This window comes from Platichthys flesus, chromosome 11 (genome assembly GCF_949316205.1).
Source record: "Platichthys flesus chromosome 11, fPlaFle2.1, whole genome shotgun sequence".
Lineage (NCBI taxonomy): Eukaryota > Metazoa > Chordata > Actinopteri > Pleuronectiformes > Pleuronectidae > Platichthys > Platichthys flesus.
This window is the reverse complement of record NC_084955.1, coordinates 9117828-9187044: the sequence shown is the minus strand read 5'-3', so window position 1 is coordinate 9187044 and position 69217 is coordinate 9117828. Positions and strand designations below refer to the sequence as shown.

Sequence of the window (69217 nt, the reverse complement as noted above, 5' to 3'; positions counted from 1 at the left end):
CTACCTGAATAACCTTTCATAGACCGCACACTGTGTTGAATATGGTCATTAGAGTTATTATGACTACATGAAATTTCTGCTTACCGTCGATTCAATTGTCAGGTCTGTAAAGCTCCTTCAAAAGTTTGTATGTGACATAAGTACGTGGTATGTTCTCACTGATTCTCACTCCGGGAGCTGCCGTGGCAATGTCCTCACGATACATGCACTCGATCAATCCCTCCATCACAATAAAAAATTCCGTCTCAGCTGTCAGTCAGGACTTACCGGAAAAATGCGCACTTGGTTAAACATCAATTGATAAGAACTATTTCTAAAATGCCAGAAACCATCAAAAAAATGTATTAGACTTGTAGTTTTAATGGTGGATTAATGACAGCAGGATGAAAGACATTTTAGTGTCGGTTTTTATGCTTTGTTGTTTTATTCAGAGAGAGTCACTAAGATCGACATCTCTTTCACAGAGTTTCACCCCTGTCATGATTCCTTACTCTCTGAAAATTGTGGCCAACCTTCTGAGATTATAAGTCGAATGCTCTTTTTACTTACATTCAGTTTGTCTGTCTTCAATAAATTAACCAGAGCCTCTTCATCACTGTTGTCAGAATTCCGACAAAGACCAATTACTCAGTGACCAACGGGTCAGGTCTGAATTAAAATAATACAAATCTTGCATGTCACAGCTCCAGAGAAGAGATGTTATCCTTTAAAATCACCCCCATGATGGTTTCAGACATACAGTGAAATCCAGCCATTGTCCTGAAAGTATCCAGAGTTAGTTGCTCTGGATAATTTAGATAATAGAGTTTTTCCTGCCTGCCCCCTTGTAATATGTCCAAGTGAACCCATGTGATAATAGGCAGAAAAAAGTCTGCAGAATTCACAGTGAGCAAGTAATGATGTCGTTTTCTTTTTCTAACACATGAAGGATGATTGGAAAATGTGAAATGAGAGGAGATGGACCCATTGGTCCAGATTCACATACATGATCACTAATGAAAGATGTAGAATCCATACTGTACTGTAGCCTACTTATTATTATAACTTCTACTGTCCCTGATGAAAGTATTGTACATTGCGAACATTTGGGCTTTATTGGTCATACACCATACAGAGGGCCAAATCATTGTAGAAATCTGATGATTAACGTACAACTGGTAACACTGGTATCCAGTTCAGCATGAGAGGATAAAGAAATGTACTCGTGGCTCTCAGAGCGTGTATCATGACCTCTTGTCTCGTAAACACAATAAAAAACACTCTTGGCACGTAACCATTCAGTAAAAGAGAAAACGTGGAAATAGCACTATACAACAAACCTACATATAAGTCTGTTTTAGTATCATAAAAGATTTTACTACATAAAGTTATCTAAGTCTTGTATAAGCATAATGAAAGGTGTTATAATATTTTCAGCAGTTGCCCTCAGTAAACCATCGACAAAGAACTGGGACATTACATAAGAGTTTAACCAAGGAATCTGGAGTCGTAAACCTCTTATCTGTTGATGCTAAACAACACCATTCAACAATGTTCCCTCTGTACCAAATGCACTTGGAAAGTTTTGATCGGGTTTAATAGGCTGAGAGGAATTCAACAGCTGTGCAAACATGTTAATTACGTAAAACATGTTAGTTACATAACCCATATCTCTGTCAACAAGAGGCCTGTTTCCCACGGTGGGGTCAAGGTGAGAGCAAACTCAACAAGTTGATGGAGAGGAATAAAAGCAAATGGGTTATTTACTGAAAACTCTGTAACAGTAGTATCAGCTCAGCAGCAGGGATTAGGTCTCTTTTCAGTATAGTTAAATATATATCAATTATATGGAGGCTGCTGTGACTGTTTAACAGCACCTCAGTTATACATTTAGAGGGAAGGAGGACAAAGGCCAGATTGCAGCTGGGACAAATCTGCAGATGTATGTTTACTGAAACAGTTCACTGAGCAGACTTCAGGAAAAAAATCTGCCTGCTCTTTATTCTAACAAATACTGGCTGTGCCGTTATCAGAGTGTTTGGGTTCTGAACTTGAGCCAGCACATTAGCTGTAACATCACGCAGCCATTCCAGGAAAGAGATAAAAGTGTCCAAAAGCACAAAACAAAACAAAATAGTGCTTTCACTGGAATGTTTGCTCCACATCGTCTCATAATATCTGTGTTTGGAAGATTAGCCTCGGAAGAGGAGCCCCACACTGACGCCCAACAGATCTGCTTGGAGAAAACAACACAATCTTACACAAGGTCAGAGCAGTCAACATCACCGAGCGGCTTTATCTGCCACCAAAGCACCTGCCCGTTACAGTGGCCAGTATTTAGAAATGCGAGGGAGGGCAGTAGGGGGGGGGAGGAATGCATCGGGAGTGAGAGAGAAATGAGGGAGTTGGAGAGATGTGCAACAGGTTTCCAGGAAGAGACAGGGAGGCTTAGAAAAGGAGGGCTGGACAGGAGTGCAAGGACGATAACGTGGTGAATACAAAGACGCAAGATAGATGATAAGAGGAGGACGAGGAGGAAGAGCTCAGTGTAGTGAATGAAGCTGCGGACGATAGGCGATGGTAAACCTAAAATAAGAGCTTGAAGTCATTGTGTTTTCTGAGGGTCTACATCTGTTCCTTATATAACTGAGGCTTGATTCTTTCCGCAGTGGTTGTGACTCGTGTTCCGACACAGCCTTTTGGCGCGTGGCTCCCCCCTTTTCTCTTTCCCCATTTCACGCTACTGTCCTGTCAATAATGACTAAATGCCCTTGAGTAAAGCCCTTTACAGTCATTGGTCTGTATCTTTAAAGCGACAAAAATGTATATAGCAGCATGAGAGTTCCTTTGGAGTTGTGTTTGCCCACTTTCATATTCACAGTCATTTTAGTTCTGTTTTTTAGTTAGTTCTGTCTTCACCTCCTCCCACTATCCAGAAATGAAGCCAAAATATTCTGGACACAAACGTTGCCATCTTGCGCCAAAAACTTCATTTGGAGGCCGAGTGTGTGCAGTAAACTGATCAAGGGATGGAGCCTCGGTAGAGAGGTCCCCACAATTCATGTGCTGGACCAATCAGGAGAGAGTATCAGCTGTAAATGATGATGTTTAACAAAGTATTTCAAGAAAAATCAACTTGATAACTATGACTTTATAGTTTGATCCATGTCTCATCTGCTCACACTGAAGGTGGGCTTAATGAACCTATACTGCAGCCAGCCACCAGGGAGAGATGGAGATACTTTGGCATGACTTTTGGGCAGCCTGCCATGTTGTTGAAGTTTTTACACGGTCTATGGCCTCCACCAGCTCTACATGCTGCAGTGTGTTCACCAGCTGACACCTGGCAAATCACATACTGTGGGACTAAACAGCTTGTTTGTTGATTGCTGAAAAAAGCTGCAGATTCAACTAGAACCAAATGTAATAAGAACCCAAAAGAAGATCATGATACTAACACGTTTTGAGGAAAATACCTCAAACGGTGATGACAAGGAATTCTTCTTTTCACTGAAGATTTTTACGACTCGTCTCGAGATGGCTGTTTTTCAGAGGTGTGCTCGACAGATTGACTGAAAAATATTAGGTTTAACTGTTTGTGAATCTGCAGCCCACAGAAATCAATAAAAAAAATTGTCTGCGTGATAAGATCCTCAATCAAACTCCAATAGGAATGTTATACTGTTTTAATTGTGCTCTGTTTCAGGGCTGTGTCATGTTCCTCTGAACGATTCGTCTTTGTCGTCATGGACTCACTGAACCTTGCTGCACCTTAAAACCACTCATTTGCAAACCTGACATTTCCACCTGACTGTCCCTGTGTCCACCTCTCTCTCTGAATCCATCTGTTTCTCTGTCTGTCTGTCTGTGTCTTGGTCTGTCTGTCTGTCATCCCAAATGCAGAGGGACACCTCTCGCTCTGAATCTCTCTCTCTCTCTCTTCTCTCTCTCTCGCTCTCTCTCTCTCTCTCTCTCTCTCTCTGCTGTCTGTCTCTTCATTGCCTCTGCCTCTGTGTTCCTGCTGTCTTTCATGCTCTCTCTCTCTTTACATTTCTCTCTCGCGCCCTCTCTCCCTTTTACTCTGTTTCCTCACATGCCCTCTCTCCTCTGTACCTCAAGTACACCTGGCTGGCTGCTGAGGGCTGACACTTTAAAGACATTGGCTTCAGCCTTTGCCACCAGTGGAATATCAATCTGACTGCACACACACACACACACACACACACACACACACACACACACACACACACACATACACACACACAAACACATACTCATCCCTCCCCCCCACACGTGTCAACATATAGCACATGAGACGGCACACACATGACCACCTTGCCTGCACACACCACCCACTAACCCACGCAGAGCAGCTGAGTCTATTAGAGCGGACATAAAGGCAGGCTGCTCTCTCCAGGTTCCACGGTGGCGATGACTGAATGACCAGCGCACCAACCAAGAGGAACCCTGGGAGATCTGCGGCCGAGGGCACAATGAGTAAACACAAAGCGTTTCCCACTCCACCTCAGCATTTCTGTTGCTACAAAGCACCATTATTCCTTCCAGAGAACTTGTCCTGCATGTGTTGGTTACATCAGAAGAATTTTAAGCAGCTAACCGTAAGCCCTTTAAGACCTCATCCCTGCTTGTACATGTGTGTATGTACAGCAACGCACATTCACACACTTACCTTCCCACCACACCCCACCCTCTCTCTGTGTCTCTGTAGGCTGCTCCTCAAACCACCCTCCCTACCCTGTGCTCTTTGTTGGTTCACGCATGCATGTCTCTCCATCAAAGCTAGATTACCGCTCTCAGCGTTGCCCGGCGTGGATCTCTCTGCGCCTGGGAGTAATGCCCTGTGACAAATTCACTCGAGAGATTTTCACATGATTGGCACTGTCCGATTCGGTTGTTTGGGCTATCTGTGTCTGGGTAAATGGCCATTTGAAACTTCTTCAAACCACAAGTGCATGTTTGCAGCGGTGGAAAGCAGTTTGCAGATATCTGGGGGGGATTAATAGCTTCATTTTCTTTCTTTGTGTCGTGCTGGCCTAAAAATAGCTAAGAAAATAGGAAGACAAATCCCATCACAGCAGTTTATGCTCTTCTTATGTTTGCTCACTGACTGTGAGTTTAGCCCTGATAGCTTCTTGGGAGTCACAAGGGACGGAGATGGTGTTTTACCATTCTGAAAAGTGCATAACGTTGGCCTGACACCTAGTGGATACAAAAAGTTGGTCTGAAATTAATAAAAGAAAGAATTTCTCTTCTCCCTGAAGAAGCTGAGAGTTCTCTTGTTTGAACTCTAAGTACAATTCTTTTTCTGAAAAACAATTGGAATGTAAATATACAGTTAAATTGATCCCGTCATGTCGGCAGTTCAATCCCAGTCTCCTCCATTCCCCATGCTGGAGGGTCCTTGGTAGACTGGATTCTGAACCCCAAATTATCCACTGTGAGTGTGTGACGTCTGATAGATAAAGTGCTGCACTGTACGAATGTGTGTGTGAATGGCTAAACTGCACAGTAAAGCCCTTTAAGAGGTCATTCACACTGTAAAACCTCAACACAAAAACCAACAAGTCCCTTCACACCAAGTGTGAGTTTTATCACAGAACACCAAGAAATAGAGGAAGAGAAACAAGTGTCATACGCAGTCAAACATTTAACACAGTTGGTTTTCATGTGGTTGTGGAATATGGTGAAGTGCTGGTCGGCGCCATCGTTTTCTAAAGACATCATTAGAATTCACGAAACCTTTTTCGATAGTAGAAGGCAACAGACCATATTTGATACAAAGTGCCTATTCAGTTGAAATCAAAAAACAAACAACAAAGTTGTACAGAAAATTTGGCTTTCAAGGAGTGTTCCCCTGTCCCTTGTTTTTACCCAATGGTCTCTAATTTAAAATGTATGTGAAATCATCTGTGTTTGTGTGTGTTTGCGTGCGTGTGTGTGGTTGTATATGTGTGTGTGTGTGTGTTAGGTGTGTGTGTGAGTTTGTGTATGTGTGGTTGATGAGATATAGAAAAGTCCATGAAGTGAAGTACAAAACAGAAAATACACAATTTGAACTCCCCGCAGATGCTGGTGCAGTGAGTTGACCAAGGAGAGTTGATTGCCCTCCACACACACATGCACACACCCACACACCCACAGCCCTAATCAGTAAGATCTAAATCCCCTAGGTATTGGCTCTATTAGACCGTGTGCTGGTGAGAAGATAATCATTTAGAGATATGGAGACACAGCGGTGGGTGGTGGATGACTACAGTTATGCTGCTGCATGAAAATGCTCTGTTTGCAAACCGCATGTCGAAGCCTTAACTTTTAATACGTTGTTGCCTCAGGGCTGACATTAATGAGACGTTTTTGTCAAGGTGAAGTAGTGGAGATAACACACAATGTGCTAAACTTTAAAAGATGCAATCACAGCTTTAAATGTGAGAGCAGGGGTTATAAGATGACGCTGCCGTCTTCTTGGGCGACCGAGATGACTTGTTTGCCCTTGTCGATACAGATTAATGACAAAACTTGAATGTCAGTGCCATGCAGAAAGGACAGATATTCAGTATCGACATTTTGTGGTATGATGCAGTCAGCCTTCTTCTGCAACTAAAGATAACAACTTGTTATATAAGATAAACTGCCCTGTTTAATTAATATTTAACTTTGACCAAACTCAAAAGCTATGTTTTGGCATTAAAAAGAAACTTATTTCTCATAATTACCAAAGTGAGTTTGTACTGATTCAACCACTAGATGGTGCTGCTCTGTTACACGCTGCTTATTATTTGAACGTGTGATGCCACACATGTGAATAATGTGACCCTCAGTTTATATTGTCACATTTAAAATTCTGCCTTGACGTACAGCAGCCTGTGTTTGCATGTCTTTTCACAATATCAACCACTTCCAGGCTCATGTCTTCTTCAGTGTAGCCCACAAACAACAGTATGATACGTAAACACGAGTGGTTTATGGTCTAATCTGCTGATGTTGTTGTGCAATACACATTGAATTGCACTCTAGTGGTAACGGTAGCTCAAGGAGCTATTTGAGACTGATTCACAGAGCTCTGTAAACAAGCCTGAGTACAAGAAAAACATGTCATATCTGTGACGACTGCGAATGCATTCAAGTTTTTTTGTTTTTTTTACGTACCCCATTTAAGAAAAAGCCTCACAAGCTTTGATGCTGCTCCAGCCTTTAAGGGAACAAACGTTTTGCCACTTTGTGGGATGTGCTCAGTGAAAGCTGGTGCTACATAAGCTTTATCTGCCTCACAAAAGAAAGATTGGTAATGCGAGCATCTGTTGCGGATGTACACTAAAACTGATATATTTCTTTATACTTAAAGGATGAGTACCATATACAAAAGAAACAGAAAAATGTAGAGGATTAAAAGGCTTCTTATTTTTCTTCTCATAGCCCGAGCCTCTTGGTAAATTGAAAACCAGTTCAGTGAACTTCTGCATTGTTTGTAATATTATTAGTTGTGGTTACTAAGTTTTAAATGTGGTTTGTCTTCATCCTTGTACGTGGACGGCTTCATATCCGTGTTTGTTTTGCTTATACAGTAACCTGATCCTGTTTTTGTAGTCCTCTGTCCCAGCTAGCCGAGAGACTGCAGCCAACAAAGTGAGTGTTATCAAGTATCAGAACCCTTTTCACTGCAGCAATCATGTGCCAGACGCGGATAGAGATGATGGAGGGAGCAGGAATGCAAGCTTTGAAGAAAAAAGGAGAGGGAAAAATAAACTGTTAGAATATAATAATGGAGGAAGCATGGTGAGAAAGCCCTCCGTCATGTCACATGCGAGCGCGGCGGCGTTGCCAAAGGGAGGCTCTATTTTTAGGGGGAGGAATGTACACAGAGGCCTCGTGGAAAGAGGACATAACAACAAACAGTACGCAACACGCTCCTACAAAGAGACGGCCCCCCTGAGGAACACACAGCCACACAGCATCAGCGCGAGAGAAAAGAGGAGGAAAGTAGAGGAAAATGTCGGCACGCATCTTCTGCTGAGATCTTGCTTTGAATACAGAGTGAGGCCCCAGAACACACAGAGAGAGAAAAGAGGAGGAACAGGTAAGACAATTATTCTGGTGATGAACTAAAATGAAAGCTGTTGTATTCCGATGTTGGCATGACTTTGAAAACAACATGTTACAAATATGTTGACCTTATTTATCCTTATGTTACATGCTTAGGTCTGCTGAAGTCGATATTTGATGTTGATAATTGTACATATTTTTCTCTCATATCTACTGCTGCAGTCCCTTTCGTCAAGATTGGATAACATTTTTTAATCTAAATAAGCTTTTGAGGCTCCCCGTAAAACATTGCCAAACAACAGAAGTACCACTGCTCCCATGACGATGACACTTGTGTATCAGGAGTAGTTGTGCAGGGACACAATCTAATGAGACACAGTCTCCAAAATAATTTGGCAGGTTTATTGTCGGCCCTGTGCAGACATGTCTGAGTGCAGCACTGCTGAATGGGCTTGTGCGCCAAAAGGTAATGATACAGTTAGTGTTACAGTTATGAGATGAAGGTTGAAGATTACTTGAACATATGCTAACCTAGATATTTTAAAAGTTTACTACAAATATTTTTAGTACAAATCTGTAATTTCAGACACCAGGCCTTACTGAATTTAATATCGCTTGACTTGACCTGTCTAAATATACCAGATAGTAACCCTCTAATCCCAGTGAATCATTCACAAAACAACAACGACTGAACAGCAGCTGGTTTGACAATAACAGAGTGACCTCTCTCCTCAGCATGGACCGACAGGCAGTGGAAGTCTTCCACTACAAGGACAAAGAGCAGTCCTCCAGCCTGCTCCTGCAGCTCAACAGACTGAGGCAGGACAGAATCCTGACAGACGTGTTACTGTGCTCAGAGAACACGGAGATCCCGTGCCACCGAAACGTCCTGGTCTCCAGCAGCCCCTACTTCAGAGCCATGTTCTGCCACAACTTCATAGAGAGGCAGCAGACCAAGATCCACTTGAAGGGGATCACCTCCACCATCCTCAGTAGTGTCATTGACTATGTTTACACTGGACTCATTACCATCAGCTTGGATACTGTGCTGCCTCTGATGCAGGCAGCATCCATGTTGCAATACGGCCGCATCTTTGAGGCCTGTTCCAGTTTCCTTCAGGAGCAGCTGAGCCCAGATAACTGTCTGAGCATGGTAAGACTCTCTGAGATCCTGAATTGCAACACCTTGAGAGTGAAGGCCAAGGAGATAGCGATGAAGAGCTTCTCCGACGTGTCAGCGTCTGAGGATCTGTGTGAGCTCTCTTTACCAGAGCTCATGGGTTACTTGGAGGATGACAGCCTTTGTGCAGAGGAGGAGCAGGTCTTTGAGACACTTGTTGCTTGGATCCACCACGATCCTTATTCTAGAAGAGGAGCCATTAGTGATCTTTTCAAGAAAGTTCGCCTTCGACACATCCACCCCACATACCTCTTCCAGTTCATTGCCAATGACCCTCTGATCCAGTCCTCCAGCCTCTGTACTGAGCTCATTGAATCTGTCCGAAGACTAATGTTTGCTGTCAACACAAAATTAATCGGAGAGACAGAGGTGAACTTCAAACCTCTTTGGGTGGCACCAAGGCGCTACACCTCCAATGACATGCTGGTGGTTGTGGGAGGGAGAAAGAACAATGAGCAGACGTCGAGGGAGGCCCTGGTCTTCGATGAGGAGAGCCAGAAGTGGCAGTGCCTCACCAAGCTGCCCATTCGCCTGTATAAGGCCTCGTATGTTGCCCTCCACAGCGTCATGTACGTTATCGGAGGCCTGACCACAAACACAAAGCACGGCCAGGTCAGCCCGACCGTCTACACACTCTCCCTCAAGACCAACCAGTGGCGAACCGCAGAGCCCATGGTGGAGCCACGCTTCGCCCACCGGAGTGTCTCTTATCTGCACTTCATCTTCGTCCTGGGAGGCCTTGGGCCCGACAGGCGGGTGACAGACAGCGTGGAGAGGTGAGATGGACCATAATGATCCTAAATCAAGAAAATCTGTTGATAGTAGTCCGGACTGTGTGTAACAACATATTCTGTATAATGTGGTTATAAAATCAGATGAATTATAACACATCTCATATATACCATCAGGTACAACAGCATGTTCAACCAATGGGAGACGGTGGCACCCATGCCTGAGGCCGTGCTGCACCCAGCAGTGGCTGCTACCAACCAGAGGATCTATATGTTTGGAGGAGAGGACGCCATGCAGAGCCCGGTCAGAATAATACAAGTAAGACATTATGATCACCACTAAATGCTTCACCGCTTCATCCATCTATCCAGACTCATTCATTCTTTGCATCAATTCCCCCCCTGCCCCCCCTTCCCCTCCTGAAGGTGTACCACATTGCCAGGAACATGTGGTCCAAGATGGAGAACAGGACGGTGAAGAATGTGTCTGCTCCAGCTGTCATTATGGACGATAAGATCTACATCATTGGAGGTAGTTACACGGATTAAGACGTAAAACCTTGAGGCACAACATGGAATCAATTCCGGGAATAAATGCAGAAACAAATGTATGGAACGAATCGTGTTGTGTTTGCTGCACCTCAGCAGTATCGATTGTTGCCCCCGGGCAATCAGTTTGTAGAAGAGCCGTGAACATGTTGCCCATCTCATGTCAATTTCCCCCCTGTCACAGGATACACCAGGAGGATGATTGCGTATGACACCAAGGCCAACCGGTTCATCAAGTGTGCTAACCTGAAGGAGAGGAGGATGCACCACTCTGCAACCGTGCTCAATAACAGACTCTACATCACAGGTGGACGCTACATCAACGGCCATGACATCATCGAGGACTCGGACGGCGTCGATTGCTACGACCCGAAGACGGAAACTTGGACATCTAAGGGGACTCTGCCGTATAAAGTGTTTGACCACGGCTCCCTGACTCTGACAAGTGTCTCACAGACATGGGCAAAATCCTAGCTGGTGTTGGATATTTACTTTGAGTCCTTATTTTAATTTCAATTATATGAATTTGAGAAAAAAACCCAATGACATATTGTTTTTATAAACTGTATTTCTCTATGTTTTGAATGAATATCCGAACAAAGTCTGCTGCGCAGCCTTTTAACCTGACTGACTTCATGAAGAGGGAATAAGTTATTTTCAGTCTGCTCTGAATCTAAATCCTGAGATATCACTTGACACATGTTTAAATCTGTGTGGAAAGTTTGGTGTGAGTCAAAGCTCTGCTCAGCTGTTAGGTTTGAACCTGCTGACTTTGGATCACTGTCTTGTTTCTTCTGTGTAAAATATTGATTTAAAAATGTATAATTTATTGCAATAACAACCAAATATTTAATTCACTGATGAAATAGGCAAAGGGTAAATAAAGGCTTTAGGCATTGAGGGAACTATTTCGGATGTTCTTAGTTTGTGCAGTTTTCCCATTGATTTGGACCAATAGAGGTCATATGAACAATTTTCTGTATCTTTACTGTTTACTGAAATACTAAGAAGCTTTGGTAATGAACCTGTGGCTGGATGACTAGCCTCAAGTTCAGGATTTAATAAGTGAGTTTTCTTTTCTTATATTTTCTATTGTTTTGTACTGTTTTTTTTCTGAAAATAAAATCTCGCTCTTTACATGAGGCCTCTCTCCATCACTCTCTGTCTGGACTCTCTGTGTCTGTTTGAACCCACTCGCACTTGTGTTCTTCACATGCCAGGGCAGGTTCCTGGCTACATCACACACAAGACAACAGAAGATAATTTGGAAAAGATCAGAAGCCCTACATTTTATCCTGCAGGATTTATTTTTGAAAGATTTTGGTCTGCTTGTTGCAGGTGAAATTAAAGCCAGGGCTGCCCTCAGAGCTCTCCACGTGTTAACCTGAATATCTGTGGTTCTGCTCAGACAGAGAGCATGTGAAGATACAAAGGAGAACTGTGGACAGAGTCTGTAAGAACACCCAAATCAAATATAGTTGTTGGTTTAGTGAGCAGGACAGGATATCACTGGTTATTTATTATTGCCAAAGAGTTCATGTTTTTTTCTGTGTTTGTGGAAGGACCATTACATTTTAGTGTGGATCCGTATCAAGGGACACATCCAGGATTTTTTTTCATTAACTTCTTTAATGAAAACATTTTCTTGATATCTTGGAGAATAATCAATCTGGGACTGAAATTTATGAGTGTATGCAATTTAATGCAGATCCAAATAAAAATATGTATCTAGTGAATTTAGTTGTGTTTTGATAGGGGACAGTTGGACCTTGGCGGAGGTATGCACTCTACTAACTGCAGTTAGTAGATTGTATAATATTGTTCTTCTTGCTATAATAGGACTTTTGGGATTGCTTAAAAGATGACACACAATGTTGATAAGAAGAGATGCTGATTTTTGTAAACTATTACGTAACCTCTTTTGAAATGGTGCCTTAAAGTAAATATCAACCACAGCTAAACTGTTTAGAAACCAACGTCTGCGGTTTCATGTGGGGTAAACATAATGTACCAAGGAGCTCTTTCACAGGAGTCTATATGTGCTTTTCTTTGAAACCAGAAATCACCGGGTCAGGTGCTTCAGTCACCCGCTGCCAGCGAATGGAGGCCAGGAGACAGTGGGAGAGAAAAAGGTTGGAGGGGGTCTGGAAAAACTACAGTGTTTAGGTGATCTGATGTTATTTTGAGAAACAAACAAGAGGGCAAATGTTGCACCAGAGGCATGTGGCCCAGTTGGTTGCTGTGCAAGCTGGGAGATGTGAGAGAGGACGAGAGGGAGAGAGAGAGAGAGAGAGAGAGAGAGAGAGAGAGAGAGAGAGAGAGAGAGAGAGAGAGAGAGAGAGAGAGAGAAACTGATGAGCAGTGTTTCACAACAGAGAACCTGAGAGAGTAATGAAACTCTGAAGAAACTGCAACAGGTGTGTGTGTCTGTGTGTAAGTGTGAGAACATGTGCGTGTGTGTGTGTGTGTGTGTGTATGTGTTTGTCATTAGGGGTTTTTGGAGGTTGAGTTGGGCTGACCAGCTGTCACGTCCACTCACATCACAACAAAAACAAAGATGATCGACTAGGAAGAAAGGCAGAGAGAGATTATTCACTACTGACCTTCTAACTGAATTGATGCCTTATGCTTCCAAATGTCCCCAAAAAATATTGACATACATATTGGAGAGATTTATAGTTAAAAAAATATAGATATATACGTATAGAGAAGAATAAATAGAGATACATTGTATTACATACATATTGGAGAGATTTATAGTTAAAAATATATAGATATATACGTATAGAGATGAATAAATAGAGATACATTGTAATATATATTGATTGTTTATATCATTCCCATTGGGACAAGAGAGACTACACCACTACATGGTAGTGCTTTGAGCTAAATGCTAAAGCTAACATGCACACAATGGCAATGCTAACGTGCTGATGTGCAGCAGGTATTGGGTGAATCATTTTAGTGTGTCACTGGAATCATTGGAATACATCTGCTTGTGTACATAAATAACTTCACAGAATTTCCAGCATTCCATTAAATAGATATTAAATAGATATTTTGACAGATATATAAACATTAACGTGCTGATAATGCTAGGTAGTCAGAGAAACACTTACAGCAATTGGACTTTATAGGGATTATGAACATTAAATACACGCAATTTACACTGTTACTTTTTCCTTTTATGTGTGTTGGACCTGTGTAAACCATTCTATGTCCGTAAAAAGTTGGACAAAATCCCAGAGCACATGGTTTGTGACTCAGAGAATGAACTAAACCTTACCCCTATGAGCCTATAGGTCATAGCTTCCTTCTCAAACCTTCTGACCAACTGACCAAACACTTGCAGGGACTTTCCAAGTCATCTTGTAGTTTGGCCTGCTCTCAAAATAGATTTAGTTAGACATTAGAACTCACACTACCAACCACACACATCACTGTATAGGCCAACCTGCTGCTCACATAATAATACATTTCAGACTTCAGGTTCCCCTTTTTATACACACAACATGTGGCTCATACATGTTGGAAACTTTTTCAGTGTGGGCCACTTCTGCATTGGCAGCAATTGTAAATCGTGATCAATATGCCCAGTCAGAATACATTTTGTCATGTCTCTTGTAACGTCTTCTTGACAGATTTGAACATGCATGATGTCTGCAGAGCTGTCTGACCTTTACTACATATCAGCGTGCTATATGAAAACCTCAGACCTAAAGCCACCCACATGCACCTGTTGCAAAACCTTCAGCAACACAAGAGCTGTACTGAACATTGCGTTTACTCATTAATGAAAACTGAGACTGACATGACACGTTTTTTGCGTGAGAGCAATATACTTACTCATTCTCGTTAAATACTACAAAAAGGGAAAGTGTCTGAATTGAGGAACAGAGGAAAAGGCATCAGTAGAACCTTTGTCAACTATCTGCTATTTTTGAGCAGTGTGCAGCCATCGGTGATGAGTGTGCTTCAGGAAAACCACATTGGCCACATCAGCAGCCCTGATCATGCTTCTCTCACAGGATGTGAAGAACGAGATGAGCTTACACACATATGCGCTGGTATCTCAAACAAGTGCACACTCGTTTCACACCATGTGCCTGCTGCTGACATGTTCTGCTCTTTGTATAGGGTGTCAGGATTTATGAAGGCCCAGACCCCCCCACCCCCACCCCCTTTTGCCTCACTTAGCAAACACTCAGTCACATGGATGCAGATACAGACACACAATCATGCGTACTTGCTGCAGTGGCATGTTACTGGCAACAAATACACAAACAAAGTGATTGTCACGCTGCAGCATTTCAAGGAAGTGAACTTCAGTCCTTCACATATCAGTGATCAGGTCGGGGTTTGTGTGATTGCGTGATAACAGCACTTCCTCATTGATCTCTTAGTTGTCATTCGTATTGTATGCTAATGACAAAACAAATACACAACTCCTTCTGACCCTGCACAACCACAACAATCGACGTTACTTTTCAACAAGCTTCCTGTGTATGAGAGTACAGTGTTAACTGGCATGAGGATGGCTATTAAAGACTAAAACAAGCAGATATATATCTGAACTGTATATATAAGCCTCACAGACGAGTGAGTAAATATGTCATATGTTTAATGAAGCTGATAAGAGGTGATCCGGTGCCCTGGACACACTTAGTTACACATTATCTTTTAAAAGACAGGGCCCAAAACAAACACAGTACCCTCAACAATTCTCCACGGATCAGTGGATACTGTTTTGGGAAAACTGACATACAACTGAGCACTAGCAGTACAACCCCCCCCCCCCCCCCATCTCAGTCACACTCATTCTTATTCCCACACAAAGGAATCCAAAGGACAACTTTGGCTATTTATAATACAAGGACTGAGAATCAGGGGGACTGTTTTTTCTAAAAATTTACCAGAATACAAAGAGCAACAAAACAACCACAAAGAGACAGAGGTCATATACACACAAATGCAAACAAACTGTGCAGATGCAAAATAAGGAGAAATTGGAACAAAACCAATCATAACAAGACTTAAAAACATCACCAAGAGACACAAAATGTGACTCTTACTGCAAGTGAGTGGTTGGGGTTTATTTATATCTGTAGCAGGGATTTGATTGATTCCTCCATGACTTGACTACAGCCTTTAACTATATTAAGTGTTTTGTTTTGTACAATATATCTTAAAAATGGAAATACTCGAGTAACACACAACTACAGTAGAGTACTTGAGTAAATGTACTCTTCCACCGATGGTCACGGCCTAGAGAAGGTTGCATAACAGCTTCCTGAGCCCTGAACACGTGATCTTATAGAGACGTCTTCAAAATCCTGCAGAGTTCTGTTTCCCCATGTTGTCCTCCATCTCTGTGTTTTTGTTCCATGACATGGAAAGTTGTGATACCCCTCTCTCTGTCTCTCTCTCTCTTTCCCTCCTTCTCTCTCCCCCTCTTTCTTTCTCTCCCTCTCTCTCTCTCTCTCATCCTCCCTCTTTCTCTCTCTCTCTCTCCCTCCCCCTCTCTCCCCCTCCCTCCCTGTCTCTCTCTCCCTCTTGATGTTGCAACGCCCGGGTTGATAAACAAAGCCACGTGCTGCTGCGCGAGGAAGTTTCCGAAGTGGGCGGTCCTTCGCGCGTTTCCGGGTTGTGGTGTGAGGACATATAAGAGGAGCTGCGCGATGTCAACAGTAGAGAACAAGAAACAACACAAAGGAGACACACACAGACACATACACTAGCGCGTGCAAACACAGGAACCACTTCACCACACTTTTTAAACTTTATTCTTACTGACGTCACCGCACGGAGCACAGGATGCCGTTTCTCGGACAGGACTGGAGGTCGCCGGGTCAGAGCTGGGTGAAAACCGAGGAGGGATGGAAAAGGACATCAGCTGACGACACAAACAACAATGTCTCCGTGGAGAGGTTGGTCATAAACACAAGTCTTGTCTCTGAAGCTGAGCGATCTGCTGAAGGCTTTTTTTTTTACTTTCCTCCTTGAAGGAGGACGGTGTCAGACTTTGTTTTTTCATGCTGCCATGTTCCCACTGAGCTATTAATAACCTCACAACAAGTGAGTGGATTAACAATCATCTGTTGAGTCTGTGCTGCTTCCAAGAATGACCACACGCACACCAAACACCCAATCTTTAACATGACCTCAGGCTCTAATCAAATCACAAGGGAGCCTTCCGCAGGGTGTTTTCAGTTCAGAGGAGGGCAGCTCATGTCACTTTAAAAGCCGGACGCTGTGGTGGGATAAACCTGCGAAGTGAACTAAGTGTGTCTCAATATGTTTCCCCAGCTTTTGCAAAGCCGAGCAGGAGGAGTGTTTCAACAAGGAGAACCTGCTGCTTTCCTTCGGCTACGACATGGCTGCCAAGAAGAGGAAGAAGGACTTCATGAACAACAACAGCAAGGTCCCCTGTGAGTCACCATTAAACAGACACTTCATATAAACATGCAATGGGTCGTAAATGGATTTTAAAATATGTGTGGGATTAAAGATCATGTCATAATAAACTAAAGTCAGGTTTCCAGTGCAGAAATAGGCTCATGAGGACGTTATGCAACCTTCATGAGAGGGCCTCCTCCTAATATTATTGTTTGTTATAAATTTTCCTTAATTTCCTAAACTCTATTTCCATTACTCGGTCTGAAATTGTAACTTATTTTTGATGTGTGTATTCATGAGCTGCTTAATGAGGGCGCGCCGCTAATGTATTACTTCCGCTCTCTCACAGATTTCCACATGGAAAAGTGGATTTATGTTCATAAAGGAAGCACCAAGGAGGTAACAAACAAACTCATTCAGTTTTCACATCAACTTTTCATATCATCATCATTGCTAATGTAGACACGCCAAGACAACTTTATACTCTGGCAGAGGATCACCATCTAATACCCTTATAATTAAATTCTCCCAGCGCCACGGATATTGTACACTGGGAGAGGCCTTCAACCGCTTGGATTTCTGCAGCGCCATCAAGGACACCAGGAGATTTAATTACATCGTCAGAGTGAGTCCACATCTCTTTCCTTTCTTCCAGTTTCTATTATTTGTCTCCCTCTGATGTTATTTTTTGTGTTTGTGGCACAGACGGGTTTAAGGTTAAGAGGGTGTGTAGGCCTCGGCCAGGCTCTTATCAATGCTCTGCAGACAAGGGTCTCTAAGTGCTGATGACATGGACCCAGGGAGTGTTTGTCCATGTTTCTTCTAGAATAAAACTGTGTCATACATTGAAATTCTTCTGTAATATGATTGCTGAATTTGGCCTTACCAGATTTAACTGTATTGAAGATAAATTCTTATTTACTGCAGAGTTAAGTCAATTTAGCCAATTTCTTTTAAACAAGTCTGATGTGTTTTGTTGACACACTGTGTTGTAACCTTACAAAACTCTGTGTATATAGCTAATTCACCAGGGAGGCCAAATGGTTTAACAAATCATGTCCATCAAATCATTATTAGCCATCATACTAATTTACAATACACAATCACTACTGCTATTGCATTATGGGACATCGGCAGTAAATTCTTTACTTTAGATGGGGAGCTTTTACCCCTCACATCCAATTACCACGCCACTGAACTGTACACCAGCTCTCCCACATGTGCTCCCATGGGAGCCCAGAGCTGCATGTGGTCGTGTTCTCCTCTCCTGGTGTGAGGTGGGTGGGGGGGGGGTTGACAGCTGTGCGATGAGGTCTGACCGACTGACAGGGGGGGTTTATGGAACCAGAACCTGGTGGTTGTTTGAGGTGACTAAAAGGACGCCGGAGCAGCACACACCACCGCCAGACTTTATTTTCCTGCTGCTACTCTAGTTTTTTCGTCTTTAACTACAGTCATTAACCAATAAAAACAGATCTGCTCCATCAGCCTTATAATATTCCTGAGATATCGGCTTCTGATATTCTACAGGTCATCCACCAGTTGGCCGTTTCTCTCTTTGGAGTTTTGGATTGACCTTTTATGTGCCAGCTAACGAGTGCAGGGCAGTGTGGTAAGCCCGGAGAACAATATGGCCTTGTAACTCTAGCGTTTAGTCTGGACGCCGTGTCCCAGGTCACTGCTCTCCACCGCTTGCGTCTGATGGCATTTGCAGGTTCATTTAACCCCCGTCTCAGTTACACAGATCAGGTTCTTCCACAAACAGAAAACAACAAGGGGAGCTCCCACCTCTCAGGAGCAGGCACACAGGGTTATTTCAAGGAGATAGAAACCTTAGTAACTGCTGTTAGCACGTCCTTCATATAACACTAAGATTGAGCATTTCTGATACTGTCGGTGTGTTTGTGGAAAGAGTGGGAGCCTCACGCCAAGCCATGAAGTGCAATTTAGCGAACAGCGGCGGCTAAAAGTAGATACAGAAATGCACATTGTTCTGCCTGGCTGCTCTACAAAGAGAGGAAGACTTGATGAGCTGCTAAAAGAAGACGGGCATGGGATTAGGTTTGAGGAATGGAGCTTGAAAGAATGAAAAAAGGAGCCAGGGGGGAGAGAAGGAGCTTAAAACTGGTAAAAACGGAAAGGGAGGTTAGAGCACGTAGGTGAGATTTAATATAGTTCAAAGTTGGGTGTTATTAAGATCCTCAATCTCATCACTTTTTCATTCAGAGTTTATCTGAATGCTTGTTAGCGGTACATGTCATGAAGTTGTATTTTTCCACTTAAATAAATTCAGAAATGTACTTTGTGCAGTCTACTTGTGTTTGCCTGACTCACCTTCCAGTTCACCAGAAAGTACCCCACAATATGTTGATGTCGGCCTGCTGACAAAAGTCACATGATTGGGTCAAATGATTGAGCAAGGGGGTCAACGTGAAATTCTCCATGATGTCACAGCGTCTGTCGCATGCCTCTCATGCCGCCCTGGAACCCATTGCTCGTATGCCGGCCAATGCAGACGCAAACACACACACACGCTATGAAATGATTCAGCTTATTCATGTGACGAGCAGTATCGGGAGTCAAATGATTAAGACCCTGTTTGTGGAGGCTGGTGTAGTTGACAGACTGGGCCGCTGTCCAGCATGTTCCAGAAGCTACCCCCCCCCCCCCCCCCCCCCCCAAAGAGACTCTGACCCGGACTGATCCGATTCAAGATGCTGTTATTTGTTCAGCTTCAGTTGAGAGTAATGACCAGGTGGAGCGGCTCCAGACTTTATTTTTCCAGTGTTTATTGACAAATGTGCCTTTCTAAGAAACATTAAATGACGACCCAGTGGAACAGAGTGTCTCTGCGTATGACAGGAGGAAATTTATGTTGTGTTTCTTTCTTTCTGTCTCTCCTCCAGCTCCTGGAGCTGATCGCCAAGTCCAAGCTCCCCTCGCTCAGCGGAGTGGCGCAGAAGAATTACATAAATATTCTGGAGAAGGTGGTGCAGAAAGGTGAGACCTGTCACACCTCTCTCACTCAACTCGTTTTTCCTCCTAGTTTGTCTAAGGGTTTTATTTTACTCTCTGATACATATGCAAAATTCAGCCCCTAGTCGATTTGATTTCATTGTTGGTTCAAGTTTAAATGAAATAAAACGAGCACACATGAAATCATATGCACAAGTAGGTGAGGAAATGAGCCCTGACAGCATCTGGGGCAGGCAGAGCGGTAAATGTAGGGCTTTAATAGCTCAGTGAAAAACACTGACAGTCACCAGATCCCCCAGCAAGCCACAGTGTAAACTCCAATGTTCCCTCTGCTAAACAGATTCAGGTTGTTTAGGTGGCTTGATGAAACCTGTCGGCCAAATATTATCAGGGCGTCTGCACAGCCAATCCAAACATTTAGTTTGACATTGAGATTTTTGATGATTCTCAATAAATATTTTTTTACTGTTTTCCTGGTTGCTGTTAATCCCCCGTCACTTTCACAACATCACTGAAGGAATGAATAGAGTCTAACTGATTGTTTTGGATTTCCTCCCACAGTCCTTAATGACCAGCAGAACGTCCGTCCGATCAAAGAGCTGCTGCAGACGCTGTACGACTCGCTGTGTGATCTGGTTCAGGACATGGGCAAGTCCGTCCTGGTGGGAAACATCAACATCTGGGTGCACCGCATGGAGCGCATCCTGCAGTGGCTGCATCAGCTGGACAACATCCAGATCAACAGGGTAAGGCTGTGGGCCCGAAACACAGGAGCACGAGCCAGACTCAAAAGTGCCTCATAGTGTGTTGAATTTATCGACTTCATGTTTCTATCGTAATCAACTTCACTAACTCTGCTTCCTGTTTCTTGCAGCCTGCATCTACGGGCATGACTCTGAAGGACCTGCCTGTCAACCTGCAGCTCAACATCATGGAGCGTCTGTCCGACGGCAGGGACCTGGTCAGCCTGGGCCAAGTGTGTCCCGAGCTGGGAACCCTCACTGAGGACCGGCTGCTGTGGAAGAGACTCTGCCAGCACCACTTCACAGACAGACAGGTACTTAGAAAATGAATGGGTGATGGGGTCTCGTGACGTTTTCGTCTGTGTCCAGGGCTATATGTTTTCTTTTTGTTTGTTTTTCCAGTTTTGGCATTAGTCGTGTTTCGAAACATACACTGTTGTCTCACATGGGCTCATCCGGACCTTCTAGGTCACTGGCAGGAAAAACTCTGGCGAGAGTCCAGAGCCCCTCACTCTGACTTTTGCGTTCTCACATACATCCCCTCTGGAGAATATCTGTGTGATAAACTCGAGTTGCTCGTGGATAATGGGAGGGCTTAGGGTTTGCATAGGGACACTGCACCACACTGGAAAGCATTCCCCTGATAAGCGAGTGAAATGCACTGAGCTATGAGCCAAAGTAGGTAACAGAGATGATACCCACAGGTCCGAGGCATAAGATTCAGCTTGTGTCAGGGAAGAAAAAACCTTGATACATGAAGGCTTCTTAAATCTCCCCCCCTATTTAGTACATTTGAAGTAGTGAATGTCAGGCGAAAGAACTCCTCAAGAAGGCAAACGTTAAATCAATTTGGATGTCAAAGTATTTTTCTTGGGTCACGTCTTAAAAGTCTGTTTCCTTCTCCCTCAGATCCGAAAGCGCCTGATGGTGTCGGATAAAGGTCAGCTCGAGTGGAAGAAGATGTACTTCAAGCTGAGCCGCTGCTATCCTCACAGAGAACAATACAGTGACACCCTGCACTTCTGCTCACACTGTCACATCCTCTTCTGGAAGGTACTTCCTTCTTCTGTCTTTCACTTTTAACCAAATTAGAGACGTACATAAAATGTTGCACGAGATGAAACTGAAAAGCGGACTGCATTTAAAACTGACGGTTGTGTTTCTTTTTTTCTTTTTTTTCGTTTGCAGGACACCAACCACCCGTGCACGGCCAACAACCCAGAGAGCTGCACCATGCCGCTCTACCCTCAAGACTTCATCAACCTTTTCAACTTCTGATTCCACATGAACTGACTGTACATACTGTACATAGAAATGTACAATATTGTTTTGTTTTTTTTGTTTAACGGCACAATCAATTCCTGGATGTATGTTTTAGTGGAGGTGTGACTCTTATGCATTCGAGCTTTGCTTTGGAAGAGGCGTCGGGCAGGGTTCACTGTTGAAAAGCGAGCGAATGTGACGGAGAGGTGAAGAGACGTAGGAGCAGTCGTCCTGATGATGGATGAGAGGAGAGCGGAGGGGGAAAAGGGAACACTCAGCTGTCAGAGTCTTAGTTCAACGTGGCTTTTTGGAAATGGACACGCGTCTCTTGACCTTAGCTGTGTGCATTAGTTTTTTTTCCCCAGTTTGGAGAATTTCTTTTCCTTTTTTCTTGGTTTTCAAACCTTGTAATTGTTCTTTTCGACGCGGGAGGTAGGGACAGTATTTGATTTGATTGAAATGCTCATTTAGTACAGTATGACATTACGAAGCCTGGTCATGTGGGTATGGAACCTGTCAGGTGACGTTTGCAGCAATATTGTGCGTTATGTAAATTGTAAAATTGCTGCAGAACCTAAGAGATGATGAATGTAAGTAAATTAAGTTGGTAATTAATCGTTGAGAAGTTATTCTTGTGTATGTAAACACCACGATATATTTCCTATCTTGTTCTTTTTCACTTTTGTATGGATTTGATATGATTTTGTAATTAATTGTGTTTTGCTCGTTTTCTGCCGTGGCTGCTATAGCAACAGCACTTGAGTGCAGTATTACCAAAGATTGTAATCGGAGTTTAATATTACAGTGGTGTGTGCCTTATCGTAAAACTTGAAACCCGGTACAGCTTAATCCTTGTTTGCAATGGTTTCAGATCCGGTTGCTGCTTTTTATCATTACCATTATCATCACCATCATCATCATCATCATCATCATCACCAACAAGCGTCTCATTTACAGAAGAGTTGCGTTTAGGATCTGTTGCTCTGATACAAAAGTTGGAGTTGTTGTATCCTGCATGATTGTTTTTTTGTTTTGTTTTTCAAACACCCAGCTACTTGTGTGTAGGGATTTATTTATTGGGCTTCTGGCAAGTGGCTCATCTTGCACTGTTGGATTAGATAGTCCTCTGTCACTGCTCACACTGAGGAATGATGTACATGCTATGCAATGCATTTAGTTTATTTTCTGTTGCGTGAATTAAAGAAAATAACAAGACGCCTGGCCCCTAAGTTGATTTTATCTCACCTCTCACTGGAGCATCATGGGCCTCCGGAGCAGGAGATGCCCTGTGGGCGTCCTGTTGCTAAAAGCATACTTGTGCTCTCTACTGGTGAAATTGTGAACTGCAGGTTATTCTTTTAAAAAAGGAACATCAGCATATAACACTTATCTATGAGAGATGATGTTTTCTGTGCCGCAGACTTTCCATTACTGCCCATTCATTAAGCTGTCTTCTTGGAGCAGAGAAATTAAGCTGTGCTCAGAAGAAGAAACACTGAGCTGAGTCTAAAAAAAAAAAAAAACTACAATAGCACTCAGTGTTTACCTACGCCCAGACCAAATAGTAGTTGAACCCACATTTAAATTCACTAGATCCAGATTTTTATTTAGATATGATTCAAAATTGCAAACACTCTTTCAGTCCCCTAAATGTGTCAGATTTCTTCAATAAGATCCATGACCCTGAGAAGTTGACACAAATGTTAAAAAAATCAAATTCTGACATGAAATGTTTTCAAACAATGGTTTTATTTGTTGCAGCAGGACAAGAGCTTCAAACAATATTTTTTAACATGAAACAGAAAATACAAACAACCTTCTCTGCTTGCTAGGCAGCCTTATCAAATAAATAGTATTTTTTACAAATGTAATGCAAATATGATTTTACTTTTAAACAAGTAAAACCATATAGCACATACATTAAGTAGTCGTGGTATACGTCTGCATCTGCTGCAGCGTTGCACATACAGTACTGCCCTGCTCCTCGTGGACAAACAGGTAGCAGGTTTATGGAAGTGACTCAGACTGGGAAAGACATTATACTGCTGCTGCACAGGCTATTACACACATGCTGCGATTTAAGGCCTTGTAAACAGGTAAAAAACACACAAAGTGAGTTAGTCCAACATTTGGCTACACTGATCACTACAGAACAATCTGTATGTCATCTCCATCTGCTGCATTTACCCAATTACAAATCTGCTGGTTGCCTGTTACCCCCTTTCCACCAAGGTGAACCTGCTGATGCTGCTGAGCTGGTTAGGATTGGCTCAACTTGTGTAACTTTTAAGAGCCAGTTTGCTTTTCCACAGACTAAAGTCACCGCAGAGCCAAGTCATTACGTCCCAGTGCATGTCGCCTAATACGCCTCGGACTATTATATGTATCTTCTTTGCAGGCATTACACGAACCAAGCTCTGTTTTTGTGAAGAATTGTTTTGACGGTGTTGTGGTTGGTCGTACTGGTCTTGTAAGGTATGATACCCCCCCCTGTCACAAGCGGTACTTTCTTCTGGACCAGGAAATGGTCTGTCCCAGAGGGGAATCAGTTGTTCTGCTCGAGAGCCGGTTCTTAAGTTGTCAAAACACAAGGAACTGGTTCCAGACTAAGCAGTGTCTCTGAGCAGCTGCCTTGGTGGAAACGGGGTACCTGGTGTGCCTGTGTGTTGGTGCCTCCACAGCAGGAAAACAAGGCCATGTCGAAGGTACATTCCTATCTTGAAAAAGAATCTCAGAAATAATCATATTTCCTGCAATCATAGCTAGCTGCCTGGCAACCAAACTAGCCATAACTTCCCTTCCCTTGTTTTTATACTGTAACTATCATGCAGACATATTGTCTACTGTTTGTGCCTCTTGAAACACACGCAATAAGCACCCGTAAAAAGTCTCCGGCTTGAACTCCGGTTGAGAAAAAATACATATATCATGTAAATGAAATGATGAAGCTAGTTGCATATTATTTTGTACTGAACCTTCTGCGTCTCCCTATTGCACCCTAATCTTTCTAAACGAAGCCAGGACACTAGAGCGAAGTAAACATGCTTTAGTAGTAAAATATTCTAACCAGCCAAGTTGCTGGTGAAGTTGATACATTTCCTCAACACAAGACTTGTAAACCCTGTGGTCACTCACCAGGAGAGTGTTAAACACACTGAGGAACTGTCATGGCTTCCTCAGTCTCTAATTAGACCGACTGTAAATGGGTTAGTGAGTCCAACCACAATCCTTGACACTTCCTCATAACTGTAGAGCTTTGGCAGCAGTTGTCTGTTGGAGCCTCCAGTGCATGTTCTCTAGAGGTGAGAGGAGGCATGTGTGTGTGTGTGTGCGTGTATGTGTGTGTGCTTGTGTGCGTGAGGGGGAGCCCCAGACAGTCTGAGCACCAATTGCAGAGGATCCCAAGATGCTGAGGATCCCCGGAGGTCCAGGACCTGCAGCCAGGGACTAGTCATCACAGTGGAGCTGCAGCCCTGTGTATGCAAACAAATGGTTGGTGATGTAAACACTAACATCACACTTCTCTTTGTAGTTTAGAAAAGAGAAAAAACAAGAAGCTTGCTTAAAATAGTAATAGAAAAAAAAGGATGCAGAGGAAAGTAAAGAAGTTACCAGAGTAAGTAAATGTCAGAGAGGCATGTTCTCTGTTTCCGAATTCTGAATAATCCACTCAATAGCATCCCAACCCTACAGATCCACAGAGAGGGACAGGAGATTAAAGAGGAGACACTCAGTGACAGGAAAGCACCAGTGGTAACTGTTGACCCTGGAACAGCAGAGAGAGACAGTGGAGTCCCAGCATGCGAGGCAATCCTTTACTTTATCTTTACGACTGGAACCAGAGTTCAGGTGAAATGCAGAAGGGGAAACAAGAGTATAAATAGAAGAATGTTTCTTTTCTGTTACCTTCCTGGCGTTGGCCGACATTCTCATGGCCATCATCCCCTCCAGGTAACTGCTTAGACTGACTCCCTTGACTGTGATGATTGCCTCCTGGGTCAGGACGGTACTGAGGAGCGAGGGGGAGAGGGAGAGGGAGAGGGAGAGGGGGAGAGAGAGAGAGAGAGAGAAAGAGAGAGATGAATACCGCAAGATAGTTAACATTGGCCCAGTTCAGAGATCTGATCACAAGTCACAGGTTGAGTTTATCTGTTCAGACCGGACATTAAAATGTGTCCTAAACGTGTCTCCTGTGACCACTTGTGATCACTTGTGATCTCACTTCCTCGCTCTATATGCAAATACGCACGTCCGACTTTTCTGTTTGCAAATACCAAATGACGTTGCCTTAAACCAGTCTGAATTTACATGTGTCCTATGTCACTGCATTTGTGTGTATCAGTGGTTGTTGGCCTGAGGGAGTGAGTGATAGAGAGAGCGAGAGAGAGAGAGAGAGAGAGAGGTAAAGAGAGAGAGGAGTCAGGAGGGGCTGAGTGGATCTTGTGCAGATGTGCTATGAAGAAAGATTTTATCAATTTAACAAAAGCATCGTCCATTATTTGGTGATTAGAGTTGAAATTAGAAAGATTACTGTAGGAGCCACTTACGTTAATTGTTAACTGGTCATAATTAATATTTGGACACTTGGTGGTGCTCATTAGAGGCACTGGGTGATATAAACAGGGAATAGGTGACAGGGGAGGGGAGGACACAGGGACTTGGAGAGCTCACAGTTCTCACCAGCCTCTCAGATCACAGACTAGCAGTGTGGATCATACCAGAGAAGAATAACTAAACACCAACATACACCTGGTATGTTCATCCTTTCTTTCATCTCACTAACATCCAGTGAGGAAATCAATTACTGAGTCTGTGTGAGATCACTCTGTGCTCTACTACTAATCATTGATTGGTGGAATGAAAAAGGGACAACAAACAAATAAGGAGACTTCAGCTTCACATGTGGTGTGATCACGATCATTGAATTTAACAATCTTTCCTAAATGAAATGTAACTTGTACTTACACCTCAGGGTTGTCTGGGTGGGGCCTGTAAAGAAGCCTCTCGTCCACTGATATGAGGTTGGTCAGAGTAATCTGGAAAATAAAACAGATTTGCATGTGCTTAATTTATGATTATTGTTAAAGAATCTTAATCCAGAATCAAGTTGCATTGTGAGCTGAGGGTTGGAGGAGGGAATCAGTTGTCTGTGCAGGGGGGAGGAGTTACTGTATAAAGGGGAGGTTTTTTAAGATCTTGCTGTATCCAGGCAAATCCCTGTGTTTAAGAGCATGCATCCATGTTGTTTCAGTTTATTGGGCCAATTCTTTGAGAATTTATTTTCTATACTTTTTATTACGTCCATCTAACACACACCCTAACACACTTTGTCTTTGATTACTAGTTCCTAATAGCCCCTAATGATTCCTCATTGTATATCTAAGAGACATTTGGGTTTCTGATGAAGACTTCCGATGCTTTGTTGACTGGACATGTTGAAGTGCAACCTGCTAAATTCTTATTTGATCTGAAATGTTTCATGAACACAAAATGTTCAAATTTTGAGACATTATTTTACTTTATGCTGGATACAATTTTACAGTTTGCATAAAGGTCTGTTAAATCTCCCTGCAATACTGTGCAGGAGGTTATGTTTTCACTGCTGAGTGTTAGTCCCTTTATTTCTGAGCAGGACTACATAAACTACTGGAATGATTACAGACAAACTCAAACTGTGTTCACTTTCTTTAATATTGCAAGATGTTTTTTTTTTTATTATTCCCAGGGAATAATTCACTGATCTTGATTTGACAAAATCTGGCTCATTTAGGGAACGGATATGTATGAGTGTGTTATATTAGGGGCAGCTTGATTGATTTTACTGTTTGGCCTTGGTGGAGGGACGTGCTGTACTGTGTGCCATTCTAGTAAAAATGTGTAACCAGTCAATGCAGTGTAACTTGCTGATCAGTCATCGGTGGCTGAAGGGTTCAATACAAACTAACATTTGTTGAGCACAGCTCCATCTTTTTCTCCTCTGGGTCGACGATGGAGTGCTCCGTCACGTAGGTTTGTGTGTGGTTGGTTCCCAGTATCTGCAAACACAATAATAAACAGTAGATTTAGTTAATGACATGATGGAACCTCTTCTCTGACCCTTGCAGGCCCTTGAGCATAATTTAGGAACGTGTATCTTCATCCTCCTTTTCAGCATGTGTATACATTCTGAGTGTGGGTCTTTGTGCTGTCCACTGACCGCTCGTACGATGCTCGGCAGGCCCCACTCTGTGCTGAGGAGTCGGTGGCTGTGCAGGCGTCCCTGGGCGTCCAGGCTGCGGTCCAGCACGTCCACGCCGACCACGTTAGGGTTCATGGGGTTGGGGTACTTTCTCATTGCAGCCTTGATCACTGTCTCCCAAGGGTAACTGCACACAAACACATACAAAAAAACACACAAATGGGAGAAACATACCTGACAACAAGCTTATATTGCACAGGATCAGATTTATTCATGTCCTAATTAAGTTACGTGCACATGGGTTGATGTATTCAGTGTGTAATCAACCAAAACAGGAAAAACTGTGAGGGATGATCTGTTGGTTTGGTTTAATTTTTGTGTTCTGATATAAAACATATGACAGTACATGATTTCTGGTGTTTAATACTCATAGTGACTTCCTAACAATCTATAGAGTCATATTATAAATGGTTGGGAATTTACTGACTACAACCACACAGTTGTTCTGCCTGAAGTTCCTTCCTGGTGCTCTGAGTTACCACACTGAATTTCCCCATAGTGGGGAATGAGTTGAGAAGGATTCTCTAATCTCAACTCATCTTATCTTCAGAGTTTAACGCTGCAGTTTAAACTGAGTAAACCAGGGTGAAGGTCCCATCGACCTTGCCCTGCAACTACATCTCACTTCGTTCTGCTTCAACAATAATCTATGACGATGACGACCGGTGGGACCCACCTGAAAACATGCTCCGTGCTCCAAATCTTCATTGTGTCCTTCTTTCAGAATTCTCGGTGAAACCCCTCTTCCTGGTAGCTCACCGGACCATATTCACGTGAGGAACTAACTCCACTGGCCAGAGAACAGGGCCTGTGATGGGAGCTCACGACCATCAATGAAGAGAGTCCCAGGAGCGCATCTCTGCTTCTCTACGCATTTTTGTCCCGCGTAAAAAGCTCCGTACAGACGCACTGGTCCACCGCGAGGCAAAATGTGAATCCCTGGATAGTAGCAAGAGAATATTGAATCTACAGATGAGAACAAACGGCTCGTGCAAGTAGAGAGGACAAGAGAAAAACCGGCGCAACAGCAGGTACACCGAGTGTCCTGTTAGACACCATGAGATACAGGATCATGGCCAGGAATATCAAAATAAAACCCATTATATGATATTTCATGTCTGCAGTTTCTCACTCTCAATAGGTTTACACCCTTTAATTGACTGACATTTCTTCTGTGTGTCCTTTTATTGTTTTTCATAATCATTATCCACTTTTATAATAAAGATTTACGGGGGTTTAATGCAGAGAACGTTATTTTTGTCAAATGGGACAAAAATCTCTCTTATTTTGAAGGCTGGGTCACTTCTGTTCCTGTGTCACTCTGGTTATATCTCGCTGATGTGTTTCTGCTGCATCCGCCTCCATGTGTGCGCATGCGCAGAACATCTCTCCATCATCCCAGAGCGGCGGCTGCAGGACAGGAGCTGAGCTGCGTCAAGTTACACAGGAGCAATCCGACTCAGACAGGAAGTACAGTGAGACGGCTTCAAATAGAGCCGTGCAGTGTGCGCGTATAATATAACATAAAGTTAGGGTTAGGCCTACGGGAGCATTTTGCGACCTATAACAATGACAACAATAGTGATAATAATATAAAATGCTTCCATAGGCTATGAAATAACCAATATTGATTAATTATGAACAATGCATTTTAAGGCAACCTCAATTTCTGTAGACGTTTGGTTATCATTACCTTTATTATTTGTTGTTGCATAATTAGCTATTTTTAATATTGCATTTTGGAAACTTATAGTCAAAGTTTGTTTGGCTATGATATAAAACATTTCCAATCATATAATTTGTATGCCAAGAGAGAGATAGAGCATCTCACTAAAGGAGAAAACCCATTAACCTTTCATTTATTGTGAAAGTCTAACCGGAAATATGTGCTCGATTGTGTTCGCCATGACGCTGGCGCTGATTTGGACCAGAGGAGAAATTCATTGAAGCAGACGCAGTGGAGGCTGGGGTTGTCCCGAATAGACTAATTGAGACCGTCGCTGTGAACTCAGCGGCTCCTCTCATCCTCCTTGGTCTGTGGACGCGGAACACTTGGATCCGTCTGATAGAAACTTGGATCGGTGGATCAGAGCGGGCAGAATCACGCACGGTGCGCGGGCCTGCGCTGAATGTCATAACACAGGGATATTCTGCCAAGCACCGACACGGTAAGGTGATGGGCATCTTCACTGGCACGCAGAACATTGGGGATGTTATTGCGGTCTGTGGTGTGTTTGCTGTGCGCGGCCTCCATTTACACACGTATCATTCGAATGGATCGGTGTTTACGCAGATGTGGGATGGGACCAGCTGAGGTGGTTTTTTTTAAAAACCCTACTGGTGATGAAGTGAATGCGGGCTATGTGAAGGCCCAGTGCATGCCGCAGGGGGCACGCTGAAAGGATTGAAATCCTATACTGTGAATATGATCATCCATATCTGTAAGAAACGCGATGTTTGGTTCGTATTAAGTCCTTTATGAATGGTTAATGCTCCCAGCAGTTTGTACAGGGAGAGCGCGTGCGGGACTGTGGCAGATGCTGCAGCAGAAGCTCGATCAGCTTCGGGCCGGGGAGAGGGGGAGGGATGGAGGGGGAGGGGGGGATGGAGGTGGTGTCATCCGTTTTTAGGATCGTTAAATCACATTGTGCGTCTTCGCTGTTTATCGGCATGTGCGCGTCAGTCCGCCTCTGTCTGAGGCAGATGACCCACTTCAGTGTAAGGAAGCGGTGCCACGAGGCCAACCCCCTCGATGTGTGGGACCACCAGGTTGGAGGGTGGTCGCGCTGAAGCCAAAAATCCGCTGACACATGCGCTCTGCTGCCTGCTGTTCCCTGCCTTTGTGCGCAATGAAACCCTAGGCGCGTCTCTCAGGGCCTCATGGGGCCACAGGCTCCTGTAGGGCTCTCTGCTGGCCCCTGGTCTGTTTATTTTACAGATCCATTGAGATGTATGTAGCTGTATAAACGTTATGTTCCAGTCAAAGAGAAAAGCACAGTTCACAGGAGGTCACATGATGAGTAAGGGTCTCTCAGAGGATGTCCCCTTCACGATTCGGCTTTATCCATCACACGTTTTTAGGAAAGCTGAGAATTTAAAGGTCTTGTTCACATTTGTCCTTTTCATTCCAGGTCATCGGCCACAACCATGGAGGTTGTGACACATTTTATCAATGACACCATAGAGTTCTACAAATGGACCCTAACCATTGCAGGTAATAGTCCTGGGTTTTCGTTATGATCCATTGTCGGAGTGAACGATCATTTTAATGTTTATAGTATAATTATACTATACTTTTTCACGATACTATACTACACTATGCCATACTTTTCTTTACTATAATGTTTATGCTATACTATACATAATACTCTGTAGTGTGCATACTATACATGCTATACTATACTTTTTCTTTATTATGATATAAATGCGTGACTATTTTATACTTTTCCTTACTAAAATGTACATACTATACTATAAATCCTATGCTGTAATTAGTATACATGCAAAACTATACTATATTATAAAGTTCTTTACGATACTTTACAGGCTATACTTGTCGTTACTATACTATACCTACTATGCTGTACATACTATACTATGGTATACTTCCCTATAGTACATTATACTTTCCTCTACTATATTATACTATACTATACTTGTCTATACTATACTATAACATACTATATTATGCTATACTATACTCTGTGTTATTCTATGCTATACTATATGATGAGCAATTCTATCAAAGAAGTTTACATCCCGACAACTTCCAGACAACTCACCTTGAGACACATAATCCATCCTCTGCACCGAACTCCCTCTGAGTCGGTGCTGTGCAGAGCAAACATTAAGAATCGTTATGTAACGCTGTGAGAACTTCTGTTCCACAGACAAGCGAGTGGCGAAATGGCCTCTGATGAACAACCCCCTGCCCACACTGGCCATCAGCACCTCCTACTTGCTCTTTCTCTGGCTGGGGCCCAAATACATGAAGAACAGAGAACCCTTCCAGCTCCGCAAGACCCTCATTGTCTACAACTTCAGCATGGTCTTCCTCAACTTCTTCATCTTCAAAGAGGTTGGTTGTAGTTACAGAAAAGGCTCAGTGGCCTCTTTTATCTGCATGTGCCAATGAAACTGTAGTGAGTGCATAAGTCTTACAAACTTGTGGAAGACGTCTTATTCCGACTAGAATCATCCATGTAGATGAATATGTTGCAGCTGCAGTTCTACCCCCCTGGGATTAGACTAACCTTATTACAGTGTGTTCCGCCTCCTGCCTGTACTCCATCTCTCGTCTGTCTCCTCCCACTGTGCCTCTTTGTTTTTTGTGAATTCACTGTACCTCACTGATTCCATCGAGACCTTCTCTTGTTCTTTAGCTGTTTTTGGCGGCGCGGTCTGCAAGCTACAGTTACATCTGTCAACCGGTGGATTATTCAGAGGACCCCAATGAAGTCAGGGTGAGTGTCTGGAGCTGCAGACAAACACACACACACACACACACACACACACAAAGGCACGTGCACACAGCCTTTTATTAAATAAAGAATGTATGCAACTTCATTTGTAATAGTTAACACTAACCCTAACCCTTCACTGCCATTTGTCACAGATAGATGGAGATCTCACTTCACTCTAAGTGCACTAACCAAATACGTAAGAAAAGTCCTGTCAGGGCATCAGGGAACCTTCAGGCTCAGTGCCTTTTGGAAACATGATCAGCTTCAACTAACTTGGACCCTGCCCTCAGAAAAAGTGCAGCTGGAGGAGGGATCGTGTTCAGTTTCACCTTCCTTCCTTCCTGCTGCTCCATGACGCAGTTACACACCTGACAGAGAAAGCCCAGTCCTCTTGTCTCAGTTGACCCTGAGGTCGAGGAATGGCAGAATAGATGAGACTCTTCTGCTCTAGCTGTCTAAATCCCACTTTTCCATTCTTGTTTCTTTCCCCCCTTCTGTATCTGCCTTACAACACATTTCTCCCTTTGTGTCTGAGACAGGTGGCAGGAGCCCTGTGGTGGTACTTCATATCCAAAGGCATCGAGTACCTGGACACAGTGTTTTTCATCCTGAGAAAGAAATTCAACCAGGTTACCTTCCTGCACGTCTACCACCACTGCACTATGTTCACGCTCTGGTGGATCGGCATCAAATGGGTGGCTGGAGGACAGTGTGAGTAGCACAGGCTACAGTGAATGTCAGGATATTTCTTTGTGCCTAATTCCTTTTATGAAATAATTTATCTCAGCCATGTAGGTTATGTTTTTGTCTGTGTTTTGGCCATCTGTTAGTTAGGATTATGCAAAAACTGCTGGATTAATTAGCATGAAATCTGTTGATGTCAGGTTCAGGGAAAAACTCTTGGAATTTTGGTGCAGTTTCAGATCAGTGGGCAGATCTAGGATTATTATTTTATTTTAACTCAAGATTTTCCTTCTAATTAAAGGATCTTGGTGAAAAAAAAAATGTTTAGGGGACTGATATTGTGTGTGCAAATTGGTGCAGATTCAAATAGAAATCTGGATCAAGTGAATTTAAACGTTTTCATAAGGGGACTGTTGGGCCTTGGCAGAGGTATGTGCTTAACTGAGTTCCTCTCTAGTTAAATTAGAAATCAAAATTGTTGTGCTCTTTGCCCTGTTTCCTTAGACCCACATATGTAGTTTATTACAGGTATTGGGTCATAAATACAAATGTTTGGCAAATTAAATGTTGACCTGACTGTGATTGGAGATGGTAACTCTATTCATTTTTCATCCAGCGATGGAAATGCTTGTCTGTTCAAAATTTCAATCAAACAGCTGCTGAGACATCTCACTCAAAACCACAAATGTCCATCTGATCTGTATAAATGTCACCAAAATCATTAGAATGTATCCTCTTGAACTACTGGCTCTCTTGAGCATCACCTCATCGAGACGTATGAGTTTGGGTTTTGAAGCCTTACAATTGGCAAGACACAATTTGAAACCTTTTTTTTTTCTTCTCTTCGCAGCGTTCTTCGGTGCGCACATGAATGCAGGGATCCATGTCTTGATGTATCTGTACTATGGCCTGGCCTCCTGCGGACCTAAGATCCAGAAGTACCTGTGGTGGAAGAAGTATTTGACCATCATCCAGATGGTTAGACATTAGTTTCCTCTGTGGAAACCTTTTCGTTAAACACATTTTGGAAGTGCAATCTAACTGTTATAATAAAGGGAGATGAAAAAGCTTCACAAAAATATGATTAATTTCTCCCTTTGTGTCTCAGGTTCAGTTCCACGTCACAATTGGCCACACAGCCTTGTCTCTCTATGTCAACTGCGACTTCCCCCACTGGATGCACTACTCCCTCATCTGCTACGCCATCACCTTCATCATCCTCTTCGGCAACTTCTACTACCAGACCTATCGCCGCCAGCTGCCCAGACGCGACGCTTCCTCCTCCTCCAAGGCAGGCAAGGCCCTCTCTAACGGGGCCCTCAACGGCCTCAGCAAGGCCGCCAACGGAGCATTGATGGGAAGCAAAGAGGAAAAGCCCCAGGAGAACTCTGGGAGGAGGAAGAGGAAAGGAAGAGCTAAAAGGGATTAGAGGAAGAGATGCGAGAAGGGTTGAGGTGAGGTAGGGCCTTGCTTTGGGTTCTCGGTTGCTAGTGCTAAAACCATGAAAGACTTCATGTGAGGAAAATGTAGATGAATGGATGTGTTAAAGTGTGACGTGTTTATTTTGAGCCATGATGCGAGTGGTGTAGAAACAATCTGGAGACAGGCCTGTGCTGAGAGAGGATCATTGTGTTAGAGAGAGGTGTCAAAGGTCGTGCTTGTAGCTGACCGTTACCACAAATAACCCCAAAATACAGCTGTGTTCTTGTGGTGCGGGACAGAAGTTAATATTCCTTCTCTTTACTGCGATGGCAGCTTCTGGAGATCCGGCTTGAAAAAGAACGACTTTCAGCTGTAACCTGACAAGAAACCATCAAACGCAGCGTTAAAATATTAACCATCGCTACAAGTGATCCCTGCTGTACTGAGACAGGAATACACATCATAGCACATGCACAACCGTGTCATCCTTATATTTGAGCTTCTTATTTCCTTTGTTCTTCCCCTATGCTGATATAAATCTGATGATGATGTACAGTATCATGCCATGTCCTCATCTTATCCAAGATATTATAGGTGTTACATGAGAGAGACCTGCGTTTACAGAACATGACATCTCCGCTGTTATCCGCGTATTTGTGAAGACAGAGACGTCATTTTTTTACTTATTTCTTATCATGGTTTCTCACTTCAGCTACATGTTAAAGAAGGAAAGTAGATAAATATCCAGAGGTAAGATGTACATGGAAAAAGAAAAAACATAGATTTCTAACCCTCCCTTTGAGACCGGGCTGAGATTGTTTCATTGTTTCATCACCGTTCAAAGATAAAATAATCATCAACTGCAGCTCACTGAAGGTTAAAATTTACATTTTCTATTTCTATATACAACCATTACATGTTTTTATATATCCCTACTTGTATGTTATGTGATGAAATATAATGAATATTATCCAGAGAAATAATGAATCTTGGTGATTATCTCAGTGTTTTGAAAGAGAAGCCGTTGGAGTTTTTGTCTTTGCAGATATTTACTTGTCTTTTTATATCCCCTCTGACGTCGTCGTGTGTCCTACACGCTGGTGAAAATGAAAGAAGCTGTGGTGGAACGAGCTCACAGCCTCGTTCCACCCTGAGTTGACTATACGCTGATTTTCCTCCAATAGTCAAACAATTATTTACGTCTGTATACGTTTTCAGGCTCGATCCCTATCCTGAGCTGGCTTGAATGTAAATTAATCAGGGGAAAACCAATTTGGATATAAAAAGATGAAAGTTATGGTTTATTTACAAATAGACTGTGTATGTCCTGCCACTATGAAGAATACCTTTGCTCTCCCTGTAGTATATAGAGATAAATCAGTGGTCGGCTCTATATCTGCAAATCCAGCTCTTAAGTCATCATCCATCAACCAATGCATTTTGATGTTATTTATCGGTTTGTTCTATTTATTTTAATGTAAATACCAAACTCCATCTAGCTGAGAGCTCTCGTCTGTGTATTTGTGTTCTTTTTGTGTTGTACATATGACATTGTGAAATTTTGTACTCTGTGCATTTGGGAATCTGCCCTGCTTCTTAGCTTGGACACTTCTATGGCCACATTGCTTCTCTCTGTGTGTGTGTGTTTTTTTTAAGTATCATATCTTTGAACTCTCTTCAAATTAAATTAAACTGAATGCCTGTACAAATGTTGGCTTCCCCTTCACTTCATTTCAATGACTACCTCATTATGTAGTAAATGTCATGGATCCTTAATAAGGACATAAGTGTATGTTCTCTATGGATATGTATTTACATGTAGTAATGACATTATTGGAATCCACAGCAAAAAGATTCCTGGTTTTGATCCCAGTTCAGCGAGGGACTTCCTGTGTAGAGTTGACATGTTCTTCCCGTGTTTTCTTGAGATTTCTCTGGGTATTGTGATTTACTTGTACATACCCAAAACATGCAGACTGGAGTTGAGTTAATTGGAGACTCTAATTTGTGTGAATGTGAGAGAGTGAATGGTGTATGTTACCTGTTCAGTGTAAACCCCGCCTCTCGCTCACTGTCATCTGGGGTTTGGCTCCAGCTCCCTGTGACCCTCAAAGGATAAGCTGTATGGAGGATGGGTGGATGGGTGGATGGGTGGACGGACGGTAACAGTATTGCAGAGTATGTTTCTGGCACTAGAGGGCAACCAGTTCTCACTTTGGCATTGAGCATTACAATTATACAATTATATTCACTTTATTCCAAAGCTTTGGAAACATCCAGGTTATAACACAAAATGATCATTATATAATCCATACCCTTGTTTATATATATGTATGTCTATTATAAAAGTCAATTCCCGAGATTAAAACTATTGTAATTACACAAATTCTGTGCTTAAGAAAAAGTGAAATTAGCTAAATACTTCTCTTTAAACATTGTTGTAAGGCTATCAACTATGCTAAATTAGTGACATGAATGTTAATCCTGCTATATTTAAAAGTTGTATTGTCAAGACAGCTCACTTCAGTGAACACATAGTATCAGGCATTGATGAGTAACGGGGGTGGATCCAGAAAAAGGGGGGGGGGGGTATCTTTTGTGACTGTTGTCTGATATACATGACGAAAAAACTGCCAAACGCAAATCTGGGGCGACTTGTGTGGTAGACTCATAACGAAGAAGACCTTAAATTTGAATTTACAGCCCGACTCATCCTTCTCCATTTTGACAGGCTCAGACAAAGGTTTCCATGGTTACTGTACGCAGCAGCTGTCTGACCTCCACACCCCCGTCACACTCCCAAACCCCTCCCACCCCATCCACTCAACCCCCCTCCAGCATTTTGAATCAGCTGGGGCCTATGTGGGAAGCAGCTGAAGCTCAATAAACTATTAAACAGGGTTTTACTACGTGTGTGTGTGTGTGTGTGTGTGTGTGTGTGTGTGTGAGGAGCTGGATTTGTGAGAGTAGGTTTCATTTACTGGTGGGGGTCTTCTTGTGTAATAGATGGAGAGATTGAGAAACACATTTGGCTGTGTGTGTGTGTGTGTGTGTGTGTGTGGGGGGGGGGGGTGTTGGAGGAGACTGCCCCCCACTCATTACTGGACCCCTCAAAGATTAACATTCTAATCCGCCTGGAAACCAGCACACATACAGATACAGAAACACATATTATATATCTGTACACGTGAACAAAAGTTCATGTACATGTACAACTGGGCCCTATTTCAAAAGCCCTTGTTTCTGTGTACAGCTCTCAGCCAATACGAATACAGCCGCTAGAATAAAACGTCCAATCGCAGTTCTATGTCTGTTCTGACTTCCACTTACGCAATAAAATCTTGACCCCAAATTTGAAGTTTTTCGTACATTTTGAGGAGCAGTTTTTGAATCAAATGGGCATTGAGACTGAGTGTGAGGGAAAGTGCGCAAAGAGATTTTGGGTCACACACACACACACACACACACACACAAATAAATACACACACATACACACACACACACACACACACACTCCTCAGGCAGTGTAATGTGGAAGTTATTGTGACATTTTGTTGTTGTTCACATTCTACCCAGCTCCTTCAGGCACTTCCTCTCTTCCTCTGTTCAACTGCAGTAGTCCGTTTATTACAGTCTAACCAATCACAGTGCTTGCTCCTCCCTCCTCTAGCTTTCATTGAGCTGAAAGGTGCTCTGTGGGAAGATGTAATGTCACAAATGCTGGAGGAATGATGACCTTGAAAATACTGAATAAACCTAAGCATGAAGCAGAAATGTTCTGTCTTTTGCAGTGCAGCAGATTGAACCCTTTTGAAACATCATTATTCAAATGGTGCTTTGTTTACATTGTCGTTTAACGGACTGAAAGTTATTTTTCACTCTACCTCCTACTGATAGGGATGTTATGAAGGTAATACACAATTGGAGTAGTTCCTTTCCTTCTTGAATTGATTTGTTTTCCATCTATATGACTAAAGACGACAGTGTTTTGAGTGACGACAAACTGTTAATGTTCAAAGATGCTTCAACTTCATCCACATGTCAAAGACAAGAGAGACATTTTAAAACACAAGTTGATTTTCCAACTGATGAATAACAGGACTTGGATCAGAATGGCACTGGAGGAAATCATGTCATTGTATTTGATTGGTTCACCACTCAGGGAAGATCTGAGACTGGAGCTGCTTCTCCCTGTCTGTATGTTCATAGTATTTTTACTGCTACTCTTTGTGCAGCGACCTCAACAGTGGACACACAACAACCCAAACAAAAGCATTAAGTAAATGCTTGAAATGCTCCTTTAAAATGTTTTCACTGTTCACGTGACAGTAAATACAAATCATTCACAAGAACAAAACTTACCGTTAAGATGTCAAGAATTATAGTTAGAGGAACAATTTAACGTGGTAAACGTGTTGTCTTTGACAGGGCTCGTTAGCAGACAGCTTTTAAATCTTTTATCAAACTGTGGTGAAGTTTGTGTGACACCAAGTGTTTTAACATACAGAGCAAAGACACTTTCTCTCTGTCTGATGACTTTGTTGACAGCGGGTTTTGGAGCTCTGCCACAACTTTTGGCCTCCGTTCTATGCGTAATATCATGAAAGTGCTTGGGGGGTTAGTGACGTACGGCTTGCTCTCATCGTCTGTCTTTCTGCAAAACTTTGTCTTTCTATGGGAAAATAGTACAACAGAGGGGGAGCATGAGTCTCTCTGCTTTAATTAAGATCTTAACAGTGTTATGACATCAGTGAAATGCATTTCAACAATGAGGCTCTTCACCTTCTCAAAGCCTTGCACTAGAGAATAAAAATGATTAAATAAATAAAAGTATAACAGTCAAATTAAACACAGTCATATTGCCGTTTACTGTTGAGTCTTTAAAAAGCTTCCAGTTCTCCCCAGAACAGTCATGTTAATTATAGTAATTATACAATGCTGTGTCATACTCAATGCAATGCATAAAGAGCTCTGAACATATACAATGTAATACAATATAGTCAAAACCCACACAGAAATTATAACACACTACATGACACTGCAGATTAGTCCTGATCATGTTCAACAGCGACAAACACACTGTCTGGAATCTCTGTCTACACAGAACATCACTGAGGTTATCTGAGGTAAGAGTGTCTGTGAATAATGGAGACAGCGAGAGAGAGTGTGAGAGAGAGAGAGAGAGAGAGAGAGAGAGAGAGAGAGAGAGAGAGAGAGGCTTGGGTGAGTGAAATGAAAGAGGGGATTATTTTTAGACAAATGTTCATCAGGGTCTCTCTCTTTCTCTCTCTCTCTTTCTCTCTCTCTCTTTCTCTCTTTCTCTCTTTCTGTCTTTCTGTCTTTCTGTCTTTCTGTCTCTATCAATTTAAACTATTTAACTATTTGATTTAAATAACAACATGTAAAATCTGCTCCAAAAGCCGCCATTACTTTCGATCACGAAGAAGAATCAGTGGTTCCTGTCTGGTACATGGAGACATCTGTCACTTACAATGCAAGCTAATGATTGAATAGTCCTGAGGCAGAATAGGGGGTGATGAATGTGTGGGTGTGTTTGTGTAAGTGTGTCAGAGAGAGTGTGTGTGTGTGTGTATGTGTGTGTGTGAGGGGGGGGGGGGACATCTGTTATCCTATTCAGAGAAAATAGATAATTATTCTTGCCCACATCAGACTGATTGGACCCACAACAGTTTGTCTGGCAACTAAAGTGTGACTACGATAGAGAACACTCTTGTTTCTGAACGCACCAATATATAATGTTGTTAAAGTCTGTTGTGACAGTAGCAGATTGATTGCACAGAGGTAAGGGCTGCTGTTGTCGAATCATTTACTGAAGAAGAAGTCTGAGTCATAAAACGTTCAGGGTAGAGCAAATCCTTCCACCCAACTCGGTCCCTGGCACTTCCTCCATACTTGGCACAGGCGGGATGCATCAGTTCAGTGATGTAATGCACCTTCTACACCATCTCAGATGTGTGTGTGTGTGTGTGTGTTTGCGGATAACAGTGATTAGAGAATGGCCAAAATTGATATATTCCAAATGACTGGTCAGATGTATTGCCCGTCCAATGTTATTCAATCAGAGAAGAGGCCTTGAACTTATCCCTAGTGAATATCTCGAATATATATATAAAAATATAATCTCTGATTGCAAATTGATGATACCCAATGTCTGTCAGGGTATTTGGGTAAACACATTTTGTGCTCCAGCTTCTGTTTGGGATTTTATTAGAAAGATCAGAGATGGAGAAAGAGGTCAACGGCCTACAAACAATACTATTGCAACTACAACCCTTTAGTAGGTTTTGTACATAGTCATGCATCTTTGAAGCAAAAAAGTTTACCTAGTAACAGCGCCCTCCGCTGCTACATGTGGAGATTATATTTGTTTCTGTCTGTGACCGATTGAGTGGTTGTCATGTAAAGAGGATCAAAACAAAGCTTATCAATGTGTTGACCACAGCTCTGAATGCGTAAATGAAACGTAACTGGATGAAGAGTCATGCCCACTAACTTAGATAAATGTCTTCACCTGCCTTTGCACATGGGCAGGGCACTCACTGGCAGGTCAGTTAGTGATAGGCAGGTACACCAAATGAAAGGATTGTTTGTTTTTATTCCGGTCATGCTAAGGACCACAGACACCAGCAGTATTATTTTTAAACAGAAAACTTTACCAATTGATGGCCAATGGGACGTGAAGAGGATTTCAACAAAAAAGAAAAAAGTGTAACAGAAGCAAATGACCAACCCTACGTTTACACTGCAACTATCAGTCAGTAACACCCTTGTCAGAGGAGATCATACTAAAGGTTCAAGCAGGAACAGATGTTCAGCAGCCTTATTCTCCTTATTCCAACTCAGTGTAGCATTTGACAAATTTTGAACCTGCTATTCCTACATAAAAAAAGGTTGAATTGTGTTGCCTTAAAATAAGAACCTCCATTACCAGCTGCATATTTTCATATAATCCAAAACAAAGATGGATGAATCATTTCTGATTGACCTAAAGTAAAATATGAGCAACCAGCAAAACATATATGTTTTTTATTAAACTCATTTCAAATTACTAAAGACAAGGTGAGTGGCAATAGCTGCTATTTTTTGAAAAAGAGTTTGTGTGTGTGTGTGTGTGTGTTTGTTTGTGTGTGCGTGTGTGTGTGTGTGTGTGTGTTTGTATGTGTGTGTGTGTGTGTATGTGTGTGTGAGAGCATCCTGTCGTCTGCCAATGAGAGCAGTGTGCTGTGTGCAGCCTCGTCTCCGTGCAGCCCTCCCTACCGATGATGTAATGTCATGAATATTGAAACAGGTTGCTCGGTGGTCGGGAGGCGCTAGAGTCAGCATCCCTTCTGCCGGCACATCACCACCACACCACCCTTCATTCAGCTTCCGACAAAAAAAACACCAAGAAAAGGTAAGAGAATCCCCCATTTGGAGCTTTTCCATGTGATAACCGGCCGGTCTTTGTGCTCAGAGGCGTGTTTGACATGACTGTGAGCAGTGTAACCTGTATGAAGGGCAAAGCAGTGCCTGTGGTCCACATCATGGTCTGTGCTGTCATGGCCTTGGAGCTGCCTTTATTTACTGTTGCTGCTCTCTGTTGTTTATACACAGCAAACTACAAGAGGGCTCTTGTTTGGTCTGGTTCTAAATTCTTCATTTGAATCAGCTTTGATAGAGATAGGAAGGGAGAGAGAGAGAGTCAGAGACTGTGTGGGAGGAGAGACAAAGGCGATTATTTGCTTTCGAAAACTAAAGAGAAAACATGTTTAAAGTGTGCCACCTGTGCGTAAAAGACATGTTCTGCCGACAATGTTATAGCTCATCCGCACCCATTTGACTTACGAGTCATTGGGGCTGGTTGAAGATGAGGATGGTTGCTTACGGGAAGTGGTTCAGTCACGGCTATAGCCTGGATGTGGCCCTCCTTTGTTTCTGTAGACGAGTTTCAGACCAGGGGCCACTCAGAACCTGTCCTCTGTCAACAGAACAAGCAGCGCGATTTAATTGGCTGACTGCTTCCTCGAGTTGAACAGCCAATGACATTTTCTCCTCTGCGCTCCCCCTCGTCCATTGCCCTTTGGGCGCCGCGCACGACATGTGTGGATTGTCTAATTGCCCGAGCTGCAGCTGATCTCACACATCTCATCATCAAACATGGACTGAATAGCTGACTGCATAATCACTGGTGGTCACGTAGCCCATGTCCCTGGGTGCTAACCACTGACTGTGGCCTAATTAGCCGTGCGTAAAAGAACTCCATCTAAAATGCAGGGTGCGTCCCGGTGTAGGCCTGTTACCAGTTTGTTCCCATTCTTTTTTTCAGTATGATCTAAATAACAAAGTTGAATGATTTGGTCTACAGCCATTTCTCATTTATGTCGCGTACATCCCACCATCTCAGCCTCTAGGTGTGAAAAGGCTGTTGCTTCCCAGAGGGAGGGACACAGGCGAAGGGAATTGATGTTGCCGAGGATGAGCTGAGCCTCTGACACCATGATGAACCCGTCATCCGCGGACTCTCCGCGGCAACCAGACAATAGCAGCCGTAAACAGCCGCGGTCATCATCTCCGGCCGGGCTCAAAGACAGCGGATCCAAAGCTGCACAGAAAGGCAGCCAGTCGTCAAAGCTCATCGCGTCTAAGCAGGCAGGAGGTGTTGGAGGAGGAGGGAGAAGCAGCCGAGGTCATTCACCCGTCTCCACCGGCAGGGAGCGGCCGGCCGGAGGCGCTTCTGCCACCAGAGGCTCGGCTGCTGTCCAGGCTGCTGGTGCTGAAAGCCCGACGACAAGCAGGCCCGCGGCGGCTGCAGAGAGAGGTGGCATCCACCCAGCGGAGGACTCACCACGCCCTGCCTCCGACGCCGCCTCGCCTTCCAGGGCGGATGCGAACCGCGTTGTTTCCGACCAGCCTTGCGCGTCCAAGTCCCCCAAACTGAGGAGCAAGACCCCGAAAGGAGGGGAGGCCACCGCCGCAGCAGCAGCGGCGAGCGGCGGCAAGAAGAGCTCCAAGAGCACCGTGGGCTGTGGACCCGGTTTCTGGAAGGAGGGATGCTTGCAGTCCGAGCTGATACAGTTTCACCTGAATAAGAGCTTGGGGAAGAAAGGGACAAAGATGCAGGCGAAATCAGCATCACCGCCGGCCTCGGAGCCGGAGCTGTCCCCGGAGCCCTGCATCCCACAGCCGGCTCCACAACCGGACCAGAGGCTGCAGGAGGAGATGGAGAAGCTGGAGGATGAAAACGATGATCTCAAGGTAAACTGGTCACTTATTACAAATCTTGACAATATACATTTGCATATCTGTTGTTTTAGCACGTGCATGTAGAGGCACCTGTAGCTGTTGCATGAGGCTGTATAATGACTGTATTCTACTGAATATATGCACCTCCAGGCTTGGTTACAAAACATTTGTTTTTAAAAAGCACAACATTTTCCTCTGTGGCACTATAAGCTGATTTGATGACTTTGTGATGCATTTTCCTTTTGTGTATATGTTGTTAAACAAGATAAGATATAACTTCAGTTATCCCAAGCCAGGGAAATTCAATTGTTACAGCAGCAGATAGTCAGGCTGAGGTAGACAGAGGAATAACTAAGGCAATAGAATAAAAATAAGTAATTCGATAAAAATACACAGAATTAAACCTTTTACTATATATGTACATGATATGACTATAAAATGGTAAGCCAGTGTATAGAAATGGCTCACTTGCACAATAAGATGTATACATGTGGAATAATGTAACTTGTATGCATTATAGATTGAAATCGAGGAGATGCGGGCAGAGATGGATGAGATGAGGGACACATTCTATGAGGAGGACGCGTGTCAGCTGCAGGACATGCGCAGAGAGCTGGAGAGAGCGAACAAGAATTGTCGGATCCTTCAGTACCGACTCAAAAAGGCAGAGAGGAAGAGGCTCCGGTTCTCGGATAGTGGCCAGGTGGATGGAGAGCTGCTCAGAGGTCTGGAGCAAGACCTGAAGGTGAGTCTATGGAGGGCTCGGCCTCTTACACGTTGTATTCTAAATCCAGAATTGATCACTTCAATCTCTGCCTCGTCCTCTTCTGTGTTGGTGCCAGGTGGCTAAAGATGTGTCTGTGCGGCTGCACCATGAGCTGGAGAGTGTGGAGGAGAAGAGGACAAAGACAGAGGAGGAGAATGAGAAGCTGAGGCAGCGGCTGATAGAGGTGGAGATCACCAAGCAGGCCCTGCAGAACGGGCTGGAGAAAGCCAAAGAGGTGAGGCCTGCAGGGTAGCGGTTGCAGCTATATTTACCTGTCATCGCCTGTGTGCTTTGTGACATTCAATGCAAATTGTTTTCAGAACCTTAAGGTAAGCATAGAATAGAATAGGAGAAATGGAAAATTTGTCTGTGACTTACCAATAAGGGGAACATATAGTAATACGTAAACAGGACAAGCAACATAGTCAGACACACAGTCATAAAAACAAGCAACAGCATTAAGCGACATAGAAACAACAATTGGAAGTTAGTAGAACAGACACATAGACAGGTTGTAGGTTGATATTCACAATTATTATCATTCATACGCACTGACTGACTCTCTAAATTGTGTCACTGTGAACATAAAGCCATTATCTGAGATTCATGTCGGTGATTAAATGTACAGTGACCAAAAATAATTCAGAAGAATTAAAGAAAAAGATTGTTGACATTGAATCTGAGATCAATTCAATAGTTGAAATTCGCATTCTTAGAAATAAAAGAATTACCAAATGCAAACTTTGCAGGTGTTTTCCATTTGCAGGCTTTTAAATCACCAGAAATGTTCTGGAGAGTGAGTTAGACGTGGTCCTTCTTTTCCATTACTGAGCCGTCAGTGTTCCATACATCTGGATGATATCAGTCGCTGCAGTAAGAAGAGAGTAAGCTGCTGCTGATGATTAAACCACTGATATTTCCCTGCAGCTCTCACTGAAAAGAAAAGGAAGTAAAGATGGACAGAGAGCAGAGAGGAAGACTCCACAGACCCCTATCGAGGTAAGTCAGCATTTACATTATTAATTCTTAAACTTTGTAAGCTACAGTAGAGATGTTTAAGGTATTCTCTAATGCAATGTCCAGATAAAAACATGTTCTATGAGTGAAAATAACATCAAGGAAAACCATCATCGAAAAACAATAATGGGCAAATACACAAACTCTCTTCCCCCTTCATAGGAAGAAAACGAGGATCTGAAATGCCAGTTAGCCTTCATCAAGGAGGAAGCCCTCTTGATGAGGAAAAAGATGGCGAAGATCGACAAGGAGAAGGACCGACTGGATCAGGAGCTGCAGAAGTATCGCTCCTTCTACGGGGACGTGGACAGCCCTTTGCCTAAAGGGGAAGCTGGGGGACCTCCCACCACCCGTGAATCAGAGCTGAAGCTCCGCTTACGCCTGGTGGAGGAGGAGGCGAATATCCTCGGGAGGAAGATCGTGGAGCTGGAGGTGGAGAACAGGGGGCTGAAGGCTGAGCTGGACGACATGAGGGAGGACAGGTACTTTGTATTCAATCTGCAGATTCTTGAGTATTTGAACAGTTTCCTGTTGAAATGTAGTTATCTCTTTATATACTACCAAACCAGGAAGAATAAAAACTTATCTTTCTCCTCAATTGTAATGAGGAGAAAGATAAAAGAAAAGTGGGTGCTGAAAACAACCTTCACAGTTATCACTGCTCCTCTCCTCACCCAGCATGGCGGCAGCAGGCGTGGATGGTTCGGGCAGCGGAGGTCAACAGTGCAGAGAACAGGGCGAGGCCCTGTCGGAGCTGAGGCAGCAGCTTCAGCTGGTGGAGGATGAGGCAGAACTTCTTCGCAGGAACTTAGCAGATGTGGAAGAAGAGAACAAAAAGGTAGATAGTTCAGGGTTACACCCAAATACCACATATCCCATGGTACACTGCATTGGTATCCACAGGCTAAAACAGATGCAATATATATAAACGCAAATACAATATGTTTGTTTAGGAACAGTCTGCTTTAGTTTCTGGGGATATCAGTTTGTCCTGTTTGAGAAAGACTGTAAACACTATGTATCACAATGTAAGATAATCATTTTAATGTCTCTCTTCTTTTTTCTCTGTCTGTTGCTGTTAATAGTATCATCAATGACTTAGAGGACTTTTATGAAAGCTAGCTGTTACATAACAAAATATTCAAGTGTGTGAACTATTCAGTCTCAGCAGTAGGCATGCACGAGAATAACATCCAGTTTCATCTTCAGGTGACAGGTGAACTCAACAAACTGAAATTCAAGGCCGGATCCCATGAAGCTGGATCAAGACATGGAGGAGGTTTGTTATTCATTAGCTCTGTCACTGCCTTTCACTGTCATTGTTGCAGGAGATGACTCAGCTGCACTTCAGAATGAGGAACGTTTTCTTCTCCTCTCCTTTCAGCTCAATATCATAGATGGAAAGTGTGTTTCATGAAGCCTCTAGAGGCTGCACAATAAAGTCTCATTTACAGAATTGCTCCACTTCTCATTGTCACCTTGTTTCAACCCCAGGAGGAACTGACCCTGCTAAAATGGAGGCCGTGCAGGAGGAGCTGAAAGCAGCCCGTCTGCAGATCAATGAACTGAGCGGCAAAGTCATGCAGCTCCAGTACGAGAACCGCGTGCTGCTCTCTAACATGCAGCGCTACGACCTGGCCTCCCACCTGGGCATCAGGAGCAGCCCGCGGGACAGTGACGCAGACAGCGACGGTGGAAGGGATGACGACACCCCTTCGGCCTCAGCCTCCTCGCCTCGCCTCCTGCCGCCGCACCGCAAGCGCGAGGGCCCCATCGGAGGGGAGAGTGACTCGGATGAGGTGAGGAACATCCGCTGCCTCACCCCGACACGCTCCCTGTACTCACCCGTGGAGAGTCGTTTTTTAGGCAGAAGCCTGAAGGACCGGCAGCAGATGATAGACGTCCGCATCGAGGCGGAGAGGCTGGGCCGGACCATCGACAGGCTAATCGCTGACACCAGCACTATCATCACTGAGGCCCGGGTATACGTCACAAATGGAGAACTGTACGCCAGACTGGATGAGGATGAAGAGGGTGGCAGGTAATAAAGACATTAACTAGAGTCCTCTGAGTATGCTTGATTCTTTTCATCAAGATCCATGGGAACACAGAAAGATCCGTGAAAGACGGCCTAGCTTGCAATGTTAAAGAAAATTAAACAAAAAAAGTCCTGATCCACCCTCTAATCCAGATCTGCTCAAGAATGTGATGAGTTCTTTCCTGACCCGTACCACATCCAACCATCAAGTTTTGGTCAAATCAATTTGGTTGTTTTTATGTAATCTTGTTCACAAACAAACAAGCAAACATACAAACTAGAACAGCACAGTGGAGCACATGACTCTGCCAAGGCCCAACAGTCCCCATCACACTCATTGGTATCAGTACCCTAAATGTGCCTGAGGTTTTTCATCAAAATCTAAATATTGTTCCCTGGGAAATCAATGAAAACTACTCTATCTCCCAATATCAAAGAAAGTAAAAAGAATTCCTGGATCTGCCCCCTGATTCAAGATTTACATCAAAACTGAATTGGTTCTTCCCTTTCTAATGCAGCATCCATCCAAAGTTTCGTGGAAATCCATCTGGTAGTTTTTGTGTATTTGTTTGGCGGCGGTAAAAGCAAATCACCGTTTTTGGTAACTACAGCTGATCAGTTGTTGTGCACCGGTCTGTCACTGTTTTGTCCGAATGTTGCGGTTCTTTTTTCACACTCACTCAATCATTAAACCAGTTGAAATGGTATTTACGTCCGCTCCACAGAATCCGAGAGCATGAGCTGCTGTATCGCATCAACGCTCAGTTGAAAGCCTTCAGGAAGGAGCTGCAGAGCTTCATAGACCGGCTGGACGTCCCAAAGCAGGAGGACAAACAGGAAGAGGAGCCCCTGTCTGTAAGATAAAGCATAAACATAAATGTCTGTCATGTTTTTTATTGTGTAATATGCACTTATATAACTACCAATCTGCCTCTCGCCCCCCCCCCCCCCTCTTTCATTCTGTCATCCACCAGATGTTCCAGCCCATTATTTTGCTGATCCTCATTCTTGTTTTGTTTTCCTCACTCTCTTATGCCACCATTTTTAAATTGGTATTCCTTTTCACCCTCTTCTTTGTTCTATAAAGCGCAATCTCAAGATATTTTTTTTTTAATTTCCATTATTGCTTTTTATTTCTTTTACATTTTTCATTCATTTCAGTGCAGTTATGTTGAACACGTCACATGTCACAAGGTCACTCAAGGTACAGGAGGTCACCATTTCCCACGTCCGACCCACGCCACCCATGTACTCAGACGCTTTTGACATTAATCGGAGGGATGAGGAGGTGACAGTGGAGTGTTAGGTGAGTCTGTCGGTGAACTGATCAATAAGCTGTTTAAACAATCTCTGTTCCAATCGCACAGTCACAAAGGCCCAGCACATAAGCACATGGGTGTTTTCACTTACTGTGCCTTAGTATACACCATCCATGACTCCGTCTGTCAGCAGTGGAGAAAGCATTCACAATTTTACTTTAGTGAAAGTACAAATAAACAGACAGAAATAAATACTTGCATTTAAATATATTCAAAGTATTAAGAGTAAAAGTACTTTCCTAGAGTAGCCTCTTCCAAAATGCAACGGTCTACTATATCATCAACTGTTGCTGTATATTCTGCTTAATACAAGAATAGTACAGACTCTGTAAGAATTCTGCACATGATGCTTCTGAGAAACACTTGCATTATCATAATAATGAACGGTTGAGTCTCGGCCTCTTTCAAAATCCATTTCAGGTTTTTCTTTATTAGTGAATTCTGATGCAGGGGCGGGGTCTACTGTTACTGTGATTGGATCAATGAAGTAACAGAGTTTCTAGTTGTTTTTTTTTTTTAAATATATAAAAACAATTTGAACATATACAGCAATACATTGTAAAAATGTTGTATAGTAGAAAGAACAGATATACGTATAGTATAAAGTATATTTACATGAACAATTTACTAAAGTACAGTAAATGTACTTTGTAACGTCCCACCACCGAGGCTGAGTATGACTTCTGCCACACTTTCCTGCTAGTTTGCACAAATTTTCACTACAGCAAATAGCGATGACAGTGTATCAGCTCATTAGCTCCATCCAAGGTCAATTTAATGAGCCACAATATCTGAAAACACCCACAAAGATGGAAAGTGCCTTGATTTTGATAAATGAAAATGTTGTGGATCGAGACTGTACCACTGTAAATGCTGGAAGAATTGATCATATTGCTGAACGGTAAAAAATGTCACACTTGCAGCTTGTGCACCATATATTGTTTCACTTTATCCAGTGAAGCTAAAAGATCACAATACTTTTTTCCATCTACACAACCATCACTTTGTATTTATGAGGTTTTCACGTGACAACAGCAGTAAATGTGTTTATGAGCAGTTCATGCACACACAGACTATACACACGTTTAAGTACACACACACTGAGGCATTCATACACTGGCACACTGTCTAGTAGTGAAACAAGCATATGCCTCTTGCAGCTCTTGCTCAGTGTGAGTCACCAGATGCCCAAGGGGAATATGATATTTTAACCATTTTTGGATCTGGGTTATTTGACGTTGGGTGGCTCAGTAGAAAAGGCTGATGGTGTTGGTGGGTCCGTTTAACCGACGGAACCTGACCACCAGGACGGAGGAGGAACCGGTCCACTTCTCTCATCCCACCGGGCTGACGTCACATATCAGGTCCAGCTGTGGAGGGATAGAGAAGGAGGGAGAGAAGGAGAGACAGAGAGAGAGAGAGAGAGAGGGAGTGGAAGTTAATGGAAGCATCGTTTCGGCTGTAGGCTGAAGCTCTCCAGTTGTTTCTGACAATAAGACTTCATCTCGAGCTTTACTCCCCCGGTGGAAACGTGGGACTGTTTTTAAAAAGGAGGACGCTCATCACAGCTTCCAGGATCACAACAGAAGAAGAGGTAACGTTACTCTGCCTCATGGCACGTGCTGCCTCCACGTGCTGCTTCCATCTGACGCACAGCAAAACAAACGAACGTGAATATCACAAGTTATCTGCAGAAAGTCGCGAGTCAACTATCAGCTAGTTCGAATGCAACATGTTTTTATCGGCTCGGTTAATTCCAGGCCTGAGGTTATGAAGGCTTCAGTGGAGCAACGTGTGTTGTCTTAAAATCAAGAGGATTCCGTCCCCACCCACCGCCGCCTCACTCGTGATAGTCACCATCCTCTTGCGTTAATAATGATATATGCCCGGAGGCAGGGGGCACTCAGGCTGAGGATAAGAAACAAGGAGGCTAAGCTAATAAGGACTGTCTCTTCTTAGAGGTAAGGTAAGACACGTTTATTAGCATGGGCTGACGTTTACTGGTCGTCACAACTAGTCGTTATAGTAGTAATAATAATTCTAACTTGCTTATTTCTAACTTGTCTTATCTGTTGTGCCTGTGCACTTTATATGTTTCACCGTGGGAGAGTGGGACACGTCGTATCGATTCCTTGTATGTCTTGAACATGTGAAGAGATTGACAATAAAGCTACTTTATCTCTTATCTCTTTACTCTATGGGGCACTTTTCAAAACAGCCGAAAAAAGGATACTTAGACAACAAGTAAACAAAAGATTGACGTTTGTGAATAAAGTGCTACTGTGAGTGAATTGATTTGTTGCCGTTGGCTACAGCGCAAGTTGGTGTTCTGCCTCGTAATTGGAGCAAACTACTGTGGGTTGATGGATGTTGTTGCTCCGCTGGTGACGCGAAAGGGGAGCCACATGCTGCAGCAGTGACTGACATGTATTCGTCATGAACAAAGTTGTAATAAGTGGTTCGTTGCCTCTGAAACGAGAGAATGTTTGCGCACATTGTTGCAGCGTTGTGAGTCAAATGACTCGTTGCCATAGCTACAGCGTAAGGTAGCATCCTGCGTCAGGTGTTGGTTGATGGAGGTTGTCGCTCCGCGGCCTCCGTCCGCAAACCTGTCTCTTCTCGTGGGTGCAGAAAAACCTTTAGGACTTGAAATGAGTGAGGGCTGGCACAGAGTTTGTTTTGATCATACCACGTGCTCTGGGCGAAGTGTGTTGCTGTGGTAACAACTCCAAGTGGTATCATAGCTGTGAGAGTTGAGTGATGGGTGTTGTTTGTCTGCTGCTAACTGGTAAGCTAAGTATTTCTTGTATAAGGTCGTAATAACTGGTTTATTGTGACTATAATGCACTGGCAATAAGTGTTTTAATCACCCCAGTGCTATTGGCCAATTAATTTGTCGCCATGGATACAAGAGCGAGATCCTCCGTCGTAATTAGAGCGCTCCCGTGTTGACAGGGCGTGTTAAAAATACTCCGCCGCTCCTACATCAGTGCGCTCCGTGATATTTTTGGGAGCTTGTCCCCTTCGTCTCCTCCAGCAGCTCGGGACTGTCGCCTGCCCGCCACGACGACTCCTCCGCCGCGCAGGGGAGGGAGAGGAGGCACAGCGCGTCCCGAGTCCTCTGCCTGAACATGTGAGAGGAAAAACAACAGCAGCAGAAGCGAGGAGGAGGACACCGTCCGTGGAGGGACTCGGGCACTAAAAGGGACAGCTTGACCCAGTCTCCGTGAGGATATGGAGGGGACCAAAGCGCCCGGACCCGCCGCCTGTGTGAGCCCTGCGGGGACTGGGGTCCTGAGCGCTGCCGTGCGGGGACAGGGGACTCAGCCGGGTTTGGAGAACGCGCGCTCTGACGATCCTGTGCCACCGGTCACCGACTTCATATCAGTTTGACTCTCGTATGAACGAATGCAGACATGGATACTTGCAAAATAGACTGCTCACCAGCTTGTGATTGTTTAAGCAATTAAGTGTTTTTTAATGATTTATTTTGATGCGCTCTGGAGATGTGGAGTGCGATCATGAACGGCTCGGGGCTGCATGGTGGGGGCGGTGCTGGCGGCGCTGGCGGTGCCGGCGGCGGGGGATATGTCCCCTCTCAGGGATGGGAGTTTGTGCCGTGCACCAGGATGGATAGGGTCGACCGAGGCAGGAGCAAGGCCCGCACTTCGCTGAGGAGGGTCTCCTCTCCGCCCACCGTCTTCAGTCAGCTCTACGATACCCAGTTCGGAGCTTCCCCGGGAGGAGGAGGAGGAGGAGGAGGAGAGGGCGAAGCGGGCAAGCAGCTGGAGATCCTCAGGGGACAAATGTGGCCCGGTCCCGAACCAGCAGTCCCGCAGCAGCAGCCGCAGCAAACTCAACACACGCGGCTGAAAAAGAAGTTTGACGATTTGAAAAAGAGACATGTGCAGGACAAGGAGGAGTGGATGCGTGAGAAGGAGTCATTGTTGAGAGAAGTGGCTGACATACAAGTAATTTGAACTATTCACTACCACGTGAAAACTAGGTCTATATTTACATTTGTGAGGGACTTTAAATGTCTTTGGTACTCAAAGCATGTACTCCCTTTTCCTGTTCTGCTCATGTTGGTATGTCAGACGTTCAAGGGAGCCGATGGCTTGTTATATTGTGCTTTGAGGTCATAGGCTGTTACATAATATCACATCCATAATATACCTTAAATAATTTGATAAAACCGTGTAACTATTTACATTTTATTTTAATTTGGTCGAGGGATTCCTTGTTCCTCAGCAACAGATTTTGTTCACATGGTTGGAAGTGTAACAGTTTAACTTCTGGTGAAACCAGGTTGACAAGATCGCTGCCAACTGTGTTTCCATGCAGGGAGGGGAGAACAGGAGGATTCTGCTGGACCTGAAGACAGTTTTGGAGGAAGTGCAAGCGGAGGTGAAGAAAGAGGAGGAGAAGAGGAGCGAGCTCCAGCTGCAGTACACCAGAGACAGATGTGCCTGGGAGCTGGAGAAGGCTGAGCTCAAAATCAGCATTGTACAGGTAGGTGAGGGATGATGATGATGATGATGATGATGATGATGATGATGATGATGATGAGGATGCTTGTTGGTGGGGATTTTGGGGTCTGGGGCTGCGAGGACCTGCCAACGAGAAAGTTGACATTTTCAGTTTTAGTGTGTTCTACTTCTAGCACAGATGCCTCACATGTGTATCAGCATCTTGGTCTATACATTAGTGTTTGTGTGTGTGTGTGTGTGTGTGTGTGTGTGTGTGTGTGTGTGTGTGTGAGAGAGAGAGGGAGAGAAAGAGAGACAGAGAGAGAGAAAACGGGGTCAGTAGAGCAAATGTATTCTTTACTTTATATATAGCTCTATGTGTGTTTAGGCAGTTGCTTAGTATGAACTCAGTTATCCATAAACAAAGTAAGGGAAATCTACGTCCTGCACAGGGTTTTATCTTGAATCATTTCTCTATAGCTTCTTGTGTATCACCTTTGTTTATTGTCTCGTGTCTGTGCATGTCTCGGGCATAAACTGGCCTCGCCACGTTTGCCACCCACACGGCCGGGCGATAAGTCACCCTGGCATGTGTCCAGCTCAAGCCTCAGCTTAGACAAAAGATTTGCACTGGGGGAGACAATCTCGGTTATCCCCGCTCAGCCAGACACAGACACCCAGCTCTGCTTTTAACAGCTTTCTCCCGACAGATGAAATGTTAACCTATTGTTGCCATGGACAGCGACTGATAAGTGGTTCTCGAAATGGGGGGGGGGGTAATGGGGGGCACGGTATCGTTTGAATACCAGTACCATTCGGTGTCAGGCGCTGAACACGTCACTTGAAAGACTATGCATAGTTGTTCTTCAAAGCAATGTGGCTTTAAGGGATTTAGCATATCTTTCTGGTTATATCAGATGATGGATTTATTTGTTCAGCTAAGTCTAATCAGACGGGTTCCCTCTTGGATTTAAAAAGAGAAAATGTTTGATTTGGAAGTGTGCTGACTCTAGTTTTTTGGTGATGTTGTGATGACCCAAAAAACAGTTGAAGGCCATATAATTCCTGTCATAGACGTAAAACTAATTAGTCATGTTCTCACCCATCCCTCCATTTCTTCTTCCTCTAAAGCTGCTTGGAACATTTTAATGTTTCTCTGAATAAAGTGACAAAGTTTGGAAATTCTCTAATGTGGTGCTGGAAATGAACACGTGTGCTGAAGAGACCACTGACGACACAGGATACAACACATTAACATGGATTTCACAGATAACTTCTCACACACACACATATACTATACTTTGGATATAGTTAACTAATATAAAGCCTTTCCCTCTATGTGAGACAATGGTGTTCAGCTCGTCTTTGTCTCACTGGCTCTGTGGCTCTGTGGCTCCTGGATTACATAGAGCCTCACAACAACATGGACATTTTTACTGTTCTGATTTGTGTTTGAAAAGCCTATAGTGAGGTAGTAAAGGAGAAGATGCTTAAACTACTGCAGGAGGGTATACAATGATGCCAGTATGCAGCATTCACACACACACACACACACACACACACACACACACACACACACACACACGCACGCACACACACACACTAATGTATAGACCAAGAAGCTGATACACATGTGAGGCATCTGTGCTAGAAGCAGATGTTATACATCACTCCTGACAAGTGTTCCACTAAGGAGTATCAATGAGATCTGGATGATTTGTATGAGATGTCCCGATGTCTTTCATTTTATATGAATTTGTTCTCATGGTAGTTGATGTGTCTTTACATGCGTGAATATTTAAAGTACACATTGAATTTTAACGGAGCCTACACATGCGGTCACAGTTTTCTATTGATTGTACAAACAGACCAAAGGAAATGACTTGGAGTGAAGCCACACTGGGCGGGGTTAGCTCTGTTGTAAAAGTTGTTTAGTCCCGATGCCACATCCTGCTAAAGTTTATGCTCCTGGGTGCATGTCTCCCAAATGCTAATCCAAGGCTACTCATAAGATTCAATATACATGAAGTCAAGAGTTATGAAATAATTTGCAGCTCTGTAATCAAACGTCTAATTTAAACACTTCAGACTAGGAATTTCCCATATCCCTCTCGGGGAAGCTTCAAGCCAATTCGTCCCTTTGTTCCAGAAAGTCGTTCTTAGACTATAATCCTACAGTCATACATTTTAGCCTCCATGTAGTTCTCATTTTAATGCTAGACTCTGGGGAACACAGATATAAATGCCTGATAGGTAGACATTTGTTTCCTTACATTTATATATTAATATGTGTGCCGGCAATTCAGAGGTCTGAAACCAGGGTAATAAACAGAGAAGAATGCATGTAAATCAATGCAGACTGGGTGTAGCCCCATGTGTCACTTTGATGTGAAATGTGTGAATACTTTCAACATGGGTGAGAAACTCCTCTGTCCTTTTCCACATGTTGGTTTCACGATAGTGAAGAGGAGCATCCACTTTTAACTCAGGCGGAGTGAAAACAGCGACAAGGGTGTTGAAGAGGTAGAAGATAATGGTATAAGTGCAGTTTGAACCTTGACCCTGACCTCACAGATCACAATCCAGAGAAGTACAGAGTTGATAACTAACTGCAGAAGTGGCCCGTGTGTGAGAAGAGACTTTAGATGTAATCGACAGAATGTGTCAAACTGTCAGAGGGCTACTCTGACTTCAACTTGGCAGTTTTCTATCATAAACATGTTAGTACTCTCCTGCTGCTGCTTTGTTTGTTCATTATTGCACTTTGAAGAGAGACTTTGAACAAGGGATTGAAAACCAAAGAGGATTAACCATACACAGTGAAAACCTGAAGCTGGTGAACTGGTGGAGAAGGTTTAAAAGAAGGGGTTGATATTTAAGGACTAAGTTCGAATTATGGGTTAATTTAAGGTGTAAATGTCTTCCTGATGAACAACAGAGTGTCTGCTTATAACACTAATCTGCCATATAGGAATAAAACGTTATCCACAACATATCCATGCCTTAAATAGTTTACATTCTTGTTTTTATTTTTGCATAAAAACAAATTATAATTCTATATATTTAGTTGTGGTTGGCAGTTGATGTCCCTTAGCAGGAAGCTGAAGCTGTATATCAAAAAAGTATAAATCATTGCATCATTTTGAATTTGCCATAGTTATTATGTCATACATGTGTACCAGAGATTATAGTTTCTATTCCCATTCAAGCACTTGTTGACGGCTGCATGCTTCTTTTTTTATCTAGAGATTTTAATTACACACCTTTCTCCACAGTAAGCTGTTACTGTGGATGCATCTACTCTATGTTGTTTCCACATTCCTTTTCTTTTTGGGAACATCTCCCCCCCAAATACCAAGCAAGCATCCAAGGTCCCAAGCAGAGGTCTTAGTCAGGATATTTCCAGGCATATTTCTCTACATGCCACTGATTTATGAAAGTTGCTGGCAGCAAGGAGATATCTCACTCTGCCTTAGCAGCCAACTCCCCCCTCCTCTCTTTACCTCCTCTCTCCACCTCCCCCAGGAATGTGACATTGTACAAGGCTGTGTGTCCACTATTTATAGTGGGTCACCGTGGTGACACAGTTACCTTTATGTACCCTGTTGCAAACGATGACCGACTGGGTGGTCAGGAGCAGCTGGATATTACTCCCTGAGAAGTGATTTGAAGTTGTGTCCGTGTGCTTGAGTTTGTATTTCCTACTGGATGTGAAGCTGTTAACTTGTTTCCCTGTTTGCACGTTCACTTCCTCCAGAACTTCCTGTAGGAAGTTGTTTTGCTTCCTCAATCACTGACTATCTGTCTTCAGTTCTTTTATTTTGACTCAAACTGTCTTGTATTTGCACTTTCAGTACATTAGTTGACATTTGGTTGTTTAAATAGCCTGTGGACAGAACCCTTCATCGCCCATCTGTAATTTTGGAGAACTTTGAGAAGAGCCACGGGCGGACAGAGAGGGTTGACTTGTTTTTCTATACACCATAATTTCTTGACCCAGGCCACAGGCAGAAATAGCACCATGGCCGAGACTTGTAAGACGGCTCCGGTCGATGTCTGTGACTGAAAACTGAAATAACAAACTCTGGCATGCGTGTATGCATTCTCTCCCACTTTCTCACACACACACACACACATACTAACTCACTAAGGCACAAGCATATATGCACATGCACAGGCGTTGTCTTGGGCTCTTTCCATTTTCAAAGCCAGAAAATGTTCCCCTGTTTTTACGAGCAACAGAAATTAACATATTCGCCACAGAGTGTAGAGATCTATGTCCCTCAAATCAGGATAAAGGAGACATTTTTTCCTTACATTAGGTTGAGTTTTTGCAAACTGAGTCACTTCTAATCTCTATCTTGACAGTAAGCCTGGGAGTCAGACTTAATTTTGCAACCTAAATGTGAGCACAGTTTTGGAAAAACAAAATTTCATCAAAATTAATTCATAACATGTTTTTGGTACCAACACAGTGAAATTCCCAGGGGAAATGCCCAGAGTACTCAACTTGAAATGAGCATTGAATAGGGGCACTCAGTACTATTGTCAGGAAATACAACTGACATTTTTATAATACCCCTGTTTAGAGGAATGAGAGGTTTGGTCATCTTTATTTGGAAAGAACCTCTTGACTTTGTTTCTCTCTGAACTGGTGCACCAGAGTATCTTTTGCCTGAGACCATATGCATCCTCTGCAGACATATTTTGCTTTGCTTGAATCTGCCATATCCTGCACTGCATCCTGTTTCAGTGATGTACCAGAGCAAAGAGACTCAACCTCTGAACCAATGAACTCTGCGTGTGAGTTCCTACCGATTTAATCCTTCAGCCTCCTCGCTCCTCTCCCTCTTCCCACTTACAGTCGTCCCTACGGTGCATTATACTCCAACTTCCTCCACCTTCTCTTCCTGCCACTCCTTCATTCTCTTAATTCCACTTAGTCCATTCCACTGTGTCTCTCGCTCCTGCCTTGCTTGTCTTGTCTTCTGGCTCTCATCTTCTTTTTCCCCCAACTACAATCTATCCTTTATCAAGACTGACCCTCTCTCACACTGTTTCCCTTCCCTCTGTGTTCTCTGCTCTGTCTTTCTTTCTCTTCAGTTGGAAGCTAGAGAAGGTACCGGGTCGGTGAGGGGAGTGGTCCAGTCAGCAGCAGGTCCTGGACCTGCGGCCTCACGGACCAATCAAGGACAGCACGGAGAGACCCCAACTCTCCGCCGTGACAGGGAAGAGCAACGGAGGCTCCTGGCAGACACACACTCGACGGCCATGGACCTGCGCTGTCGTCTGGAGCACAATGAGAGGGACTGGTCGCGGGAGAAAACCGAGCTGCTGGAGAGGTTCGACGTGGAGAGGAGGGAGTGGGAGAGCCAGTTGAAAGATATGCAGAGGAAAATAGAAGAGGTAAGTCGCTCTGACTGTGCGGTTGAATGACACTACAGTAGAATAATGTTTGTTATATAGTGTTTTATGCACTCTGCTGCCTAAAGTGTGTTACATTTCCCTCCTACACATCCTGTTCACCACCAACACTGTCGAAAACAATGTCCCTTTTCAGTGCAGCTGCAGAGGATGAGGAGAGGAAGGAGTGGAAGGAGGAGGGTGTGGGCTCTGCTCTATCTCTGACCTCTGCGTGCAGATGCAGTATGATTAAGACAGTCTGTGACCTGCAGTGGTGCAGAAAGTGAAGCTGGCATGCAACAGCATCAGAGTTAAAATACCCAACAAAAGATTGTATTCACTGACAGTGTATTACAATAAATGTTTCACTAGTTAGATCTTTTCTACTTTTTAGACTTTCACTTTCGCAAAGGTAGAATCATAGTATCATAGTAATATGAAGAATACAAAACCACGTGGTAACTGCACAAATGCTGGAAATGTACTTTTAAGCTTCTAAAATAGGACAATTTGTTAGGACACAATAGTAAATCCACTTCTCTAATGTGAGTTGCAAAAAACAAGCACAGACGAACCTGTTATGGGAAATTCCCACAAATTATTGACATTTTATAGACTAAACATTAAACTAATTTATCAACCAAGCGTTTAGCAGCTTTATATTTGAGAGGAAAACAAATGTTAGTTTAGAGGAGGATAAACTTTAACAGGATAACAAAAGACAGACAGGGAAAGTCATTCAGGGCAAATCAATGACCCTGAGAGAAGGAGAGAAGGGTAAAGAAAGAGACAGTTCAGTATGAGCTGTGGCAAAGCCCAAGACCAGATGATTAAAATTGGACACACTCAGAACAGCAGATTAGTGTTTTTAATGAAGCCAGCCATACATAAGGAGTTGGACAGAGTGTGAAGGCACTGAAACAACTATGAAAAGAACATGTGGCTCTCATTTGCCCCTTAGAGACCAGAACATGAGAGAGGAAAACAGCAGAGGAATAAAAGCAGGCTGAAAGAAATCCCATCTAGCCATTGCTTGATGGGAAGGGAGCCCAGTCTGCATGAAATAGTTACTATTTTGAGATTTCATGGTAGGAGGCCAGAGGTTATCCGATTTTATGTGAAATTAATTCTTTGAATGTTTTAAAAAAAATGTCCTCATAGTGTTGTTGCTACGTTCTTTTCCCTGACATCTCATCATCCTATAGTAGTTTGAGACTATACAGGGGTAGTAGAGGCATAGCATCATTAGTATAATCATGTCCTGTCATACACGGTCTTTAAACTGTCTGACCTTTTCATGCATGGATCATATATCCTCTCATTCTAAGCATTGGCTGGAAGTAATCCCTGAATAAGTAGAGTCATAATGTAGACCCAGATAAGTAATGCCGATTTTTTCATACTGTTGGATGAATGTGTATCTGAGGGAAGTTTTGTACATATTGGTGTATCCGACTGATTAAATCAATTTGAATGGAATCCTATTCACCTTTAAAGGACACACTTGAAAAACAAAGTGCAGTGTTCGCTTTATTTATCAAAAGGTGCAGTGCTGCTGAACAGTGATGACCTATATCCCCTCTTCTTCTCTCCAGCTGTACTGTGAAGTGAGAACCAAGCGAGAGGGCACCAGGCTTGACGGCGGGAGGCAGGACGAGGATGATGTCATGCATGGGCTCAGCCTGCGTTCCACCAGCACAGGTTCCAGTCTGCTCAGTGACAACTCCAACTCAGAGCCGCTCAGCAGTAGCAGTCAATCAGAGCCTCACAGACAGGCATCATTACCCGGCTTTGGTCACAGCAGAAACACCGGAGGTGGCGGTTCTGGAGGCAGAGAGAGTCACCAACCCACCTGCTTCCAGGCGGACAGCCTCTGTCAGTTTAATGTTGGTCGCTTTACTCAGAACGAGCCTTCACAACCCGCGCTGGTGGAAGAGTTTAGAACAAGAAGCACTTGGCAGCAAGACTCAGTTGATGACAGCACAGAAGAAGCCCATACAATGGAGCTGGCTGCTATATTCCATGGAACTCCTGGGTGTGGAACGCCTCAGAGAAATCCTACTAACGGGAATGAAAACGATGTCCGTGTTGCTTCACAAGAAAGTTTGCTCTGGGCGGAGCTGAGTAATGGTAGTGAAAAGAAGAAGAACACGACTGCTCTCAATGCTGTAAGTTATTTTGAACAGTTTTCCTTTTTTGTAAAAGCGATATACATTTACATCTGATTCATGTGAAACTGTCAGATGCTTTGTTTGATCATCAGCATTCTTGTACTTTCTCCAGTGCACCCACCTGTGTTTCTTTGAATAGACAATACTCCTGATGTATTTCTTTTGCGTTACACAGCCTCCATTATGTCTCCTTGAATCTCTGTCTCTCCTCCTGTGTGTCTCAGGCTCTGAAGGAGATCGCCCGTGTGAGCGAGGAGCTTTGCAGCTACCAGGACGAGATCAGAAAGAAGAGCGGAGATAAGAGGTGAATAAATCCCCATCGCTATGTTAACTTCCTAGCACCAACATAGAACTATGATCGTACATGTCGAGTTTTGATGTGGACACAGGGATTCATGTCTGTTTTTATGTGAATACTAAATCATATTTTATTAAGATGTAAATAATACATATAAGTTATATGGACTAAAATGTATGTTACTGTTTAATACTCAGGAATCGATCTGAATCCCTGTTTGTAACTGAGGAGAGTGACATGCTGTTTGGTCACGATACGAACCGGCAGGAGGTGGATGAACCTCTCTGCGACCTCAGCCAGATCTACGATGACTTCCGGGCCTTAGAAAGAGAAAAGTGGATCACCTTGTCGCCGGAGAACACCTGGCGGGCCGACAGTGCTCCGAGTGACTGCTGGAGGACAAGCGCTGCTGATCAAGACAGCTACAGAGACACACAGGAGAACCCTGAAGCAACCTCTGAGATAGATACAGCAGCTCCACCCATCCCTCCTCGCTCCTCCTCCTGGAATCTGAGCAGCCCAGCCCATCCAGACACAGAACTCCACATCCCAGAATCCCCCTCCACCACAGTGAAGAAGTGCCACAGCCCCTGTGTTCTTGTGGACAAAAAGTGCAGCAGCCCGTCCATCGTCAGGAAGTTTGGGGCTATGCTACAAGAAAATGAGGGGAAAGTTTTGATAGATGGTGCGGTAACCTCGTGTGCTGTGCCTGAAAACTCTAGCTGCAATATGGGCTGCTGCCACAGCCGCTGGTCCTGCGATGCAAGCAAGTTCAGTAACAGTAAGTTGTCTGCGTATGGGACAGTGCAGAAGAGCTTCTCTGAGGTGAACATACTGAGTGCTGCGAAACACTCAGATTACACCCCCGCTGTTGGTTACTTAAAAAACCCCGATGTGCAAATGCCTCCGATCGTCAAAGAATTACCTGTGGACTTGTTGATGTATTCCCTGGAAACAACACCTGCCAGCCCCAACCTCCAGGGCTCCAAAAGAAACATCATGCTGGAACAAAAAACTGCCGAGTTCAACAGAACTTTGTTTCAAGCTGAGATGGGCCGTGGTGTGAAGGAACAAGACGGTTTTATTGCAACAGATGCCTCCTCCCGGGGTTGCCAAGCAGTGTCAACAGCATCAGATGAGGTTTTACCTTCCATGCAGACTGGATTTCAGCCACATTACACAGATTTCACACCTGGCCATACAGCTGTCCATCCTGAAGTCACATTATCTGTCTCCTCCACAAGTTCCTCAATTCAGAACCTTGACTTCCAGTCATGGCAGATGAGATATGGTCTAGAAGGTCAAGAGGTCAGAATGAAGCAAGGAACACCCTCTGATCTTTCACATGATCAGCCTCAGGTTGGACTCAGGCATGCCACCACAATAACCGCTCACAGTCCTGTACACCACCCTGAGGTCAAGCACAGAGTCCAAACAGCGAGCAGTCCTTCCAGGAAAACACAACAAAGAGCAGCCACAGAGGCTCCTTTCTCTGAGACAGGCCAGAATGTGGAGGCTTCCAGCTCTAAGAATGGAGCAAAGCCTCAGCCAGCCAGAGTGGGCGTGTCCCTCCAGCAGACGCCTGTGGAGAACAAACAAAGACAGTTGACACAGCCCGGGCAGCAGGAACAGCCAAGGCATGCGTCTGTACCTCCTTCCCAGTCCGACTCATCCAGACAAGGGCCTCGAATGATGAATGACCATCCCTGGAAGCCCCTCACTCTGGCAGCGTATCCACGGCCAGAGGGTTCCAGGTCCAACTACGGGGCAGTGGAAAGGATTCTGAAGAATTACGAGAGTGCAGCTCGGGCCAAACAAAGCCAGAGCCAGCAGAACGAGATGGCTTCTTCTCCTAACCTCAGTGATGGGCAGGAGGAGAATGTCACTGAACTAGACTTGCTGGACATGGACCCTCTGGCCTTCCCCCCTACTCTGAGACACACACTGACTTCACACAGCTCACAGACACACACTACACATTCTCAGCTCAGCTGCCACACTGCCATGGGTGTGAAAGAGATACAGCTTATAGTGCAGGTGGGTAGAGTCTGAGATGTACAGTCTGTATTCACATTTCACTTAGAGGTATCCACCTTCCTACAAAGAGGGTGCTGAATGTTAAAACCAAGATACTCTCTCCTGAAATGAGATGTCAGTTTACATTTTGTTGTCTCTAAAATATTATGAAGTCAAACTTCATATTTCCAACGTCATTTAAACCAGTGGACCTGGCTGAACTTGCACATTCCTCTCTGTTCCAGTCCTCTCTGAAAAATACCAGGCGATTGCTGTGAACAGAGGACAGCTCCGCAGGGATTATTGTTTATTTCTGGTGGGTTCTGAGAGACAGAAGCAGGCCAAGACTCCATTATTATCTGGGCATCTGGGCCATGCCTTTTAGGCGTCTATGAAAAAGGAACCAGTGATGTGGCATATAAAGTTGAAACTTGGCAGGAGGTCTCCCACCCTCACCAACTTGTTTTTTATCTTTCAGTCTTTCGCAGTGGAAATGGTTCCCTGCTCTTGTGTTGTAACTGCAGGAATATCTGAAAGAAGCCAGCTGACTGAATGCCCTCGGCGGAGCATGTCAATAAGAGAGCTGGAGTGATTACACTGCTTTAAAGTCATGCAAATGTGAAAGAAATTGTGGGAGCAATTATCAGGCCAATTTCATTTGACCTCTTGGAAGGAATGTAATTCGAGTCACTTTGGTTCAGCCTCAATCGCTCTAAAAATAAGATTCTGCTGATAAAGTGACGCAGGAACGTAGAGAGAATTCCGGTGGAGATGCTTTCCTCTTGACGCGATGGGATCTACCTGCGTGACCTTTCACATGAGCGTGCTGGATTTATTAGAGTTCCTGTTTGAAATATGCCTGTTGTTTTCCCTGTAGGGTCAAGAAGACTACAGATGGAACACGTGACACGATGTAAAGTATCTGTATGTGTGAGTGTGCTTGTTGACAGGATGGTGTGATAATCCTAAATGTTAATTCATTTCCTTCTCCGCAGAACGATGAAGGGTCGTCCGTGTCCTCTTCCTCCGTCCAGAAGAACTTCTCGCGGCCCGCCCGCCCTGCCAACCGACGCCTCCCCTCCCGGTGGGCCAGCCGCTCCCCCACTTCTTCCTCCTCCACCTCTCCGTCTCCGCCGTCCTGGCCCCATCAGAAACACACTTCCTCCTTCTCGTACTCACACGCCTTTCACATAGAGACTGTCATCATTTGATCTCCGCCTCACTGTGTGAACACGCCAGACGCCTTCAGAGACAACCGCTGAGCTTTCTCTCTCCATCATCACTGCTGTACATACCAAAAACAGAAAACTGCTTCTCCGCGCCTAAAGACTGGACGCCGTAGTAACAGACCAAGGACGCCAAGTCAAGGATCTGAAGCAGCTTGAGGTCATCAACAGTATTAACCTGCCAGACATTAAGCAAATCCCCAGAGGATGATCTAAACATCACTTTCCTATGGAACAGTCTCGTCCGATGCATCATTTATTCTCTCATGTCAACCGTGTGAAAGGACGTCCTATGCTCAGGTCTGGATTATAGCCTTGATCAGTGTAGCCTAGCAACAGCCTTGCTTTACCAGCAACAGACCCGTCAGTACTCCTCCTGCTCTGCGTGTAGTATTTACGCCTTTAAAAGTGATGCTAGCTCACATTCAAATGATCTTTCAGCCAAATGAAATCCAGAGTAAATATGTACTGTGTTTTGTATTTCGTGTCCAACATGTGTTGTGTGCATTCTGCACAGCATTTGTTACACACACAATATGCAGCCGTCATATTGGATTCAGAGATGAAGTCAGTGGAGAAAACGTCCCCCGGCTTCACTGAATAAAGCTGTGTCGGTTTTCTTCCTTCTCGAATATTACCCACATGACTGGACTGTACCTTACCTGTGACTCAAACTTATTTCCTTTACGATCATGACTCGCTTTACATTTTTCACGATTAGGCAAAAAACATTTACTTGATATCAACAGATAGATTTGAGTTCCTTTTTTATAACTTTGTACCAAAGGCTGGTTTCTTGATATATACATTTTCCTGATTTGAAAATGTTAGTGCATTTTTATTTGTGGTGGCATTATGATGGTTGTCAAGCCAATGCTGATGATTTCCAATCTAAATGTATGTTACACTCCATTCATGAGAGCCTGCTTTTGTGTATAAGTAATGATGCATATAAAAAGGTACTGAAGAGCCTTTTTTTCTACTTTTACTAATTCTGATTGGTCACATATCAGGACACTCGGCTGGGTAGTGTAGTTTTTGGGGTCAGAGTGGTGAATCATGATGATGGTGATGCCTTTGCTGTTCTTTTGTGTAATAAACATAAGAACGTAACCATTTCTCTTGTCTTTTTACACCACATTCTAATTATCCACATTCGTAGTAAACGCACCGCACAGTATCGGAGGTTTGTGACAGTGCAGCTTCTTGTTTGTCAAGTAATTATAGTTCTATATTGTGTATAATCAAGCGACCATTTAATGAGAAACAATGACTATAAAATCTTCACTTCAGATAAACCAGGTAGGATGAACACCAAGTTTTGTAACGTCACTCGGCACCATAGACTTTTTATAAACAAAAACACAAAGAAACACTAAAAAGTAACTGTTTGAGGAGGACTCACTTATGATAAGGAAAGTATCTCCAGAGCATTAACACAGCACAAGTTATTGTAAAGTAGTGTTTCACAAGTTATGTAGCCCTGTCGGCAAACCCTTTAATCCTATTTAATCTTATTTTTCTTCTATTTCAAATAAGCTCTAAAAAATATAGTACACATGCTACAAGTCTAAGCCGAAGTTGCTACTGTGCGTTATCCATACCTCTTCAACAATACTTTAATGAGATCTGAGCATCAATCAGACAGTGCACATAAATATTTCTGGGTGAAGAGGAGTCTTTGGCAAACGTTCCACTCTCAGAGATGAAGCACCAGAGACGAGCGACTGTCTGGCTCCTTCATTCTCCCCGGCTGACACCTTGATCTCCTTCCACTTGAGTGATGAGTGCAGAGCTCTGTGACAGCAACACGGGAACCATCCATCTCATCCATCATGTGGTGCTGTGAGTGTGTGTCTGGGCTTTTATATGTTTGTGTAGAGTATCCATGTTTCCCTCTACGAATGTTTTATGCATTTTTTCATCCAAATACGATATGTCGGAATAATTTTACTTCATGCCTCTGTCTACGGTGTATGTTTTACAGTATTGCCTGGTAAATAAATCAGTTTTGTATGTTTACATAGACACTTACGTTCCTATTCACTTATATAAACATACACACAGTCCTCTGCATGCTATCAGCCATACACACCCTTGGCCCTGAGGGGCACAGACACCTAACCTCTCACCCTGAAACCTGGCACCCGGGCTGACTGAAATAACAGGTGCGACAATGTTATGGTGCCAGAAATCCTACCCCAGCGCTGATATAAATATAAATATTGTCATCCTGTCCTGATGCTGTTCCTAGATCCCTGTTGGCTGTCTCACCCTGTTTTCCTGTGCCCAGGTTGGACAGGAGTGTCTCTGTCCTGGCCTGAGTTCAGGTCTGGAGGTTTCCAGATGCTGGAATCCTTAGTTAACCGGTAGCGACTGATTTAATTCCAGAGCAGCTTAAAAAACAATGACGCTGGAAAGAACTGATGGAACGATCTGTGTTTCATCCGTCAAGCACGTAGTGGCTGCAGTGACTTAACAAATAAAATGTCAACAAGTGGAGACACAGCAGCGTTTCAATGTTCTGTCTGTTCTTTGCCAATAATCGGCACGCACCGCCAAAAAACAAAACTGACCTCAATTGGTAATACACACAAATTAATTAACCTAATTTAATCTAAAGTTAGCGTAGCTTGTTAATGTAACTTGATAACTTTAAGTTTTAATTGAACCAAATCAATTTGTCTGTTAGCAATTAAGGTTTTTTTCAGAGTGTAAACAGGCCTTACGCTATTTGTGAAGTCAATATTAGTGATTATCGTAATGATAATTGTTAAAATGGTATAGAGAAAGATTTCAAATTTGTCAAAATAACAGTTTTCCTATGAATGTAGACTTGTATTATGTCATGTGAGTAATGTGCCACATAAACAGTTTCTTCCCACTGTAGATAAAATAAATTCCACATCCACACAGAGACCTATGAGACCTGTTGTGTCTGTTGTGTCTGGACCAACATAGGTTGTCTCTTAGTCTCAAGCCTCTCAGAGTCTTGAGTAAACAACCTTCAAAACAACTTTCCCTTGAGCGGAATTCTAATTAGTAGTGGTGCCCTTGTGACTGGTGTCAAGGCTACAGTTCATTTTGGCTAGTGGCTCTCTATCTATCTGTGGCCTTGCTTGTTTTTCATGCAAACGTGGTGTAGCCATACTTCATGGCGGCTTGACTCGGCTTATGTCTGGTTATTAGGTTTATCTTTGCAGAACTTCTGTTTTTATCCAATAGGGATTGAAGTGACCATTGCTGTTTAAAGATGGTTTCAAGTAGACAATACACATTAGGCCACAATATTTGGATGCATTTGAGTTGCTACAGTAACTGCTGTGGTCATTGTCCCTCCAGTGTCTCCTGTCTCTCTGTCCTCCAGCTCCACTGTCTTCTATCCAATACACCTCACAGGAAACATGGAGGCCCCTGAGAGACTCCGGCACCTGCCAACCTGCCTTGAAATAAACCCTTACCGGCACTCTGTGTGTTTGTGTGTGTGTGTGTGTGTCTGTGTGCGTGATTGTGTGTCTGTGTGTGTCTTACCTTTTCCCACAGAAACACTGACCTCCTTGGGTCCTGATAATCAAAAACATAATTTCTGGCTGAGGTTAAGTGTATGTGTGTGTGTGTGTGTGTGTGTGTGTGTGTTTATGTGTGTCTGTGCGTGCATGTGTTTTCTTATCTCTGTGAGTTGGTCCAGAGCCATGCTGACTGCAGTGAATTCCCTGACTTCCTGTGGAGCTCTAGACAGCTGCATATTGATTGGTGCGCTGATGCATCACTTTAGAGGCCACAAGCGGCGTATACACAGCCACACACACACCAACACACACACACACACACACAAACACACACACACTGTTCATGCAAAGGCATTTGTGCGTGCATATAGACAAATGTCTGTTAAATGTGGATCTCTCTCTCTCTCTCTCTCTCGCTCTCTCTGCCATTATCCAGCTTGTAATTGGAGACAGACTTCCATTATCAGCTGGAGTCTGTGGCTGCATCCCTGATATCCGGATTATAAAACAACATGGCCTACTTGAATCGAAATGACTTAGAGAGCTGAGCAGAGGATGAATGAATCTGGACAGACAGAGTCACAGTGTTTCAAAAGAAAAGGAGAAACATTCCGGACAAGTTCCTGGTCCATCACACACCTACACCACAGTGACCATTACCCACACGCACTGGGGGGGGGGGGGGGGGGGGGGACTATGCAGGCAAATACCATTGAGCCACCGCCTCCTCCAGGTGCTGCACTTCACAGAATGATATTTAAAGACAGGTTGTGGGCTGGCTGAACTCGCTGAATGTACTGTACGGGGCAGGGAGGAGAGTCAGTGTGTCTGGAATGCTCGCCCGGGAAGAGTCCCACCGACCTTTTTGAATTCCTTCCCCACTTTAAAATAGACCAGAGAGGTGTGGGCGTTAAAGCAGAGTTGACTCCACAGTCTTGGATGCAGTGTATACTGTATCCTCGTTGGTGACCTTTTATCTTTGTGGGATATCTGTAGTTCCACTAAAGCATCTATTTAGGGAAGATGCACTTGATTGGTGTCATAAATAACTAACCTT

General features: G+C 43.6%; 5 protein-coding genes across 10 annotated transcripts; 4 read left to right on the top strand and 1 right to left on the bottom strand.

The window, feature by feature from the left end:
* Window positions 1-7724: 7724 nt before the first annotated feature.
* On the top strand, window positions 7725-11637 carry klhl38b (kelch-like family member 38b). The gene is made up of 5 exons (XM_062398318.1): window positions 7725-8074; window positions 8776-9996; window positions 10129-10270; window positions 10378-10483; window positions 10685-11637. The coding sequence occupies exons 2-5, from the start codon at window positions 8777-8779 to the stop codon at window positions 10972-10974; spliced, it is 1758 nt and encodes a 585-aa protein (XP_062254302.1). The 5' UTR covers window positions 7725-8074; window position 8776; the 3' UTR covers window positions 10975-11637.
* A 4528-nt stretch (window positions 11638-16165) lies between these two features.
* Window positions 16166-23093, top strand: fbxo32 (F-box protein 32). The gene is made up of 9 exons (XM_062399544.1): window positions 16166-16427; window positions 16807-16928; window positions 17246-17295; window positions 17429-17521; window positions 19803-19896; window positions 20434-20618; window positions 20747-20929; window positions 21525-21668; window positions 21804-23093. The coding sequence occupies exons 1-9, from the start codon at window positions 16315-16317 to the stop codon at window positions 21891-21893; spliced, it is 1074 nt and encodes a 357-aa protein (XP_062255528.1). The 5' UTR covers window positions 16166-16314; the 3' UTR covers window positions 21894-23093.
* A 1525-nt stretch (window positions 23094-24618) lies between these two features.
* prelid3a (PRELI domain containing 3A) lies at window positions 24619-29127 on the bottom strand. Its single transcript, XM_062398508.1, has 7 exons — window positions 28793-29127; window positions 28075-28243; window positions 27824-27913; window positions 26844-26914; window positions 25785-25887; window positions 25491-25565; window positions 24619-25351 (listed from the first exon to the last, which is right to left on the bottom strand). The coding sequence occupies exons 1-6, from the start codon at window positions 28822-28824 to the stop codon at window positions 25506-25508; spliced, it is 525 nt and encodes a 174-aa protein (XP_062254492.1). The 5' UTR covers window positions 28825-29127; the 3' UTR covers window positions 24619-25351; window positions 25491-25505.
* A 928-nt stretch (window positions 29128-30055) lies between these two features.
* On the top strand, window positions 30056-35503 carry elovl4a (ELOVL fatty acid elongase 4a). Its single transcript, XM_062400153.1, has 7 exons — window positions 30056-30284; window positions 31248-31330; window positions 32007-32194; window positions 32499-32579; window positions 33119-33290; window positions 34114-34241; window positions 34372-35503. Exons 2-7 carry the CDS (start codon window positions 31264-31266, stop codon window positions 34690-34692), a joined length of 957 nt encoding a protein of 318 aa, XP_062256137.1. The 5' UTR covers window positions 30056-30284; window positions 31248-31263; the 3' UTR covers window positions 34693-35503.
* Window positions 35504-41875: 6372 nt separating this feature from the next.
* LOC133965327 (protein SOGA3-like) lies at window positions 41876-65623 on the top strand. Of its 6 annotated transcripts, XM_062399813.1 has the most exons (12): window positions 41876-42099; window positions 43090-43940; window positions 44449-44673; window positions 44771-44929; window positions 45622-45693; window positions 45874-46193; window positions 46390-46549; window positions 46921-46990; window positions 47206-47752; window positions 48475-48604; window positions 48724-49055; window positions 53413-53488. In XM_062399813.1, exons 2-11 carry the CDS (start codon window positions 43182-43184, stop codon window positions 48832-48834), a joined length of 2553 nt encoding a protein of 850 aa, XP_062255797.1. In that variant the 5' UTR covers window positions 41876-42099; window positions 43090-43181; the 3' UTR covers window positions 48835-49055; window positions 53413-53488. The 6 variants fall into 6 exon arrangements, with proteins under 6 accessions (XP_062255797.1, XP_062255798.1, XP_062255795.1 ...); XM_062399814.1 differs by lacking the exon at window positions 41876-42099 and having other exon boundaries at window positions 42436-43940; XM_062399811.1 differs by lacking the exons at window positions 41876-42099; window positions 43090-43940; window positions 44449-44673; ... (6 more) ...; window positions 48475-48604; window positions 48724-49055 and adding exons at window positions 52101-53039; window positions 58641-58943; window positions 60536-61108; ... (2 more) ...; window positions 64303-64338; window positions 64421-64558 and having other exon boundaries at window positions 53413-53580.
* The last annotated feature ends 3594 nt before the right edge of the window (window positions 65624-69217 follow it).

Bases quoted from the DNA above. Each gene is read 5' to 3' on its own strand.
- fbxo32 (XM_062399544.1), top strand. From the start codon at position 16,315: ATGCCGTTTCTCGGACAGGACTGGAGGTCGCCGGGTCAGAGCTGGGTG. The intron at 16,428-16,806 runs GTTGGTCATAAA...ATGTTTCCCCAG, and splicing joins AACAATGTCTCCGTGGAGAG to CTTTTGCAAAGCCGAGCAGG. The intron at 17,296-17,428 runs GTAACAAACAAA...AAATTCTCCCAG, and splicing joins ATAAAGGAAGCACCAAGGAG to CGCCACGGATATTGTACACT.
- elovl4a (XM_062400153.1), top strand. From the start codon at position 31,264: ATGGAGGTTGTGACACATTTTATCAATGACACCATAGAGTTCTACAAA. The intron at 31,331-32,006 runs GTAATAGTCCTG...TCTGTTCCACAG, and splicing joins ATGGACCCTAACCATTGCAG to ACAAGCGAGTGGCGAAATGG. The intron at 33,291-34,113 runs GTGAGTAGCACA...TTCTCTTCGCAG, and splicing joins ATGGGTGGCTGGAGGACAGT to CGTTCTTCGGTGCGCACATG.
- klhl38b (XM_062398318.1), top strand. From the start codon at position 8,777: ATGGACCGACAGGCAGTGGAAGTCTTCCACTACAAGGACAAAGAGCAG. The intron at 10,271-10,377 runs GTAAGACATTAT...CCCCTCCTGAAG, and splicing joins GCCCGGTCAGAATAATACAA to GTGTACCACATTGCCAGGAA. The intron at 10,484-10,684 runs GTAGTTACACGG...CCCCTGTCACAG, and splicing joins TAAGATCTACATCATTGGAG to GATACACCAGGAGGATGATT.
- LOC133965327 (XM_062399809.1), top strand. From the start codon at position 52,575: ATGTGGAGTGCGATCATGAACGGCTCGGGGCTGCATGGTGGGGGCGGT. The intron at 53,040-53,412 runs GTAATTTGAACT...GTTTCCATGCAG, and splicing joins GAGAAGTGGCTGACATACAA to GGAGGGGAGAACAGGAGGAT. The intron at 61,416-61,606 runs GTGAATAAATCC...TTTAATACTCAG, and splicing joins AAGAAGAGCGGAGATAAGAG to GAATCGATCTGAATCCCTGT.
- prelid3a (XM_062398508.1), bottom strand. From the start codon at position 28,824: ATGAAGATTTGGAGCACGGAGCATGTTTTCAG. The intron at 27,914-28,074 runs GTCAGTGGACAG...TTGTGTTTGCAG, and splicing joins TGCCGAGCATCGTACGAGCG to ATACTGGGAACCAACCACAC. The intron at 26,915-27,823 runs GTTAGTTTGTAT...TTTATTTTCCAG, and splicing joins TGGAGCTGTGCTCAACAAAT to ATTACTCTGACCAACCTCAT.